This window comes from Scyliorhinus canicula, chromosome 9, assembly GCF_902713615.1.
Source record: "Scyliorhinus canicula chromosome 9, sScyCan1.1, whole genome shotgun sequence".
In the NCBI taxonomy this organism is placed as follows: Eukaryota; Metazoa; Chordata; class Chondrichthyes; order Carcharhiniformes; family Scyliorhinidae; genus Scyliorhinus; species Scyliorhinus canicula.
This window is the reverse complement of record NC_052154.1, coordinates 91893368-91965456: the sequence shown is the minus strand read 5'-3', so window position 1 is coordinate 91965456 and position 72089 is coordinate 91893368. Positions and strand designations below refer to the sequence as shown.

General features: G+C 46.3%; 1 protein-coding gene across 1 annotated transcript; it reads left to right on the top strand.

The window, feature by feature from the left end:
- Positions 1-18629: 18629 nt before the first annotated feature.
- LOC119970903 (immunoglobulin lambda-1 light chain-like) lies at positions 18630-63495 on the top strand. Its single transcript, XM_038806012.1, has 6 exons — positions 18630-18705; positions 18838-19155; positions 20697-21008; positions 28354-28427; positions 33576-33656; positions 63364-63495. The coding sequence occupies exons 1-6, from the start codon at positions 18630-18632 to the stop codon at positions 63493-63495; spliced, it is 993 nt and encodes a 330-aa protein (XP_038661940.1).
- The last annotated feature ends 8594 nt before the right edge of the window (positions 63496-72089 follow it).

The following is a 72089-nucleotide window of genomic DNA, read 5'->3' as shown; positions in this document are numbered from 1 at the left end:
GCAGGGGAGGTGCCAGATCGACACAGCACGTTTGACTCCTCACTCCTGTCCCTGGTGGATCTGGGGAGCAGCGGGCAGAACAGAGCCACGCCATGCCACCCGGGACACCTGAGCAGCGGGAGGGCACATCCAGGCGAGGGCGACCCAGGTGACACGTGCCACAGGGACCCTTGTCACAGGGCAGGAGTCACAACAAGCTGCCTCCACTACTGCTGTGTCATCTTGGGAACCACCTAGGAACAGGGTTAGGGCCCGTAACACCAAAAGGTTAGATACCTGTTAGGTTGGCACGGGTACAAGTCACAGTTTAGTTATACGGGATAGAGCACAGACTGTATATATTTCTTCACAAAAAAAACCTGATAACGCAGTTAAACCCTTCCTCAATTTTCTGCCTGTCTGGTGTGTGAGTTGGCTGGTCCGGGCAGGCCATGAGGGGGTGGAGTGCTGGGAGGACCCTGCTCCAGCCCTCCACGCCCCCCCATTGTCTCCAGCGTCACCAACCCAGGGATTTAACGGGACCATGTGATGAACAGGCCAGCTTGCATACAGGCATTAACCACGTGGTAGGGGCTACCATGGGCATGAGTCAGATGTTATCTGACTATATGGAGCACCAGAGCTCATCGCCGAGCTGGTTTTGATCATCCATCATCCCAGTATTAGTACCAATCCAGGACCTCAGCTCGTAGCACCGCATGTCTCTATAAAGGAGGGGTGTTCAAGAGGGTGGTTTGGCAGTCTGTGAAGTGAGGAGACGTGGGTCTGGAATGGGGTGGTCGTGTCCACAGTTAGGACAGTGCCATCCAACAAAACCCGTGACAGCAGGGACGGGCGCGAGGACCAGGGCCTCTACAGTGCTGGATAACAACTGGGCAGGAGTTCAGAGGGTGGAGGGCACATGCGGGAGTGGAGGACGCACTGCCAGCCAGGGCCACCGTGTAGTCCATGGAACATAGATGGTCACAGGAGTATGCACCATGCTAATATGTTGGCCTTTCACTCCCTTTAGACAATGTATTTTGGAGTTCTACCGGTAATGGTAGCCTCTCTAGTGATCGTGGCAGCTCTGTGAGAAGCCCTGCTGCCGCATGAGCGAGACCGCTCGAAAAGTGGCGGGAAACTGCAGCAGCGGATCGGGCAGCATCAGAGTGTACAGCAACGGGACGGGCTACAGAGCAACAGGCTGCAGTGGAACGGGATGCAGAGGGGCAGGTGGCAGCCTCACCGGCTGGTGAGCCGGCTGCTCAACAGGCCAAGGAGGAGGAGCGCCAAGGAGGTGCTGCATGAGACCTCAGTGGGTTTGCACTGGAGTGATGAACTGGTTGCATTTGAGTGCTACAGTGAGAGTTTGGTGACTGAGAGAGTTAGGTGAAGAGGGAGTAAGGTGCTCCTTGTATTTCATTTCCTATATTTATCAAATAGCGTGGAGGGAGCCAGGCGTTTAGAGTACAGCTGACTGGAAGCAGAGTCGGAGGGCGGAGGTCCAGTTGGTATTCGGGGCATCTAATTATGTAAAGTAAGAGGGGATGGAGGCTAGGGCAGTTGCATGCTCCTCCTGTCGGATGTGGGTGGTGAGGGATACCACTGGTGTCCCCGCTGACTATACCTGCGGGAAGTGCACCCAACTCCAGCTCCTCAGAGACCGTGTTAGGGAATTAAAGCTGGAGCTGGATGAACTTCGGATCATCCGGGAGGCAGAGGGGGGTATCGAGAAGAGTTACAGGGAGGTAGCCACACCCAAGGTACTGGACAAGAATAGCTGGGTTACAGTCAGGGAAAAGAAAACTAACAGGGAGACAGTGCAGGGATCCCTCGTGGCCGTTCCCCTTCAAAACAAGTATACTGTTTAGGATGCTGTTGGGGGGATGACCTACCGGGGTAAGGCCCTAACGGCGAGGACTCTGGCACTGAATCTGGCTCTGGGGCTCTGAAGGGAAGGGGGAGCATAGAAAAGGAATAGTAATAGGAGATTCAATGGTTAAGGGAATAGATAGGAGATTCTGTGGTCGCGAGCGAGACTCCCGGAAAGTATGTTGCTTCCCGGGTGCCAGGGATCGGATCGTGTCTTCAGGATCCTGAAGGGGGAGGATGAGCAGCCAGAAGTCGTGCTGCACATTGGTACCAACGACGTAAGTAGGAAAAGGGGTGTGGAGGTAATGAACAAGTTAAGGGAGTTCGGCTGGACGTTAAAGGCCAGGACAGACAGAGTTGTCATCTCTGGTTTGTTGCCGGTGCCACGTGATAGCGAGGCTAGGAATAGGGAGAGAGAGCAGTTGAACACGTGGCTGCAGGAATGGTGGAGGAGGGAGGGCTTCAAGTATTTGAATAATTGGAGCACATTCTGGGAAAGGTGGGACCTGTACAAGCAGGACGGGTTGCATCTGAACCAGAGGGGCACCAATATCCTGGGCGGGAAGTTTTCTAGTACTCTTATGGGAGGGTTTTAAACTAATTTGGCAGGGGAATAGGAACCGGATTTGTAGTCCAGCAACTAAGGAAGCAGATATTCAGGATGCCAAAGCACGTAGTGATGCAGTGGGGAAGGTAACACTGACAAAGGAGAGTACTTGCAGGCAAGGAGATGGGTTGAAGTGTGTATACTTCAATGCAAGAAGCATCAGGAATAAGGTGAGTGAACTTAAGGCATGGATCGGAACTTGGGACTACGATGTGGTGGCCATCACGGAAACTTGGATAGAAGAGGGGCAGAAATGGTTGTTGGAGGTACCTGGTTATAGATGTTTCAACAAGATTAGGGAGGATGGTAAAATAGGTGGGGGGTGGGGCATTGTTAATGACAGATAGTATAACAGCTGCAGAAAGGCAGCTAGAGGGGGATCTGCCTACTGAGGTAATATGGGTTGAAGGCAGAAATAGGAAAGGAGCAGTCACCTTGTTGGGAGTTTTCTATAGGCCCCCCAATAGCAGCAGAGATGTGGAGGAACAGATTGGGAAACAGATTTTGGAAAGGTGCAGAAGTCACAGGGTAGTAGTCATGGGTGACTTTAACTTCCCAAACATTGAGTGGAAACTCTTTAGATCAAGTCGTTTGGATGGGGTAGTGTTTGTGCAGTGTGTCCAGGAAGCTTTTCTAACACAGTATGTAGATTGCCGACCAGAGGGGAGACCATACTGGGTTTGGTACTTGGTAATGAACCAGGGCAGGTAATAGATTTGTTAGTGGCGGAGCCTTTTGGAGGTAGTGACCACAATTCTGTGACTTTCACGTTAGTAATGGAGAGGGATAGGTGTGTGAAACAGGGCAAGGTTTACAATTGGGGAAGGGTAAATACAATGCTATCAGACAAGAATTGAAGTGCATAAGTTGGGAACATAGGCTGTCAGGGAAGGACACAAGTGAAATGTGGAACTTGTTCAAGGAACAGGTACTGCGTGTTTTTGATATGTATGTCCCTGTCAGGCAGGGAAGAGATGGTCGAGTGAGGGAATCATGGTTGACAAGAGAGGTTGAATGTCTTTTTAAGAGGAGGAAGGAGACTTATGTAAGGCTGAGGAAACAAGGTTCAGACAGGGCGCTGGAGGGATACAAGATAGCCAGGAGGGAACTGAAGAAAGGGATTAGGAGAGCTAAGAGAGGGCATGAAAAATATTTGGTGGGTACGATCAAGAAAAACCCCAAGGCCTTTTACACATATGTGAGAAATATGAGAATGACTAGAGCGAGGGTAGGTCCGAGCAATGACAGTAGCGGGAGATCGTGTGTATTGAGGCTGAAGAGATAGGAGAAGTCTTGAACAAGTATTTTTCTTCAGTTTTTACAAACGAGAGGGGCCATGTTGTTGGAGAGGACAGTGTGAAACAGACTGGTAAGCTGCAGGAGATAATTGTTAGGAAGGAAGATGTGATGGGCGTTTTGAAATACTTGAGGATAGACAAGTCCCCCGGGCCTGACGGGATATATCAAAAGATTCTATGGGAAGCAAGAAATGACATTTCAGAGCCGTTGGCAATGATCTTTTCGTCCTCGCTGTCAACAGGGGTGGTACCAGAGGATTGGAGAGTGGCGAATGTCGTGTCCCTGTTCAAAAAAGGGAATAGGGATAACCCAGGGAATTACAAGCCAGTTAGTCTTACTTTGGTGGTAGGCAAAGTAATGGAAAGGGTACTGAGGGTTAGGATTTCTGAGCATCTGGAAAGACACTGCTTGATTAGGGATAGTCAGCACGGATTAGTGAGGGGTAGGTCTTGCCTTACAAGTCTTTTGACTTCTTTGAGGAGGTGACTAAGCATGTGGATGAAGGTAAAGCAGTGGATGTAGTCTACATGGATTTTAGTAAAGCATTTGATAAGGTTCCCCATGGTAGGCGTACGCAGAAAATAAGGAGGCATGGGATACTGGGAAATTTAGCCAGTTGGATAACGAACTGGCTAACCGATAGAAGACAGAGAGTGGTAGTGGATGGAAAATATTCAGCCTGGAGCCCAGTTATCAGTGGCGTACTGGAGGGATCAGTTCTGGGTCCTCTGCTGTTTGAGATTTTCATTAACGACTTGGATGAGGGAGTTCAAGGGTGGGTCAGTAAATTTGCAGATGATACGAAGATTGGTGGAGTTGTGGATAGTGAGGTGGGCTGTTGTCGGCTTCAAAGAGACATAGATAGGATGCAGAGCTGGGTTTTGAAGTGGCAGATGGAGTGTAACCCTGGTAAGGGTGGGGATGTCCATTTTGGAAGGACAAATATGAATGCAGAATACAAGGTTAACGGTAGGGTTCTTGACAATGTAGAGGAGCAGAGAGATCTTGGGGTCTATGTTCATAGATCTTTGAAAGTTGCCACTCAACTGGATAGAGCTGTGAAGAAGGCCTATGGTGTGCTAGCGTTCATTAGCAGAGGGATAGAATTTAAGAGCCGTGAGGTGATGATGCAGCTGTACAAACCTTGGTCAGGCCACACTTGGAGTACTGTGTGCAATTCTGGTCACCTCATTTTCGGAAGGATGTGGAAGCTTTGGAAAAGGTGCAAAGGAGATTTACCAGGATATTGCCTGGAATGGAGAATAGGTCTTTCGAGGAAAGGTTGAGGGTGCTAGGCCTTTCCTCATTAGAACGGAGAAGGATGAGGGGCGACTGGATAGAGGTTTATAAGATGATCAGGGGAATAGATAGAGTAGACAGTCAGAGACTTTTTCCCCGGGTGCAACAAACCATTACAAGGGGACATAAATTTAAGTTAAATATAGAGGGGATATAGAGGGGATGTCAGAGGTAGGTTGTTTACCCAGAGAGTAGTGGGGGCATGGAATGCACTGCCTGTGGAAGTAGTTGAGTCAGAAAAGTTAGGGACCTTCAAGCAGCTATTGGATAGGTACATGGATTAGGGTAGAATAATAGAGTGTAGATTAATTTCTTCCTAAGGGCAGCATGGTAGCAATGTGGATAGCACAATTGCTTCACAGCTCCAGGGTCCCAGTTTCGATTCCAACTTGGGTGGAGTCTGTGTGGAGTCTGCACATCCTCCCCGTGTGTGCGTGGGTTTCCTCCGGGTACTCTGGTTTCCTCCCACAGTCCAACGACGTGCAGGTTTGGTGGATTGGCCATGATAAATTGCCCTTCGTGTCCAAAATTCTATGATTAACCTAGGACAAAAGTTCGGCACAACATCGTGGGCCGAAGGGCCTGTTCTGTGCTGTATTTCTCTATCTATCTATCTATCTATCTATCTATCATGTGTACTGGCAGCACCAGTCATTCGAGGAAATGCCAGACCTTGCATTAATTCACAGACTCTGGATGAGCAGAGAGAGTGTGACACAGCTGCCATATGATGACACACCTGACACGTTAGAGGAATGGGGCAGGACACCAAATGGTGGTTATCATCAAGGTGAAGGTCGCCCTGAATCTCTGTGCCTCCGGGTCATTCCAGTGACCAAGTGGGGATCTGCCCCGAATCTCACAGTGCTCGGTGCACCGGTGCATGTGTGCCATCACGGAGACCATTTTTGGTAGGATGCTCTTTCCAAGAGCCGGTGCAGACTCGATGGGGCGAATGGCCTCCTTCTGCACTGTAAATGCTATGAAAAATGTATAGATACCTGCAGCGCTATGAGCTGGGAGTGCTGAGTTGGCAGTAGCAAAGGGTCAGGTCCATGGGATGGAGGAAGATGACAACCCGCTCTACGATGACCTATGGTGCTTCACATCATATGACAAATTCTGAGCCATGCCCACGGTTGAACCATCCACCTGGTTGATGCCTGCATACGAGTAGGCCGTTCCACCTCAAGGTCGTCCGGAATCCCTGTGGTGTGCTTGCTTGGGATTGTCGGTTCACTGGGGCATGGGGGAATAGGGTGAGGAGCCCGGTCCTGCTAAACGCCTGTACAGTCCGCCGCCTCCCCCCCCCCCACCCTCTGCAAGCCTGTAACAGGCCACCCCCACGGTCTATCTGACAGAGCACCAAGGCACATTGAAACGGTTGTTGTAAGTGTTTATTTTCAGCAAATACGTACAGTCTGTGCCCTCGCCTCTATTTCTTAATTGTACACAGCACCCATGCCAACTTAACTGGTGTCTAAGTTTCTAGAGTTGTGGGCCCTAACACTGTGCCTAGGTCGTTCCCCATACCATACAGTACGAGTGGAGGCACCCTGCTGTGACTCCTGACATGCAACTACTACCTCGTTTGGTGCGACCCGACCTAGTATCGCCGGCCACTGCACCAGTGGTCTGGGTGGCGTGATGACACCCTATTCCTCCCGCTGCGCAGCAGATGCACGACGGCCAGCATGGGGGGTGGGGGGGGGGGGGAGTCCGGTGTGTTGCTCCCTGGCGGGTTCACCAGCACGTGCCCCATCACCTCCTCGTCCCTCGGGGTGCCTGATGGCCCCCAGTCTACTCATTGGAGGGGGATGCGACCATAGCCATCCCCAGAGATCGCCCAATGTCACCTGCCAAAGCCAGTTCTGGAGGCCCGCTCTGGTCTCTACCAAGGCCTGCATGCTTGCAGCCATGGAGCAAACTGAGTGGATCATCTCCATCAGGGACTGCACAACATCACGCTGCGACTGTGTATCTCTGCAACATCAGCCAGTGACTTGGCCACCTCCCTCTGGCACTGGGCCATCTCGCTCTGGGACTAGGCCACCTCACTCAGAGACTGGGCCAACTCCTCCAGTGTCTGCTCCATGGCGGCCAGAGTGGGGCAAATCTTCTGACGTTCATAGCCATGGCCTGCTGTGACTGGGACCTGCACAGAATTCACAGAATGCCCAGGACCTTGGACATAATGATCCGTGGCTGAAACCGTCGCCCCATTGGCTCCACCATGGACGCCACCCATGCAGTGTGGGCCTACATGGCATGCATGGCCGGCACCACCCCCTGCTCCTGCATATAAAGTGGCAAAGATTGTTGGGAGACGAGAGGACTGGGAAATCTTTAGGGAGCAACAGAAAGCTACTAAAAAAGCTATAAAGAAGAGTAAGATAGAGTACGAGAATAAACTTGCTCAGAATATAAAAACAGACAGTAAAAATCTTTACAAGTATATAAAACGAAAAAGAGTGGCTAAGTTAAATATTGGTCCTTTAGAGGATGAGAAGGGAGTTTTAATAACGGGAGATGAGGAAATGGCTGAAAAACTGAACAGGTTTTTTGGGTCGGTCTTCACATGGAAGACACGAATAACATGCCAGCGACTGATAGAAAAGAGGCTATGACAGGTGAGGACCTTGAGAGGATTGTTATCACTAAGGAGGTAGTGATGGGCAAGCTAATGGGGCTAAACGTAGAAATGTCTCCTGGACCTGATGGAATGCATCCCAGAGTGCTAAAAGAGATGGCTAGGGAAATTGCAGATGCACTAGTGATGATTTACCAAAATTCACGAGAATCTGGGGTGGTCCCAGTCGATTGGAAATTAGGAAACGTGGCACTACTGTTTAAAAAAGGAGGTAGGCAGAGAGCAGGAAATTATAGGCCAGTGAGCTTAACTTCGGTAGTATGGAAGATGCTGGAATCGATCATCAAGGAAGAAATAGCGAGTCATCTGGATAGAAATTGTCCCATTGGACAGACGCAGCATGGGTTCATAAAGGGCAGGTCGTGCCTAACTAATTTAGTGGAATTTTTTGAGGTCATTACCAGTGCAGTAGATAACGGGTAGCCAATGGATGTGGTATATCTGGATTTCCAGAAAGCCTTTGACAAGGTGCCACACAAAAGGTTGCTGCCAAAAATAGAGAAGCATGGCATTAAGGGTAAGGTAATAGCATGGATAGAGGATTGGTTGATGAATAGAAAGCAAAGAGTGGGGATTAATGGGTGTTTCTCTGGTTGGCAATCAGTAGCTAGTGGTGTCCCTCAGGGATCCGTGTTGGGCCCACAATTGTTCACAATTTACATAGATGATTTGGAGTTGGGGACCAAGGGCAATGTGTCCAACTTTGCAGATGACATTAAGATGAGTGATAACGCGCGAAAAGTGCAGAGGATACTGGAAGTCTGCAGAGGGATTTGGATAGGTTAATTGAATGGGCAAGGGTCTGGCAGATGGAATAAAATGTTGACAAATATGAGGATACCATTTTGGTAGGAATAACAGCAAACGGGATTATTATTTGAACAATAAAATATTAAAGCATGCTACTGTGCAGAGAGACCTGGGTGTGCTCGTGCATGAATCACAGAAAGTTGCTTTACAGGTGCAACAGGTGATTAAGAAGGCAAATGGAATTTTATCCTTCATTGCTAGAGGGATGGAGTTTAAGACTAGGGAGGTTATGCTGCAATTGTATAAGATGTTATTGAGGCCACACCTGGAGTATTGTGTTCAGCCTTGGTCTCCTTACTTGAGAAAGGACATACTGGCACTGGAGGGTGTGCAGAGGAGATTCACAAGGTTAATCCCGGACCTGAAGGGGTTGGATTACGAGGAGAGTTTGAATACACTTGGACTGTACTCGTTGGAATTTAGAAGGATGAGGGGGGATCTTATAGAAACATATAAAATTATGAAGGGAATAGTGTGGATAGATGCTGGCAGTTTGTTTCCACTGGCGGGTGAAAGCAGAACTCGGGGGCATAGTCTCAAAATAAGGAGAAGTAGATTTAAGACTGTGTTGAGGAGGAACATCTTCACCCAAAGGGTTGTGAATCTATGGAATTCCTTGCCCAGTGAAGCAGTTCAGGCTCCTTCATTAAATGTTTTTATGGTAAAGATAGATAGATTTTTTAACAATAATGGGATTAAGGTTTATGGAGTTCGGACTGGAAAGTGGAGCTCAGGCCATGAAAGATCAGCCATGATCTCATTGAATGGCAGAGCAGGCTCGAGGGGCCAGATGGCCTACTCCTGCTCTTAGTTCTTATGTAGTTGGACATGCATCTCTGTGCACAGGTGCTGTATGCCCGCCGTAGTCCCCTCTTGCATTCCCTGTGTCGCTGATTGCATCTGGACTATTGGGACTGGATGTTCCAGACGTCAAGGCCATGTCTGGACCGTTCCTGGGCAAGCCTGCCCTCTGACCGTCCGGCCTCTTGAGAGCTCCTACCTCCACCTGCTGAACTGGATGCGATTTGTGGTGTGCACCAGATAGTGTCCTCGGCGTCTCTTCGCTGATATGTCAAGATCAATCATAAACTTGGCAGGGTCTCAGTTGCCCGCACATTACAGTACTCCACCCCAGCAAACTCCCTTTCAGCTGGGCCACCGACAAAGTGCTGAGCCCTCTGCTTGGTCATGGTGAGTGTGCACGGCCTGAGAATCGCTGAACCCGCACATGTCCCAATTTCATGCTGGAGTCTGGATTTTCCGCTCTGTTGCTCATCACGATTTTGGTGTTGGGGTGTGCAGTATCCAGCCCTAATTCTCAAAAACAGTGAATTCCGACCGGTGGTGCACTGTGTCGCAGAGACGCTGGGTGCGATTCTCCGCACCCGCGAAAAATCGTGAAATTGTCGTAAAAACGGGCGCGTTTTACGACGGTCGGGAAGGGTCCATTTCCCGACGTATTCACTTCCGGGAAATGGGCTAGTAACGCGGCCGCGTCTATCATGGGCGCGATGACGACAGAATGCGGCGACGACACGATCACGCCCACATGACGCCGCCCGACGCCGTAAAAAGGCGCGGGCGAGCACAGAATCTGTAGTCCATGATGTCCGAGCCCAGGAGAGCTGCACCTCGTTTTGTGGAGGCCGATGTCGAGACGCTGCTCGATGCTGTCGAGCACAGGAGGGGCATCATCCGCCTGCGGAGAGGGCATCGCCAACCTGCCAGCGTGGTACGCCAGGCCTGGCGTGAGGTGGCTGCTGCCGTCAGTGCTGTGGGGCAGACCCCTCGCTCTGCAGAGCAGTGCCGGAAAAAGCTTCACTACCTCACCAGGGCTGCCAGGGTAAGTGCCAAGAAGGTGCCCCCTGGTCACAACCATCCCTCCCCCCCCATTTACTTAATCACCCACCTCCCCCCCTGGCACGGGGGGGTGGAGGGGGATTGGGGCAGAGTTATTTGAGGGTGGTTCACAAAGTTGTCACAGACCCAGCACTCTGGCCCCGTGGAGAGATGCAATCGTCTTATGACAACTTGACCCCCAAACTGTGCCAGTATCTGAACGGACTGCTGATACCTGCCGTATTGTAATGATCTACCTATGTACCCTCCCCCAACAGGCCAAGTCCGCTCACAACAACCGTGAGCGGCACAAGACTGGAGGGGGTTCGCCCAAACTGCACCCCCTCACCACCTTTGAGCAGAGGGCACTGGATCTTGTTGGGGGGTCTGCCAGCCGGGATGTCACGCTGTGCGAGGTTGGCAGAGCTGCAACAAGTGAGACAACCCTCCTTGACAAACACCCACCCCTCCCCCATCCTCTGTCCCTTCACACACCCTGCCCACTTAAGATAGATAGATAGAACAGTACAGCACAGAACAGACCCTTCGGCCCTGGATGCTGTGCCGAGCAATGGTCACCCTACTCAAACCCACGTATCCACCCTATACTCGTAACCCAACAACCCCCCCCCCCCCTTAACCTTACTTTTTAGGACACTACGGGCAATTTAGCACGGCCAATCCACCTAACCCGCACATCTTTGGACTGTGGGAGGACACCGGAGCACCCGGAGGAAACCCACGCGCACACGGGGAGGATGTGCAGACTCCACACAAACAGTGACCCAGCCGGGAATCGAACCTGGGACACTGGAGCTGTGAAGCATTTATGCTAACCACCATGCTACCATGCTGCCAACTTGGACACCTCCCCCATCCTCTGTCCCTTCACACACCCTGCCCACTGGGATACCTCCCCCATCCTCTGTCCCTTCACACACCCTGCCCACTGGGATACCTCCCCCATCCTCTGTCCCTTCACACACCCTGCCCACTGGGATACCTCCCCCATCCTCTGTCCCTTCACACACCCTGCCCACTGGGATACCTCCCCCATCCTCTGTCCCTTCACACGCTGCCCACTGGGACCGTCCAGCGGCCTGCCGAGCAAATCTAAATAACCCATCTCATTCTCTTCCCTAGGACGTGATGCCAAATGACCAGGGCTGTCTGGCTGCAGACGGACACAGGCATCTTCCCCCACCTCACCCGGGGCCGCACGACAGAGGGTGCCCGATCAGCAGGGAGTCCCATCCTCCCCAACCCAATCTGCGGATCAGGACGCCCAGAGGGTGGCGAGACCACAAGCCACGGAAATGGCCAGCGATAACCCTCCGGACTCTGAGCGGCCCCACACCATTGAGGAGGTGCTAAATTGCGACAACATCGGGCTTGCGGCACTGCTATCTCCCACAACATCCATCATCCCAGAGACACTCTTCCCGGCGGGCCTATTTAGTGATGAGTCTCCTGGGTCACAGTCTGGTTCGCACCACACAGCTGAGCAGGTACAGCAGGTGGAGGTCGGAGCAACCGAGGGCCCGGACTCTCGGAGGCCAGACCAGGCCCAGGTTGCAGCTGGCTCCCAGACGTTTTCGGAGTTCCTGGAGTTTCTCAACCCACCCGCACAGCCGATGCCTCAAGAAACCCAGGGAAACAACGACGGGATGAGGGCTGCCTTCCTGACTCTGCAGACGCTGTTAGAGGAGTCGAACCCCGTCCACGCTCTTGGCAGTGACCCAGTCCGACACCGCACGGATGGCATCCGCGGTGGAGGCAATGGGTCAGGTGATGCAAGGCATTGGGGTTAATATGCACGCGTCATCCTCGGCCCTGGACAGGGTTGCCCACTCAGAGGCAGCAATGTGCCATAGGCAAAACGACATTGCCGGCGCCCTGCAGGCCTTGGCCCTGTCTCACCAGGTCATTGGCCAGTTGCAGCAGTCAGTCGCCGAGAGCATCAACCACCTGACACATGTGCTGGATGGCGTCGTGCACACACAGGTTGAGATCGCACAGTCCCTGGCGGGAATGTCTAACTCCCTGGACTCCGTGTCTGCAAACATTCGGATTCTGGTGGATACCGTTGCAGGCCTCCAGGACTGGCAGCGCCAGGTGTCGGTGGTGCGACGGGGCACCTCCCCGCTCGCACCTCTGTCCCAAAGTGAGGCCCGGGTGCCACCGGGCTCCCCGAGGGAGGAGGAGGTTTCGGGGCCGGTCCCATTAAGTCCATCACGGGACGTCCCGGAATTCTCGGCCTCCCCCCGTCCCATCCCTGGTGCATCGGGTGGGCAGCAGGCAGAGCAGGGTGGCACAATGTCACCCGAGACGCCCGCAGAGCAGTCTGGCCCATCAAGACCGGGTCGCCCCAGGAAACGCTTGGCCAAGGAGAAACGAGTCGAGGGGGGCGATTCGCAGCAATCCTCCTCCACTCCTGCTGTATCATCTGGGGAGTCACGTAGACGTAGTGTTAGGGCCCGTAAGGCAACTAAGATAGACACTGAGTAAGTTGGCACGGGTGAAGGGCACAGTTTAGTTGTCGGGGCTCGGGCACCTGTAAATAATTGTTAACATTAAACGCACTGTTCCACCTTACTTGTAATACCGTGTGATTGTTCCACAGCCACAGGAATCGTGATGGTGACCGAGTGTCGCTGGGGTTGACGAGCGGTGAAACTTCGGTGCCGGGTGTGCAGTCCCTGCCCCTCCCCCCCCACCCCCTCCCACAGCTAGCCCACGCGGGCACGTGATAGAGTGCCAGTAACGATCTCAGCGGCCACCAAGGTGGATGGTTCAGCTATTGCCATGGGTCAGACTCTCTCTAACGATTCTGAGCTCACAGTTCTTCGCAGTGCGGGCTGTCATCATTCCACATGGCACTGATCACACCCGCTAACACAGCCATCAATGTTGTGCCATACCGTCTGGACCCAGTGGAAAGGGTGATGTCGAAGTGGAGCAGTGTACACTGAGAGTGGGTGGGGGGGGGGGGTTGTGGTGGTGGAAGTTGTGTGTTGACCCTCTGCACGACTAGCGATGCAGGTGGTGGTTTGGTGTTCAGCGGGGACGTCACATGCGATGGGTGAACCGTGCTGCCACCAAGGCGTCGCGTGCCCGCCGTCCTCGCCGGGTCTGTCGTGCCGCCTCCTGGACATCACCAGCACCTGGGTCGTGTCTGCGTGCTGCACCCACCACTCCACCGGCCTCCTCCTCCTCCCTCTCCTCCTCCTCCTCCTCCTCCTCCTCCTCCTCCTCCTCCTCCTCTGTGCTGGCACCACTGCCACTGGCTTCTCCCTCCGCCTCCTGCAGCAGGTCATCTCCCCTCTGCATCGCGATGTTGTGCAGCGCACAGCAGACCACAACAATGCGAGCGACCCTTTCGGGCTGGTACTGCAGGGCCCCTCCGGAGCGGTCCAGGCACCTGAATCTCATCTTCAGGAGGCCAAGGCAGCGCTCCACCACACCCCTGGTTGCTGCATGGGCCTCGTTGTATCGTGATTCTGCATTGGTCTGAGGCCTCCGTATAGACATCATCAGCCAAGACCTCAGCGGATAACCCCTGTCGCCTAGCAACCAGCCCCTCAGCCGGGGGGGGGGACATCCCTCAAACATCGCAGGGATGAATGACTGCGCCAGTATGTAGGAGTCATGCACACTCCCTGGGAACCTTGCAGAGACATTCATGATCCTCATGTGGGGGTCGCATACCACCGGGATATTAGAACATAGAACATAGAACATAGAACGATGCAGCGCAGTACAGGCCCTTCGGCCCTCGATGTTGCACCGACATGGAAAAAAACTAAAGGCCATCTAACCTACACTATGCCCTTATCATCCATATGCTTATCCAATAAATTTTTAAATGCCCTCAATGTTGGCGAGTTCACTACTGTTGCAGGTAGGGCATTCCACGGCCTCGCCACTCTTTGTGTAAAAAACCCACCTCTGACCTCTGTCCTATATCTATTACCCCTCAATTTAAGGCTATGTCCCCTCGTGCTAGCCACCTCCATCCGCGGGAGAAGGCTCTCGCTGTCCACCCTATCTAACCCTCTGATCATTTTGTATGCCTCTATTAAGTCACCTCTTAACCTTCTTCTTTCTAACGAAAACAACCTCAAGTCCATCAGCCTTTCCTCATAAGATTTTCCCTCCATACCAGGCAACATCCTGGTAAATCTCCTCTGCACCCGTTCCAAGGCTTCCACGTCCTTCCTATAATGAGGCGACCAGAACTGTACGCAATACTCCAAATGCGGCCGGACTAGAGTTTTGTACAACTGCAACATGACCTCATGGCTCCGGAACTCAATCCCTCTACCAATAAAGGCCAACACACCATAGGCCTTCTTCACAACCCTATCAACCTGGGTGGCAACTTTCAGGGATCTATGTACATGGACACCGAGATCCCTCTGCTCATCCACACTACCAAGAATTTTACCATTAGCCAAATATTCCGCATTCCTGTTATTCTTTCCAAAGTGAATCACCTCACACTTCTCCACATTAAACTCCATTTGCCACCTCTCAGCCCAGCTCTGCAGCTTATCTATGTCCCTCTGTAACCTGCAACATCCTTCCGCACTGTCTACAACTCCACCGACTTTAGTGTCGTCTGCAAATTTACTCACCCATCCTTCTGCGCCCTCCTCTAGGTCATTTATAAAAATGACAAACAGCAACGGCCCCAGAACAGATCCTTGTGGTACGCCATTCATGGAGTATGTCCCCCTTCTGTTTGTGAACACATCCCTGTCCCCTGCAGGCGGGCGCATGGGGACGTGAACACAATCGATTGCCCCCTGCACCCTCAGTATCCCGGCCACGCTGTCAAATCCACGAGCTCGTAAGTCTTGACTTGCTTGGTCCTTGGGAAAGGTGATGTAGCGGTCAGCGATGGCATAGAGGGCTTCGGTCACATCCCGGATGCACCTGTGCACCGATGACTGGGAGATCCCGGAGAGGTCCCCGCTCGGAGACTGGAAGGAGCCGGTCGCATAGAAGTTAAGAGCGACCGTCACCTTGATGGCAACCGGGATCGCGTGTCCTCCCCCCGTTCCACGTGGGGCGAGGTGCGCCACGAGGTGACAGATATGTATCACCGTCTGCCTACTCAGCCAGAGTCTCCTCCTGCAGATGATATCCCTCATTGTTAGGAAAGAGACCCGGACACGGTACACCCTAGGCCTTGGTCGTCGCCTCTGGCGCCGTGGCTGCACCCTCACTCTCTCCTCTTCCTCTTCCTCCTCCTCCTCCCAATGCTGCTCGACGACTGGCAACTCCTCGACCCTTCCCTCTGCTGCTGCAGCTGGCCCTGCATCCACTGCGGGTTGTGGGTGTGGATGCCCCCTCCGTCTCCCCCACTCCCCCCTCCACCTCCCCCACTCCCCCCCTCCATCTCCCCCACCCCCCTCCATCTCCCCCACTGCCCCCTCCGTCTCCCCCACTCCCCCCCGTCTCCCCCACTGCCCCCTCCGTCTCACCCACTGCCCCCCCATCTCCCCCACTGCCCCCTCCGTCTCCCCCACTGCCCCCTCCATCTCCCCACCGTCCCCTCTCTGGACCCCCCTTCCCGGTCTCAGGGATGCCTTCCCCGTTGTGGCCAGACTCGAGCGGTGCGCTGAGCGGTGCGCTGAGCGGTGCGCTAACCTCCTCGAAGCTGTCGTTAGCCAGCACGACTGGTTGACGAACTTAAAAAGCAGGTGTGTTTGACGCCGTGTAAACAGTGCGCGATGACGTCGGGACTTCTGCCCATCCGGGCCGGTGAATAGCGGGGGGGGGGGGCAATTTGTAGCGATTCTGGTCATGTTGGGGGCGTGACGGAGGCGTTTGGCGGGAATGGCGAGTCGGAGATTTTGCGGGGTTCGGAGAATAGCAGGAGGGCGTCGGACCAGCGTCGCCGTAAAAATTTGCGACGCCCGCTATTCTCCGACCCGTCGTGAGTGCGGAGAATCGCGCCCGCTATTTTTGAGGAGACAGAGCATCACGATTCAACGTCAAACCGCCACCTGCGCACGATTCTCTGCCGATCGCACATCCCATTTTCGGTGACGGTTAATGGAGAATTCCACCCAGGTTCTTTGATGTGAAACTTAAATAAAATTAAATAAAGCTTCACGGTTTATTGCGTAAAACTAAATTCTTAGCCAATTCCACCATAAGCTTGAAGTTATTGTCAGACAGCATATTCACGGTACTAATATTCAGTAATATATCTGATCTGAAATGTATCAAATAATCTGAATGACATTCCTTTTCACTTCGATAGTCGTAACATTTACAATGTTGCAATTGTTGCACAGCATGTTGCAACTTCGGAATCCAAAGGCGAGAAAATGGGGCAATTCATTTTGAAGAATGCACTTGCAACACATTTTGAAAACCACAATGAGATCAAGCAGCGGAAACAAAGTTTGAGAATCATGAAATTGTGTTTTTCATAACTCCCACAGTTTTATGAGGACACGTATTCATTCGTCATGCTTGCTTCAAATCCAAAAGAGAAGCAGGGAAGTAAAATGTGAAAACGAACAGACAATTTGCAAAGGGAAATGAATTGCTGAAGGACAGGCACGGTCGCACAGTGGGTAGCACTGCTGCCTCATAGCGCCAGAGACCCCGGTTCAATTCCGGCCTCAGGTACCAGTCTATGTGGAGTTTGCGCTTTCTGCCTGTGTTTCTTCTGGGTGGCGCATTTTCCTACCATTGTCCAATGGTGTGCAGATTAAGTGGATTGCCAATGTAAATTGTCTCTCAGTGTTCAAAGGTGGGGGGGGGGGTTAACGTTTTGACGGACGAGTGGCCCCACGTCGGGAGCTCAGAGGGTCAATGCAGACTTTGTTGGCCTCCTTCTGCTCTGTGGGGGCTCTATGATTGTATGAACTAAGTAGACAGACATTCGAGAGGTGGAGTTTAGTGTTGCAAAATATGATGTCCACGTTGGAGAGAACAAGGGAAAATGTGAATATGATTTAATTGGATTGTTACTGCAGAATACCGGGAACAGAGCAATCCGTGCAGCCTGGTAAATGGATCACAAGCCATTCACATGGAGAACAAACAACAGATGCGAAAACAATCGAAATATTAATGTGTATTTCAAGGGAATAGTCAATGTGAGAGATAGACAAGTTATGCATCGACTGTACAGGACAATACTGAGACCAGACCTTGAAATTATGTCTTGTGTCGGTTACCCTTAACAGTCGGCAGTTGCTATAGGTAGGAGACGTGTCATTAAGTATGAAAGGGTTGCATTATCAGGCAAGATTGAGCAGCTTAGCTGTAGTTTAAAAATTAGGAAATTATCTTACTGAGACATGTAGGATTCTAAAGGAGCTTCACAGGACGATTGCAGCGAGAATTTTGCTCTCGTGAGAGAATGAGTTCTCAGAGAACCGGTTTGAAATGTGATTGAGCATGAAGTTTGGTATAATCTCTCAAATGATTTACCTTAGAGTGTATTGGAGGCCGGACCATTAAAATTATTGATGCATATATTTTAACTTTAAAAGGAAGTCAAGGGTTTTCGGGAGGCAGGGGTTTGTGGGTTGCTGTGAAGGTAAGGAAGTGATATAAAGTCCACAATGATATTATCAAGTGATCTTGATGTACGATGCGTCCGGTTCGAACAGCCAAGTTGCTGATTCATGATCATATTATTGAACCGAACCAGAATTGTCTACAGTTCTCAATTTTCCCGGAGACGGAGATGCCGTGAAATGAACAAAAGACGAATATATGGGGAGTTCACTTAGTTAAAAATGAACACTTACCTGTTAACTCCAAGGAAAGCCAAGTCACATAAAAGTTTATGTTCTGGCAGCACCTGCAAAGAGAGAATTCGATTTAACGACACAGCGAAATGTTATATTTCCATAGTTGAGTCTATTTCGGCATTTTTTCTTTGCAGTTGCCTTTTTTATTGTTGACGGTCAATTTACGTATCCAAATAAAATACCGAAGATATTCATCTTTCTAAAACAGCATTTTCTTCCAAACCTGTAAATATATAAGCCAGATGAACCGATGTATCAAATGAAGGACTGGCCAGGGCTGTTTTTATTTTAGTTAATTCGAATCATCCTGCTCGTAATGTTGAAAAACCTTCAAAGTTCAATCCCACCACCACAGACTATATTTCAGCACGTCTTTCTTTCCACAGCAACTGCAAACTGGTGGCACCGCACGTCATAATTTCGTTCTATACAACAGGCCAACTGCAAAAGTGCCCTGTAAATTCGCCAGTTTTGTATACGGATAGAGATGGTTATTACTTTCTCCAATATGATTGTTCGCGCTCTTCTTCAGTCCTCCTTGATCCTGGGGATGATCAGCACAGGTATCGGTCGCATTAATTTTTATTTTGAAGCCTTGATAGTGTTTATTCCAACAAAACTATAAGATATTGTAATTCAGATCTTGAATGTTCAATTGATTGATTGTATATTTTCTCTCTTCCCCTCTTTCAAAGTTAATTGTTATGCCGATACTCAAGTTTTGCAAAGACCTCAACACAAGATTGTGATGGTTGGACAAAATATTACCATCACTTGTGCATTCACTCCTCTGTCTGATAATTCAGAAGTGAATATTTTCTGGTGGAGACTCGGCGAAAATGTATTTATGCAACCGACTTCAGACATGAGGAAGCATGTTTTAAAGAGGAAAGGGCAAAGCACCTTCCAACTCCTTGATGTACGTTTGCATGATGCCGGTATTTATTACTGCGGTATCAAAGAAGCAAGAGCGAGGATGAATAACGGAACTGGATCAACATTTGTTGTTCACGGTAAATATCACTGTTGGGTGGAATGTTTGGATTATTCTCTCAAATATATATATATAAGGTCGACCAGAATTGCGTCAAGTGGATTTTATTAGTCCTATATTTGGTTACTTTAACGTAATTCAGAAAATTATAATATTTGGTACATTTCGGCAATCCCAAAAGCTGACAATTTGGAAATTGCATGCAGGGACCCAATAGAATATTTCAACTAATCCAAAACTGATATTGGGATGTTTCGGTTTATACCATGTGTGAAGCCTATCAAAACATACCTTTTTTTAAATGTTGAGGTTATACCGAAGAAAAGTGAAACGCATTTCATGGCTTAACCTTAAAATAGAATTGGTTGTTTTGGAAATTACTAACTGTGTTGGCGGCACGGTGGCAGAGTGGTTAGCACTGCTGCCTCACAGCGCCAGGAAAACTAATTTAATGTTGGCCGGGAATCACGATCTGTGTGGAGTTTGTACGTTCTCCCAGTGACTGCGTGGGTCTCCGGTTTCATCCCACAGTCCAAAGATATACAGGCTAGGTCGATTGGCCATGCTAAATTGTCCCTTACTGTCCAGGGATCTGCAAGTTAGGTTATGGGGTTAAAGGGATTGGGCGTGGTGGATGGGACTGTGCAAATATGTAGCTCATTCGAAGACTCGATGGGCCAAATGACATCCTTCTGCGCTGCAGGGATGCTGTGGAGTTCGGAGGAGCGACATTGCTCAGAGATGTCCCTCTAGTTTACCGTAAAGCACTATTTAATTCCTCATAAAATACTATTAAAATACAAGCTATAATGCTTGTACGACATGGTATTATTTGGATTGAACTCGAGGCAGCTTTTTTCGAAATAATTATGGGGAGAATTTATGGAGTATTCTTCATCAGGCCATTCGTGCAAATACCTGAGAACATCCAAGTGAAATTACGTGAACGGCCGTTTGTTGCCCGTTTTTCTATTGTTTCCGAAGACTTATCCATACAATTTCAAGACGATCATTCCAGTTGCCTGATTCAAGAAATATTCCATGATTTACGGAATTTAACTGGCCTGGAATTATCGTGGGTGATACTGGTCTCTAGATATTTTCAGGTGAGATCGTAGTGAAATAAATTCAACCTTGTTTTTTCTGGATGGAGTTAAATATTCAACACCATTGTAATGAAAGTACAGCTGTCCGACTATTTTGGTCAACACCCCTCCACGAGTCCATAGAATTATAAACGGAAGAAACCTTCACTTATCGTATTGCTTAGGGATTGGATTTGTTCTTGGATGCCATATTTGCCAAATCGCAATCAAAACGGCATTTGAATTTGATACACGGTTTGCGAGAAATTATATTGGTTCTGATGGTTGTGAGATTTTAAAAGCCTTACATACATGGTTGCTTCAGAGATCATTGAATACGTAGAGGTAGACCATTGTTAACATTTTTGAAAAATAATTAAACAACACTCTTGCGTTTTGTGGAATTATTGGCTGTGAGATGTGTTAATTTTCTATATATTCATTGCTTAATAACTATCCCTGAACTCCATTCAAGCTGTTCCACATACTCCAACCATACTCTGGAAAACGCCTGATGAAAATGCAAACGTCTATCTTCATCTCGTATGTGAAACAGTGGACTTTTACCCGGAAGATGTTACTTTGCAGTGGTACAAAGGTTCAAGCAGGATTATAACCGGGATTCAAACAACAAAACGTTTGAATAAAGCAGGTCTCTATCAAGCTACAAGTGTTCTGCATGAGTCACAGCCAGTCCTGAGAGGAACACCTTACACTTGTCTGGTGTCCCATACGACGCTGCAGGCTCCGAAAATATCTGTTCACCTGGTAACTGGTTCTGACCCAGGTAAGAAGACGAGTATTTATCCTTTTAATTATCATTTTCAATGTTATTGCTGGATTTGCGTAGAACCAGCCCTGAGAACAATTATTTACGCGAAATCGGATAATGCACGCCCAGCATCTGCAAGCGAATGTAAAATTTGGTTAGGAAGGACGTTGCCCTCTGTTGCAATTTTATCCTCAAGACTCTTCAGAATAACGGTATCTCAGTTTTTGCATGTCTCCTGAAAGTTCTGTATTCTCTTGCCCGATACTTGTGATAGAGATTATACTGTTTGGTGATCAGTGCTTCTGTTGAACAGAATAACACCTCGAATTTGCCAGTGCAAAGGCTGCAGGAGGTACGAACGAATTAAGAAAAGGAATAATAGAACATCGTTTCATAGTTCGTCTAGAGCATATAGAATGCAGTACAGTTTGTTCCCCCACAAAGGGGAGCGGAAGGATTCTGGATGAAAACGCAATCAGATAAGGTCATCTAGATACTACATTGTCCCTTTATAATTTTGAGTGATTAGTGTTAAATTAAACATATTTGGTGACGATATAATATTTCTGCAAATGAAATTGTCACAAGACATAAAGCAAAATTCCTTTGATTATATTTTAGATGGAAACAATGGAAGCTACGTAATGCAGCAGAATTAATATTCCCTAAGTCACAGGATATCTATAAAACACCTCCTGATCTCAAGATAATCTTTATTTCAAAATAAATTGTTATAAAGCAACAATTTGGGGAAGCACGATAGCACAGTGCTTACCACTGTTGCTTCACAGCTCCCGGGTCTCACCATCGACTTCCGGCTTGGGTCACTGTCTGTGCAGAGACCGCACGTTCTCCCCGTGTCTGTGTGGATTTCCTCCGGATGCTCCTTTTTCCTTCCATTGCCCAAAAATGTGAAGGTTAGGTGGATTGGCCATGCTAAATTGCCCTTCGTGTCGAAAAAGGTTAGGTGGGATTTCTGGGTTGCGAGACTAGGGTGGAGGTATGGGTTTTGGTAGGGTGTGCTTTCCAAGGGCCAGTGCAAACTAGACGGACCGAATGGCCTCCTACTGCAATGTAAATTCTGTGATAATTTATTTGAACAGTTAAGATTGCGTACGCAATATTTGCTTATTTCCAGGTCATCAAGTCAATTGTAAATTCAAAAGCTTCAGTGGCTTTTCCTAGGCATATAGAATGCAAATTAAATGGCTTTACTTGTATTTGTCAACGGCACTGCCCAGAAACCTTTGCCGTCTTTAAATTATTGTGCACATCATAACATGAAAAATAAACAGTTGTATAAATGAAACTAATTTTGGAGGGATGGTGCCGAAGTCAAGGATTACAACTATTCGGACGAACAAAATATATATATTTTAAAGCTAAACAGCACTGGAAATCTTTGAGGGTTTACAGACATTGCATGTTTGAACGAATTCATGATACGGGCATTTCCAGTTGAGAGAAAATTAAAATCTGGCGGCAAAGTATATCGAGAGTTGGAAGCATATTCAATGAGGGCTAAGGACAAACTGGTTAGTGGTCAACTGAGCAACTGATCAGACTGTGGATCCACAAACACAGAGTCTGCTTGTGGTAAACAAGTACGCTTTTAAAAGCAAGAATACAGGTGTGAGTATAACAGCGACAAGAGATGGTGAGAAGGGTAGTTGGGCTATTTCGCTCGAGAGAATGGAGAGAACTATTTGCTTTAGAATTGCACAACGACCGAATTGAAATAATAATAGGACTTACAGAGTCCAGTCGAACTCCGTTTAATGGCGTGCTGAGATTTGTTTTAATACCAAGCAATCTATTTGGCACTGGAACGTTGGAATTGCAATCATCATAAAAGTGGACCTTTGAAAATTGTTGGATCTGGGTGCTGTTAACCCCTGTGCTTTAGAGTATCATAGAATTTACAGTGCAGAAGGAGACCATTGGGCCCATCGAGTCCACAATGGAAAGGCCAACCCACCTAAGCCCACACCGCCACCCTATCCCCACAACCCAGTAACTACAACTAAAGATTTTGAAGACTATGGGAAATTTAGCATGACCAAACCACCTAACCTGCACATCTTTGGACTGTGGGAGGAAACTGGAACACCCGGAAGAAACCCACACATCGTGCAGAGCTGTGAAGAAACCGTGCTAACCATTGTGCTACCGTGCTGCCCTCTTAAGAGACTTCATCCTATTTCCGTAAACTGAGTTGTTATTGAGAAAGTAGATGCATTATTTTAATTATCCAACATTCCTTATTTTCCAAGATGGTTCAATTAGAATGCCAAATGACGAATATAACCTCTGTAGGAATGGGTGTATGCGACATTTCAGGGGCAGGTGACATCGATTCGTTGGCTTCCTGTTCAAAACGATTCTACTCGGGCAGCATAGCACCCCTCCCCGATGCACTCATGCATTATATGCTCGTTTGAGAGCACAATGCCAAGCAACCGATTTCACCTGCCTCAGTAGCCTCGGAAACACGAATTTCAACGGTCACAGCCTCAGAAGTTCTCACCCGTCTCGAAAGCAAACTCATGGAAAGCAAGGAGTGCTGACGAGTCCCTCCGATCTTGCACGGACCAATTGCCGGGTGTGGTTGCAGACATCTTTCACCTGTTATTTCTCTGTTCCAAATTTCACACCTGCTTCAAGAAGACCACTATTACACCGGTACTGTAGAAGCACCAGGCAACGTGCATCCACTACCACTGACCAGTGGTCCTAACATCTATTATTATCACGTTCTTAGAGAGCTTAGTCATGAGACACAATATCTTCAACCTTCTATATTGTCTTGATGCACTGCAATTCGCCTACTGCAACAACCGGCTCACTGTGTATGCTAACTCCCCGGCCGTACACTCATCCCTAGTGCATCTCGACAAGCCTATGGCGTATTCCTGATATTTCACTATAGCTCTGCCTTCAGCACAATAATCCCAGCCAAGTTCACATCAAAACTCCAAAACCTAGGACTCGGATTGTCCCTCTGGAACTGGATTTCCTGATCCACAGACGTCAATCAGTAAGGCAAAACAACGGCACCTCCTCCATGATAGTACTCAATATCGGGGTCCTGCAATGATCAGTTAGGTCCCCTACTATACTCCCTGCCCACATATGACCATGTGGAAAAATTCGGCTCCTACTCCATCTACAGGTTTACTGATGGCACCTCCATAATGGGTCAGATCGCAAACAAGACGGGTCAGAGTACAGGAAGGCGATAGAAAATGTAGTGGAGTGGTGCATTGACAACAATCTCTCCCTCAATTGCAACAAAACAAAGGAGCTGGTCATCGATCTCTGGAAGTGAAGTGTCGTCCACACCCCTGTCTGAATCAATGGTGCCGGGGGGGAGATGGTTGACAGCTTGAAATTCCGAGGTTTAAACATTACCAACAATCTTTCCTGGTCCACTCACGTCGACGCTGCGACCAAGAAAACATAACAGCACCCTTACATCCTCAGAAAATTAAGGACAATCGGCAATTAAGGCATGCTATCTGAGTGCATCACAACTTAGTATGGCCACTGATCGGCCCAGGAATGTAAGAAACGACAGTGTCCTGAACACATCTCAGTCCATCACGCGAGCCGACCTCAAGACCATTGATTTTGTACACATGTCGCGCTGCCATGGGGAAATGGGCAGCACAATCAAAGACCCCTCCCACCCAGGCCATTCTCTCCTCCGCTGGCAGAAGATGCAAATGCTTGACAACACGCACCAACCAATGCAAAACTACTGTCTTCACCACTGAAACTAGACTCTTGACTGACCCCCTGAGGGTCTGAACTGATATTTTGGATCTTTTACATGCATCTTCTCTACAGCTGTAGCACTATATGCCGGATACTTCGCCCTCTATCTATTTTATGCATTTTCATTATGTGTCCTCGTGTATTTTTGTAAGTTCTATGTTTTCATGTATGGGGCAATCTGACTGGACTGTACTCAGAACTATATTGTTTACTGTACTCGGTACACGTGACAATCATATAAACCTATATTCAAAACGGGGTGAACGACATAAAGGAGCAAAGTACATGCGTGTTAGCTTAATATCTCTTTTTCGAACAGGTGAGAAGGTATTAAAGATATTATTGGACGGCGGTTAAACAAAAATCAAATAAATCAGGCAACGTCAACACAGTTCTGTGAAAGTGAAACCAATTTATTGGATTTATTTGAAGGAGTCGTATATGCTGTTGATGAAGTCTCTCTGGTGATTGAAGTGTACCTGCATTTCTAAAAGACATGGATTGGTGGCCATGCAAACGGCCACAGCAGATAATGAAAGTTCAAGGCGTAGACAGAGGATTACTTAGCTGACAGGAAACGATGAATGGGCATAAAAGGGCCATAATACGATTGGAAATATGTGACCATGGTGTTCCACATGGACAATTGATGGGGTCTCAACTTTTTAGTATGCTTATAAACGACTTAGTTGAAACAACGGAATGCATGGTTGCTAAATTTGTTGATTGCGCTTAGAGACGTTGGAAAGTAAGTTGTGAAGAGGACACACATAGTTAACAAAGAGATGTGGACGTGATATGTAAGTAGGCAAAATATCTGCAAACTGGACAATTATGAGGGTTGGCACAGTGGTTAGCATTGCTGCCTCATAGATCCAGGGACTTGGGTTCAATTCCCGCATTGGCTAATTGTATGGAACAAAGAACATAGAACATACAGTACAGAAGGAGGCCATTCGGCCCATCGAGTCTGCACCGACCCACTTAAGCCCTCACTTCCACCCTATACCCGCAACCCAATAACCCCTCCTTACCGTTTTGGTCTCTAAGGACAATTTAGCATGGCCATTCCATCTAACCTGGACGTCTTTGTACTGTGGGAGGAAACCGGAGCACCCGGAGGAAACCCACGCAGACATGGGGAGAACGTGCAGACTCCACACAGACAGTGACCCAGCGGGGAATCGAACCTGGGAGTCTGTGAAGCCACAGTGCTATCCACTTCTGCTACCGTGCTGTCCTTTGCTGGAGTTTGCATGTTTTCTCCGTGTCCTCGTGGGTTTCCTTTGTGTGTTCCACTTTCCTTCCACCGTCCAAAATGTGTAGGCGATGTGAACTCTTAGTGTCCACCATGTGCATCCTAGGTGGGATTATTGGAAAAGACAGGGAAGTGGGCGAGTTAGTGTGCTCTTATAGAGGGTTGATGCACACGCGATAAGCCAAATGGCCTCCATCTGCACTGTAGATATTATACAACAGAAAGTAGACGTAAATTCTATGAACGTTAGAAATCGGCGATACAGATGAATGTCGGTGTCCTCATTTATCAATCACAAAATGGCTACTATGAATGTTAACCTAATAATTGGAAAAGCTGACAATTGTCAGAGGAATTTGATCTGCATGTTAGGAAGTTAAGATTCTGTTTCTCAGCACAATGATGAGACTACCTCTAGTCTATCATGAACAGTATTCACCTCTATATATAAAGCAGAATTTAACTGTTTTGAAAACAGTTCAGAGGAGATTCATGAGAATGACACCGGGGAAGGGTCTGTTGTCATATGTCATATGTTGAGGAGGCTAGCATTTTATGCAGTGAAGATGAGAAAAGTTGGAGGAAATTTGATTGAAATATTTAAGATCCTGAGGGGCATTGGCATGATTGATGTGTAGGGCATGTTTCTTCTCTGGGGGGTATCATGCACCAGGATCAATATTGAAAAAATAACGTGTCGCCCATTTAAGACAGATGACAAGAAATTTTTTTTCTCAGAGAGTTGTGAGCCTTTGGAACTCTCTTCCACAAAAGGCAGTGGAAACAGAAACATCGAATACTTCTCAGGCTACGATACATAGGCCCTTGTTAAAAAAGTGGTCGACCGAATATGATGGATATGTGGCAGGTTCCAATTCAATCGACATAATCTTATCCAATGGGCTGAAGGAACGAATGTTTTCATTCTGCTCCTAATAAGGACATAGTTTTGACGGAACTGAATTGGTATCAACGTGAAACTGTTTACCTTCAGATGTACTTTGATACTTCTAAAAAAGGATGGATTAGTTTTCCTAGCTTTCCATCTTGCACTCAATAGGACAGACGTGCGAATGTCAATTTTAAGAGGCAGCAATAATGTAGACTGCAGGAGAGCCTGTTGCTGATTTTGCAGGAGATTGAATTTAATTTACAGGTGAGTTTTAGGTACACAGTTTCTGCTTTTGATGGCATTGAAAGCTTCATATAGTAGAGGTGACTTTAGTCGCGGTCGTTAAAATTACCCACTTTATGCTGCGGACAGCAGTTCAATCTTCTCTGCCATGTCAAAGCCACGAGCACCTTCGGATTGACTTGGAACATATAAAGTAGGAATAGCATCAGGCTACTCGGCGCATCGATCCTGGCAGAAGAATGGGTTAATGACCATGAATCACTCGTATTTCACAAATCCATCTGCTAAACACAGTAATGTACCCTGGCAGCATTGTCCGAGCTGACAGAATAGCCATGCCTGAAAAATCTAGGTTAATATTACTGTAATCTAAACAAAATATGGCTTCATTCTCTTTGTTCATCCCCGATCATATCGGACATCCTGAATGATGTTGGATTGGCACTCATCCAGGAAATTGGATAGTATTCCGCTGGACCAGTGAGTTGTGCCTTGTAGGTGCTGGGAAATTACTGGGGAGCCATAGGGTGAGTTACTCGTGACAGAATTCCTAGAGTATGACCTGATTTTATAACCGGAGTACCTATATGCGGCGCGGTAGCACAGTGGTAGCAATGTGGCTTCACAGCGCCAGATTCGCTGATTTGATTCCCAGCTTGGGTCATTTTCTGTGTGGAATCTCCACGTTCTCCCTGTGTCTGCGTGGCTTTCTTCTGAGTGCTCTGGTTTCCTCCCACAAGTCCCAAAATACGTGCTGTTAGGTGAATTGGATATTCGGAATTCTCCGTCCGTGTACCCAACAGGTGCTGGAATGTGGCAACTGGGGGCTTCTCACAGTCACTTCATTGCAGTGTTAATGTAAGCCAAGTTTTGGCAATGAAGATTATTATACATGGCATATCCGGTTCAGTTTATGATCAATGATTTCACGTGGGATGCTGATCGTGCGACTTAACAGATGATCATAACATTGCATATCAAGGGATGGTAGTTAGATATTTTATTTTTCGAATGTGTCATTGGATGTCACTTGTGGCGCCTAAATATTACTTTAAACGTATCAACGCAAGCCTGGGAAGTGTCAAGGTCTTGTGACATTTGGATACAGTCACTTCAGATCTAAGGATTCACCTTTGCTGCTCAACATTGTGCAATCGTCAATGCAACTTCTCACTTCTGACATAATGCAGTAAGGAATAATTTTGCTGAAGCAGCTGAAGATAATGACCCTTACGACACGACCCTGAGGAACTCCTACGATAAGGTATTGGACTTATTATGTCTTACAATCAACGAGCACAGTGATCTCATTCGTGCTCTATATGATTCCACCGAGTGGGATTTTTTTCATTGATTTCCAGTGACTGTAGCTTTTCTGGCGTGGATTTATGCAATACTCTGTCAAATGACGTCTAGGGCAGTCACTGCCACCTCTCCCATGGAGTACCCCTGTTTATCTATGTTTTAAACAAAACCACATTGAGATCAGTAGCTGAGTGGTCATGGATGAACCCAAACTATTCATCAGTGATCAGGATATTTCAATGTAAGTACCCCATGATTGCACCGCTTTTAACACTTGCATCACTTTCCTAGTGGTCGAGAGTAGACTGATGGGGAGATATTATGCCGGGACGGATTGGTCTTGCATTCTGTCTGCAGAGCATACGTGCACAGCAGATTCCAATGTTGTACTCAGGAACTTGGCTATGGTGCATGCAGGATATCGTAAACATGTTTTCAGTAACTGCCAGAATATTATCAGGCATGTAGCCTTAGCAGCATCCAATGCCTTTAGTCATTCGCGATATCACGTGAAGGGAATCGAATTGGCTGAAGACAGACAATTGGGTTGCAGGGGTCGTCAGGAGCAGAACTAAATTGGTGATCACCTTCGCACTTCTGAGGATGAATGGAACTGCTTTAGGCTTATCTTTTCAGCTAATTTCATAGGCTCGCCGATCACTGGGATCGGATATCTTTGTTGAACCTCGTCCTCCAATCGGTTGGCTTATTGTTCAGCACAATTAATGACTGAATATGACAGGACTGCAGACCATAGATCTGATGGAATGATGATGATGGACATTCTTTTCGTTGAACCTGTCAATGGTCCGGTGATTCTTTGCCTAAATTCCAATTTTCAAAGTACAAAGAATGACACAGCAGAGGAACAGGCCCCTTAGTCCTCCAATCACGTGCCGACCATGGTACCTACCTAAACTAAAACCATATACACTTACAGAGTGCGTATACTTCTATTCCCACTATATTCATATATTTGTCAAGATGCCCCTTAAATGCCGCTATCCTACCTGCTCCCATCAGCTCCCCAAGCAGTGCGTTCCATTCAGGCGGTGTCCATGGGCTGACACATTGAACCATTGCAGTGCTTCGGGTTGTGGCGCATTTGCATGGCAGGCTGCCAAATGATTTGGATGGGAACCTTCAGGTGGTGATGATCTCTGAAATCTGCTATCACCGTGCATCTAAATGGCAGTGGTCATGCGTATTGATGTTGCTGCCTAACGAGCGTTGTTACTTTACAGCAGTGCTTGGTAGTGGCATTTGAAATTGTCCTTTCCAGTACCTAAGTCTTGTTTTACTCCTTGCTCACGATTTACTGTCACTGAGTGGCGTGTTAGGCCATTGAAGAGTCAAAGGAAAGCAAGGCCATAGGATGCAAGGATGGCAGTTTTTTCTTCCCTCAAGAACATTCGGTCTATACGAACATTAACTATGCTTTCACAACGTTCATAAAGCCTAATCTCAGCTCTGAATTGATTGAATTCAGATTGCAGCAACTGCTGTTCTTAAGCTGAGCTTCCAGAGCATTAACCCGCGTCCCCGGGTTACTTGTCCAGTTACAAATGCAACAACGCCACCAGCTCTCCCATAATAGTTTTCTCCATTGCGACAGTGATCATTTTTTCCCAGTATATTCTCTGTTTTGGCATCTCCAAAGTGCACTCTTTGCACTTCATAAATTATTAAAGCTTACCAATCCAAATATTAAATGTTAAGCTTATAAAGCAGCTCCAAATGACATTAAACGTACATGACATGTTAAACTGTTTGTCTTCCATCCTAGAGCCCTGCCTCATTCGGTGCCCTATGTTTGTCTCTAAGTGTGAGAGCGTCTTCAGTCGTTGATAATTAAGAAACATTTCTACTCATATTAACTACAGCCTTGTTTATTTTGAAAGGCAATTACCGCCAACTGTCCATTGTTAGTTTATTACTTCGAGCACATATCATTCCCGTTCAACCGAACCACTATTGCACTGAAAGCTGCATATGCCATTTGCCGTCAGGCATCAGCTACCTTCGAGCTCATGTAAATTGTACAAGTAAAGCTTTTTAAAATACACACTGAAAGGATGCTTCCCATGTTATTTTTCATTGCAAAGCCAGAACTTCGAACTGTCGACTGTGTCTTCTGAGTTGGGGATAGCAAATCTATTGTCAGGTCCAGCTTGTCCAAGATAAATGTTTTATAAATGGCACTCAACAATACAGCCTAAACAAAAACTGAATGCCATGATGTGGAGATGGCGGCGTTGGACTGGGGTGAGCCCAGTAAGAAGTCTTACAACACCAGGTGAAAGTCCAACAGGTTTGTTTCAAATGGGCAGCACAGTAGCATTGTGGTTAGCATAATTGCTTCACAGCTCCAGGGTCCCAGGTTCGTTTCCGGTTTGGGTCACTGTCTGTGCGGAGTCTGCACATCCTCCCCGTGTGTGCGTGGGTTTCCTCTGGGTGCTCTGGTTTCCTCCCACTGTCTAAAGATGTGCAGGTTAGGTGCATTGGCCATGATAAATTGCCCTTAGTGTCCAAAATTGCCCTTAGTGTTAGGTGGGATTACTGGGTTATGGGGATAGGGTAGAGGTGTTGACCTTGGGTAGGGTGCCCTTTCCAAGAGCTGGTGCAGACTCGATGGGCCAAATGGCCTCCTTCTGCACTGTAAATTCTATGTAAAATCACTAGTATTCAGCGAACTGCTCATTCCTCAGGTGGATGAAGAGGTATGTTCCAGAAACATATTCATAGACAAAGTCAAAAATGCAAGACAATGCTTTGAATGTTTAGGGCATTTGTGGTCAGCATAACTGCTTCACAGGTCCAGGGTCCCAGTTTCGATTCCCGACTTGAGTCACTGTCTTTGTTGACTCTGCACATTCTCCGCATGTGTGCGTGGGTTTCCTTTGGGTTCTCCTGTTTCCTCCCACAGTCCAAAGGTGTGCAGGTTAGGTGGTTTGGCCATGCTTCATTGCCCTTAGTGTCCAAAATTGCCCTTAGTGTTGGGTGGGGTTACGGGGATAGGATGGAGGTGTAGACCTTGGGTAGGGTGCTCTTTCCAAGAACCGGTGCGGACTCAATGGGCCAAATGGTCTCCTTCTGCACTGTAACATTTGCAGATAATTAACTCTCTAAAGATCGAGAGATAGTGGTTAAAGAGGTGAGAATTGCCTCAAGCCAGGACAGTTGATAGGATTTGCAAGCCCAGGCCAGATGGAGGGAGATGAATGTAATGTGACTTGAATCAAAGGTACCGGTTGTGGCTGCACTCATGTGTGCGGAACTTGGCTGGACATTTCTGCCCGGTGATTTTGCATTGCCGCATGTCCTGTGTTTAGGGTGGAATCTGGAGAAGTGGAGTATTGTGAGGTTATCCGTGAGCTTGTGGTAAAACAAAGTGCTGAGGTGACCATCCTTGATGCAGATGAGTGTGTCCAAGAATGCAACTGATTTTAGAGAGTAGTCCATAGTGAGTCTGATGGTGGGATGCAACTTATTGATGTCATTGTGTACTCATTTCAGTGATTCTTCGCCGTGGGTCCAGAGGAAATAAATGTCATCAATATATCTGGTGTATAACGTTGGTTGACGTTTCTGCATGGTGAGCAGGTCTTGATCAAACTTTTGCATGAAGATGTCAGCATATTGAGGTGGCAATTTGGTTCCCATCACTGTTCAGTGCATCTGGATGAAGAAACTGTTGTCGAAGGTGAAGACGTTGTGATCCAGAATGAAGCGGACGAGTTGCAGAATTCCGTCTGGAGATTGGCAGTTGTCAGTGCTGAGTACTGAGGCTGTTTCAGTGATGCCGTCATCATGGGGGATGCTGGTGTAGTGCGCCGAGATGTGCATTGTGACGAAGAATGTTCCTGGTTCAACTGGTCCATGGGTGCTGAGTTTCTGTAGGAAGTCCGTTGTGTCTCAAGGGAAGTTGAGTGTTCATTGTATGATGGGTTTCAAGATGCCCTCGATGTAGCCAGAGATGTTTAAAGGGTCACAGGGTCCCATTGCCTGATACATTCGGACGGCCTGGTGTGTTGGCCTCGTGTATTGTCCTCCAACGTGGGGAGTATGTGGGATGAGAGCACGTCGGGTGCTCTGAAGCTCTGGATCAAAGGTTTTGATCAGTCTGTTGAGTTGGCGGGTGTGTTCCTTGGTCGGATCTGCGGGCAACTGTCTGTAGTGTTCCTGGTTGTTGAGTTGTTGGTACACTTCTTTGCAGTAGTCCGTTCTGATCAGCATGACGGTGAAAAACTGAAGGAACACAATACACGTATTAATAAAGACAGAAAAACGAGGTTAACTTTTAAAAATATACAATGTTGTACTATTGCTCTCATTTGAAATTCCATGTGCCTAAATCAAAATAGTGTTCCACAGATCTTTTGATCTAGGGTAATTATGTCCATAATTGTTCAGTCCTTTTGGATTTATTGGCTTAATAGTGGGTCATATACACAGAACTTTCTCAGCAACATTCATTAATTTTGCAGACATCGGCCCAAAATTTCACTTGTTCACGGTTGGGTGCGTCATCAGTGGTTTCGTCTGTCTCGTGCTTGGGGTCATCATCGGAAGGCACTGCAATTTATTTAATTGCATGGGTAAGGACAGAATTAACAATTTATATTAAACATGTTCAAACAGAAAAGAATCGTGTGTCAGTCAAAGCTTGAGTGCAGAATTGACCGTTTCACTTTTCAGTTAAATGGTTGAATGGTCTGTGTATCGTAGAGGAATGCATATATAGAGTTTAATTTGAATTCCATTCCGACATTTTATGTTCACCTTTCGCATGACAAAAATTCAAGATTGAAAAAGATGAGAATATAATAATAATCGGTGATTGTCACAAGTCGGCTTCAATTAAGTTACTGTGAAAATCCGCTAGTCACCCCGTTCCGGTGCCAATTCAGAGAGGCCAGTATGGGAATTGAACCCACGCTGCTGGCACCGTTCTGCATGACAAGCCAGCTGTTTATCTCACTGTGCTAAACCAGCCCCCTGAATCATGATTTAAATTCGATTTATTTATGCTTGTTGAAAACATAATATGGTATGTTTGTTCAAACTTGGAGTTATTTCTGTATCTCACATATTCTGTAAAAAATAGATTCTGACTATTGCGTTTTGCAACTTGTATTTTCAATGCATAGTGACAGCTGAAGATGGATCTCCTGCTTGTGAAGAAACGGTAAGTTTACATATGTCAACATCAATGTAACAAGGGAATTACTCTTATTCTGTCGCAAACGTTTGTTCTCTACTGGTTTAAAGTTGTGTTCACACTCTTTGATTATATTTATCTATTCAATCTTCTGTACGCAATAAGAGGTTCAGAAGCGGAAAAAGAACATTGACTTGAGTTTCCTGAATCAATTTGTTCACCGAATACAGAATTAGTTTTCACAGAAAATTGAATGAACCCTGCTCTGATTTTTAGTAACGTAAAAGGTACAGAAACATGCACACCATTATCGCTACAAAAACTGCACTATAATAAACGTTATAGAACAAAGAACAAAGAAAGGTACAGCACAGGAACACACCCTTCGGCCTTCCAAGCCTGTGCCGACCATGCTGCCCATCGAAACTAAAATCTTCCACACTTCTGGATTCCATATCCATCTATTCTCATCCTGTTCATGTATTTGTCAAAAAGCCCCTTAAACGTCCTTATCGTCCCTGCTTTCACCACCTCCTCCGGCAGCGGGTTCCAGGCACCCATTACCCTCTGTATAAAAAACGTACCTCGTACATCTCCTCTCAACCTTTCCCCCGCACCTTAAACCGATGCCCCCGAAAAACTGACCCCTCTACCCTGAGAAAGTCTCTGACTATCCACTCTCTCTATGCCCCTCATACTTTTGTGGATCTCTATCAGGTCGCCCCTCAATTCCTTCGTTCTTTTGAGAATAAACTAAGTTGATTATCAGGTTAGTGAGGCACGACCTCCCCTTTACAAATCCGTGCTGCCTCTCACTAATTATTCCACTTCCTTCGAAATGGGAGTACATCCTGTTTCTACGAATTCTCTCCAGCAATTTCCCTACCACTGATGTAAGGCTCACCGTCCTGTAGTTCATGGATTATCCTTGCTACCCTTCTTAGACAAAGGAACAAAATTGGGTATTCTCCAGTGCTCCGGGACATCACATGGAGACAGTGATGGCCCAAAGATTTCTGTCAAGGCCTCAGCAATTTCCTCTCTTGCCTCCTTTAGTGTTTGGGGGTAGGTCCCATCAGGCCAAGGGGACTTATCCACCTTAATATTTTTCAATGCCTCCCAACGCCTCATTTTTTCGGATCTAAATGTGACCCAGTCTATCTACCCACCCTTCTCCAGACTCAACATCCACCATTTCCTTCCCTTTGGTGAATACTGATGCAACGTATTCATTTAATACCTCGCCCATTTCTTCTGGCTCCACACATTGATTCCCTCCCTTGGCCTTCAGTGGGCCAACCCTTTCCTTGGCTACCCTCTTGCTTTTTATGTACTTGTAAAAAGCCTTGGTATTTTCCTTAACCCTATTTGTCAATGACGTTCCGTGACCCCTTTTAGCCATCCTGACTCATTGCTTAAGTTCATTCTTACTTTCCTTATATTGCACACAGGCGTCGTCTGTTCCCAGCCTTCTAACCATGACAGATGTCTCTTTTTTTTTTGACGAGGCCCACAATATCTCTTGTTATCCAAGGATCCCGAAATTTGCCATTTTTATACTTCTTCCTCACAGGAACATGCCGGTCCTGAATTCCTTCCAACTGACATTTGAAAGCCTCCCACATGTCAAATATTGATTTACCCTCAAACATCTGACCCCAATCTATGTTCTTCAGTTCCCGCCTAATATTGTTACAATTAGCCTTCCCCCAATTTAGCACTTTCACCCTAGGACCCCTCTTATCCTTGTCCACTGGCACTTTAAAACTTACTGAATTTTGGTCACTGATTCCGAAATGCTCCCTTACTGAAACTTCTACCAGCTGGCCGGGCTCATTCCCCAGTAACAGGTCCAGTACAGCCCCTTCCCCAGTTGGACTATCTACATATTGTTTTAAGAAGCCCTCCTGGATGCTCCTTACAAGCTGCCTCGTCCAATCATCTCGCACTAAGTGACTCACAGTCAATATTGAGGAAGTTAAAGTCTGCCATCACAACAACCCTGTTGCTTTTAGTCCTTTCCAAGATCTGTCTACCGATCTGTTTCTCTATCTCCCGCTGGCCATTATGAAGCCTGTTGTAAACCCCCAACATATTGCCTGCGTCCTTCTTATTCCTGATCTCTTCGCATATAGCCTCGCTGCCCATTGAGGAGTCCTCCCGCAGTCCAGCTGTGATATTCGCCCTAACCAGTGGCGCAACTCCTCCACCACGTTTACATCCCCCTCTATCCCGCTGGAAATATCTAAATCCTGGAATGTTTAGCTGCCAATCCTGTTCTTCCCTCAACCAGGTCTCTGTAATGGGAACAACATCATAGTTCCAAGTACTAAACCAAGTTCTACGTTTATCTGCCTTACCTGTTATATTTCTTGCATTGAAACATGTGCACCAATTCTTCTGTATTCAGCAAAATCTCCCTGTCTGCTCTTCCTCAGAGCTATAGTGGCCCTATTTCCTGGTTCTCCCTCACCTTTTTCACCTTCTGACCTATTGCTCCGGTACCCACACCCCTGCCATACTAGTTTAAACTCTCCCGTGTGACACTAGCAAACATCGCGGCCAGGATATTTATGGCTCTCCTGTTCAGATGCAACCCGTCCTTCTGATAGATGTCACACTGCCCCGGAAGAGCTCCAAGTCATCCAGATAACTGAAACACTCACTCCTACACCAGCTGTTTAGCGACGTGTTCAGCTGCTCTATTTTCCTATCTGTAGCCTCACTGACACGTGGCACAGGGAGTAATCCTGAGATTTCAACCCTTGAGGTCCTGTCCTTTAACTTTCTGCCTAGCTCCCTGAACACCTGCTGCAGGGCTTCATCCCCCTTCCTGCCTATGTCGTTAGCACCAATACATACCACGACCTCTGCCTGTTTGCGCTCGCCTTCAGGATGCCCGTGACCCGTTCTGAAATATCCAGCACCCTGGCAACAGCGAGGCAACATACCATCCTGGAGTTTATTTCACGTCCACAGAAGTGCTTATTTGTGCCCCTGACTTTCTAGTCCCCTATGACTATTGCTCGTCTGCACTTTGACCGTCCCTGCTGAACATCAGACCCATCGTGGTGTCACTGCTCTGGCTGCTGCTGTTTTCCCCTCATAGACTATTCCCCACGACAGTATCCAAAGGGGTGTAACTGTTCAAGAGGGGGACAACCACATGGGATTCCTGCACTGACTGCCTGCCCCTTCTGGTGGTCACCCGTATTTCTGCCTGCACCTTGGGTGAGACCACATTTATATAACTGCTATCTATTACGGTTTCCGCCACCTGCATGTAACTGCTACTCCAACCGATGGCCGATTGATTTTAATTTAAATTAAGTTAACTTAAATTAAAATGAAATAACTTAATGAGCTTACTGAGATTCTTAGTGTAGCTGATTTAACTGTCCAAATGTTACTGTAATTGTTAATGGAACAAAATGCATTGCTGATTTTGTTCATTACTGCTGACGGTGTACTTTGTGGATATTTGCCTGGCAGTTACAGTAATTAGAAACAATGTGCAATAGGTACTGTCTATTGGGCATCTATGACAGAATATGGCAGAACTCATAATATAAACGATCAAATTGAATAATCATCTTGCGGACTGCAGCATGTAAGTAGGACCTGTCATTCAACGTGAATTTCGGCATATAGAGCAACATTTTAAAAACACAAGAAACAGTTATGAGATTCAGCAAGGGAGAGCGCGAAAAACGACAAACAAATTAAGAGGAAAGAGAGAACATTACGACCGGAATACATTTTCAACCTCTCAGCAGTGACCTCGATGTTGAAGGAAAAACGTTCGTTGCTCACCTCAGTGGCAACTGACAGCAAATATTTCATAGTTGTCCCCGCTAATCTTGCATATTTACCTCTTTGGAGATCATTATCGTGATCTGTACTTCCGTCAATACACCAAGAGCGTGGTGCATCCACCAGTCAAATAAAAGTGTCATGCGTCATGAAGCAGACTTCAAATAAGAAACTCTAAGGCAAGCGATCGAATGGTCAAGGATGGGACCAGGACGAGGGAACCCAGGATGTTCAGGCCATTATAAGGAACAAAAAGGAGAAGCTTATGGTAAATGCCAACGCCTCAGTAGGGCCGAGTCCCGAGAGAAGTATAAAAAGTGCAAAGGGAATATAAATACGGATAAGAAAAGTGAAGGGGGTGGGTGAAAACAGTTTGGCGGGAAGTTTAAAGAAAAACCCAAAGGCTTTATACATATATAACATATGACATAAAATCAGAAAGACATTTCTGGGGGGGGGGGGGGGGGGGGGACGGGACAAACTATGGTTGTGTATGGCCACGTAAATCGTTGAAACAGCCCTCGGTGACTGCTTTGATTCTATCTTCACAATAGAAAAGGCCAACGCAGATGTGAACTTCGGGGCGGAGGACTGTGAAATATGAAAGGAAATTAACATAGAGGGAAGAGACGTACAAACATGTTCAACCGCCTCAAAAGTAGTTACATCTGCAGGCCCCGATGGAATGTATCCTACGCTGTTGAGGGAAGCCATCGTGTGGAGATGCTGGCGTCGGACTGGGGTGAGCATAGTAAGAAGTCTTACAACACCCGGTTAAAGTCCAACAAGTTTGTTTCGAACCACTTGCTTTTGGAGCACTGCTCCTTCCTCAGGTTCACCTGAGTACCGTGTTGCATCACTGACTTTGTCTATATATGTGTTTCTGGAATCCACCTTTTCATGCTCCTGTTGCACCTGGTCCATGGGTGCTGAGTCTCAGTAAGAAGTCCGTCACATCGTGACAGAAGCTGATTGTTCCTTGCACGAATGGTTTTAAGATGCCCTCGATGTAGCTGGAGAGGTTTTCGCACAGGGTCCCATGCATGATACGATGGGGTAACCCGTTGAGTTGGCCTTGTGTATTTTCGGGAAGCAGAAGAGATCTCCAATGCAGGGAGTACGTGGGACGAGAGCATGTAGGGTGTTCTGAAGGGCTGGATCTCTGGTCTTGATCAGTCTGTTCAGTTGGTGGCTGTGTTCTTTGGTCGGATCTGTGGGTAATCCTCTGTAATGTTCCTGGTTGTTGAGTTGTCGGCACACTGCTTTGCAGAAGTCCGATCTGATCAGTATAACGGTGACCACTTCTTTGCTCGTTTGATGACGATGTTGCAGTTGGTCTTGAGCACGAGGATGGCATTGCATTGTACTTGGGTGACGTTCGGGGCTGTCTTGTGAATGCGAATGATGAATCTGGCATTGACACGACTCCTTACAGCTTGAGCATACATGTTGAGTCTAGGGCAGTGGCCTTCAAGAGGGGTTCAGTTTGACTCTTTTCTCTTTCGTTGATGCACAGCAGACCTCTCGGTTTTCTGTTCTGGTTCATTGCTTGGCTCATTCTGTTCACTGTCGGCCTCTTGGGGCCCATGGAAGAACTCACGGAGCCTCATTCACCAGATGAAATCTTCCGAGTCCGCCGCAAGACTGATGGGGCCCATTTTGATGGTGGTGCAGAAATTGAGCCCTCTGCTGATGACTTTTATTTCGTCTGGTTGAAGGGTCCGACAAGTTGACAACATTTCCCTGTGTTGCTTTCTGCTCTGGTACTGGAGGAGGCTTGGCTGCTACTGGTGGTGATGCCGAGTTTCTCAAGCTTCCTGTTCTTAGTGTGCTTTAGGTGGCATAGTACCAATTTCTCATCTGTTTAGCCATGTCCTGCAGCTCGTCTGCTGCATCCTGAGCGTAAGTTATGGAGTCTATCTTGGTTTCCAGGTTGCGGAATCTGCTGTAGAGCTGGTGTCTGCGGTGGTAGAGCAGTGTGACAGAGGTGCAATGGCAGAGTCTCTAGGCATAGTCTATGTTGTAGGCCAACCTGAGTGAGTTTGTGATCTCTAGTCGTTTCGGGATCTTGTCTCCTTTCTTGCATCTTTGTCGAAACTTAATATCAGTGTCTATATGCCCAATCTTTTTGGAGATCCTCTCCACTTTGAGCCGGCAGTTTGCTGTGTCGATGGTGGCCATGATATTGAGAATCCGGCGTTGGACTGGGATAAACACAGTAAGATGTCTAATAACACCAGGCTAAAGTCCAACAGGTTTGTTTCGAACCACTAGCTTCTGGAGCGCAGCTCTTTCCTCAGGTGAATTAAGAGGCGGGTTCCAGAAACACATATATCGACAAAATCTGTGATGCAACATGATAGGTTGTTGTAGGTAATTAAGTTTCACAGGTACAGATGGAACGACTGGAGAGAGGGATAATCACAGGTTAAAGAGCTGGGAATTATCTCAAGCAGGACCGTTGGTAGAATTTTGCAAGCCCAGGCCAGATGTTGGGGGTTAATGTAATGCGACATTAATCCAAGGTCCCGGTCAAGGCTGTACTCATGTGTGTGGAATTTGGCTATAAGTTTGTGCTCAATAATACTGCGTCATTGTGCGTCCTGATTACCACTTTGGAGAACGCTTACCTGAAGATCAGAGGCTGAATGCCCTTCACTGCTTAAGCGTTCTCGATTGGAAGGGAACATTCCTGCCTGGTGATTGTCACGCAATGTACGTTCATCTGTTGGCACAGTGTTTGAATGGGTTCGCCAATGTACTGCGCCCCGGGACATCCTTTCCTGCAGCAGATGAGGGAGACACCATTGGCCGAGTCACACGAGTATGTACTGCGTACCTGATGGGTGGTGTTCCCAAGTGTAATGGTAGTACCCATGTCGATGATCTGGCACCTCCTGCAGAGATTGCCATGACAGGGTTGTGTGGTGTCGTGGCCCAAGTTCTCATGAAGGTTGTATAGTTTGCTGCAAAAAATATTCAGTGTGAGATTGCGTGGTTGTTTAATGGCAAGACGTGGGGTTGTGGGGATGGCCTTGGCAACATGTCCCTAAGCTCTGAAAGCTCGTGATTCGAAACAAACCCGTTTGACGTTTAGCTGGTGTTCTCAGACTGTGCCCACGCCAGTCCACCGCCGGCATCTCCTCATGGTGGCTAATTTATGTTGATACAATTACTGCAACAGACACATAATACAATCTACATATACAAATTTCCGACATTCATCAAACCATACATTTTTTTTAAATAATCAGCAAGAAAAAAAGGCTTATATTGCCACATCCTTTTCACCTTCTGGAACTCTATAATGTTCATACGTTATGATATATAGGCATGTAAATGTAAGCATTTAGTATCGTCCGTATCAGACGTTCTTTTCCAAATTAATCCGTCCAAACCTGCCACCATTTCACAGCCGACGCCACAATTTAACTCACTGCTACCATGGACTGTGATTATAGTTCATTGCTCGTAGCAATATACTCCATATAAGTAGTCTTCACTTTCTATTTCGAACTTCTTCAGCAACGTTAATGATTATGGTCTGTATGAACAATATTCTCAGAAGAATTGATAGCAACATAAATGGCAAAATGTTGCAACGTCAATACCAAACAATGTCACCATCTCGCTTTACATATATTTATTTTGATGAATATTTACTTCTTCTGAAAAAATAACCAACAGGTCTTTTTCTCCTGTCATCATCACTCGCATCAATTTCAGTAAATTCCCTAAATTACTTATTACATCTTTATTGTCCAATTTAATTCGTGGAATGTCAAATTAAGCATAGTCTGGCATTATCGTTTCTCTGTGATGTACAACATCTAACACATTCTCCTTCTTTCGTTTATCTTCCATATCAAAATACCCTTTGAGCAAACGAACGTGGCACACTTTGTCTGTTTTCTGTGTATCTGGCATTCGTATCAAATGGTTCACCTCACTCAACATAAATTTTCTTTCGATGTGATGAAGCACAGTAAATCTTGATTTTAATGGTTCACCTACAACTTGCTCCCCACTAACGAACTACAAATGTATTTTTCCATTACATGCCATAACAATTTTAATGCTTTATAGCAGCCTCACCAGCCCAAGTTAATCTCTCGCAAAAACTGTCACATTGTCCAATAATTTCGTTTCCACACATTGACTCACGTGTTTCTCCTTGATGAATTTATGTAGTCCTTTTACCCCATGACCAAAAATCAATTCGAATTGATTGAAATCAGTTAGCGTGGCATCACTGATTACAAAAAGTACAAATGGAATTCCTTTATCCCAATCCTCTGGATAATCCTGAGTACAGTCCCTGATCATGGCCTTTGAATTTCATGCCACCTTTCGTTTGCTCCCTACGATTTTGGATGATGCACGTTTGAATTCAACTGTGTTAATCCGTAATTATCCATAACTTCCCGAAATAATAAATGATTAGGTTTGTTTTGCTAGCACTTATCTGGTAAAATAAACAGTTAACTCCTCTATAACCTGTTATATTCCTTGCTTTGTTCTGCAAGATAATCACAGATGTAGTGTTAAAAAGAACATAAAAATACATGTTTAAATCAAAAATAATTTATTTTACACTACTAAACTTGATTAGGTTTGCAAACGTTACTGAAATGAAAATCACAAGTTGGCTTCAAATGAAGTTACAGTGAAAAGCCCCTAGTCACCACATTCCGGCCCCTGGGGGAGGCTTGCCCGAGAATTAAACCCGCGCTGCTGGCGTATCTGGGTCTGCTTTAAAAGCCAGCTATTGAGCTCACTCTGCTAAATCAGCCCCTTGAGGAACATGTCACGACATAATAGTACTGAATCTAGGATACAGTAATCAATAATCTCTCTAATATATAAACTGCACTCTAACTCAACCTCACACGATCTTCCTACATTGAATCTCCATCAGTTTCTCCCAACATGCAGCGAGACGCAGCCTTTTAGATGATGACTCCGTGACGCCATCTGTTGCTGATATCCATGTAATCTCTCTTGTTAACACTTTACTATATCTGTACTATATATATCATTACATAGCCCTCTTAGCTGTAATATTTCGAAGTGGAAAGACCTTCAGAACTCACGTCAAAGCATTCATTGTGGTCAACAAATATTGATGCTCATTTTCTATTTTATGAAGCTGTCCCATGCAAAATTCACATCCCAGTCGAAGCCCCCTCAAATTCTGGTAAGGTTACCAAGGATAGCGTTTTCTAATACCACTGTAGGTTTTCCTATTACTTGACATGTATGATATGTACCAGAAAATCAACAACTTCCTTGTGCAGTTGAGCCCACTAAAAATATTATTTTCTATTTTTGCTTGAGTTTCCTTTCATCTCAAATAAGTCCCAACTGAAATTTCATATACTAAGTTGAAATCTCTTTCTATAACCCATCAGTAATATTACTTGATGAATGTCTGCCCATTTTTCATCTACCTGAATATGTAAAGGTCTCCACTTCCTCAGTAATACGTCATTTCTGATGTAATAATACATTGATATACAATCAGATTTTATATCTCTGTACGCTTTATGATACAACTGCTTTATCAGAATGTTCTGAATGGAGCGGCATGGTAATACAGCGGTTAGCACTGTTGCTTCACAGTGCCTGGCACTCTGGTTCGATTCCTGCCTTGGCTCTCGATCTGTGCGGAGTCTGCACATTCTCCTTGCGTCTGCATGGGCTTTCTGCGGGTGCTACGGATTGCTCCCAACTTCCAAACAAGTGCGGGTTAGGTGGATTGGGCATGCTTATTTTCCCGGATGGTCAAACGGTTAGGTGGAGTTACTCAAGCAGGACGCTCTTTCAGGCGTCGGTGTAGACTCGTTGGACCGAATGGCCTCCTTCTGCACTGTAGATTCTTCGATTCTGCCTTTTTTGTAATTTGTCCAGCGTCCCTTTCCTCAAGTAAAGGTATGAGCTTCATCCTCCATCTATCCTTCTGTTTTATCAGCTATTTGGTCAAATATTTTGTTTCGGATAACCACAACTCAGCTTCCCTGTAGTTGCTCCTTGATTTCTGCTCCTCTTGTTTCAACCAGGAGTTTGCCACTGCTATTTCAACTACAGGAGGCAACACTTACACCTGTAATTCAGTTATATCCTTGCCAGAATTTGTCAATTTATTTTTATATGGTTTTTTTTAACTTTAGAGTGCCCAATTCATTTCTTTTCCAATGAATTGCCAATTTAGCGAGGCAGTCCAATTGGCCTTCACATCTCTTGGTTGTGCGGGTAGGACCCAGGCAAACACAGGCAGAACTTGCAAACTCCACAAGTAACGTGACGCGGGGCTGGAGAACTGAAGTCCTCAGTTCCATAAGGCAGCAGCGTCAACCACTATGCTACCGCGCCGCCCCACCTTTCCCCAGACTAAACTATACCCCTGATCAAGTTCTGAGAACATTCTATCACAGCCTGTATAACTATTAATGCCTTAATCACAGTTTTATCAGGCATATAATCTGGTTAATTTGATCTAAATTACTTTACTAACATTACTGCAACAGACACAAATCACAATACGCATTAACGAATCGCACTCCAAGCGCTTGGAATGTGGCGAGCTTCTTCGGTGTTGTTATACCTATACTACTCCAAGAAAGTGGGTGGCATGGAACAGTTTGCGCCTCTCTTCGTGCCACAGATTATGTGATTTTATGAAGTACATCTTATTTTGGGTTTTACATAACAATCCGATTTTTACTTTTTTTTTCTTTGCTATCAGCTGAGCTGGCCGTTTTGCCACGTTTGGTTGAAAGTTCATTGAGGTGAAGAGCACTAATTTACGTTACTGCTTGAATTCAGCCCAGAAGATAATTTTTGAAACAAGTTTTTTTAATGAGTTGCGAACTAAGTGGGCCTGGTGGAATCCAAACTGCGCGCCCGTGTAGCACGGTATTTCTGTATAATTGTCATTTTATAGACCTGGCGGTGCTACATTCCATCGGTTAACTTGTTATTGAGAGGAAACTTATGGGCCCATAACTGGCTTCGTTGCATTTGCCCTGATCTATGCGAATAGTTTATTACTGTGCAAGTGTGTACATTGCTGTTAAGATGGCAGTGTTGTAAATGTTCTGGAACTGTTTGCCGAGGGCGCAGCTCGTTGCCAAGAACACAGTTTTAGCAATTCCGCGCTCATTGTGTCGTGATCCACAGCCTTTTGTTTGTCATCGCACATAAATAAAATACTGCCTCAGAAAGGTGATTTACCATCTGTTAAGACACTAGACCCGAACTCAACATTTGTTCCGATACCGAACAAGAACCGCATACACTTTAAAATATTTTTTTTAGATCTGTTACCAATGGATAGCTATCTCCAGAAGTGATTCCACTGACCAATAGCTGCGTGGTAAAATAAAAACAAATTGTATTATGAACACAGCGTTGTAAGACATTAACATCATAGAAAATGGCTGCAACAAACAGTTAAACAGTTTTTTACAATAAAATGAAACACTACTATTTCTAACTGCTTCTTTATCTCCAACTAAGCGAACCCCATCACAGGTCGAAAGCCATTGATAAGTAAAGTCAGCAAATACATGGTCACTTGCTGGGACACTTGAAGTAATCATTTCATGGAAATACTGCTTTCAGGGAGAGGGAACAACTTTCAGACAACAGCTGCAAGTTTTGCAATCTTTTCTAGACTGATACTAATCTGCCCGCGATAGCTTGGCTCCTCACATTAATTACATCATCTGTATCCCATTATCTCAGCTATGTATAAACAGAGTACCAGCTCCAAAGACAATCTTCTTTTTATAGAAAAGCTTCATTAGGACTGTCTTTGTAAACACATACATGTCCGGGATGAATGATAAAAAATAAATTTAAAGTAGTTAATTGATTTTAATCTAATTAAGGGCCAATTTAGTGTGGCCAATCCACTTCGATTTCACATCTTCGGGGTGAGACCCACACAAACACGGGGAGAATGTGCAAACTCCACAAGGTCAGGGATCCGTGTCGCAATCGAACCCAGGTTCTCAGAGCCGTGAGGCAGCAGTGCTAACCACTGCACCACCGTGCCGCCCTGTGTGGAATTAATGCTTATTTGTGCCTTTTGTACTCATAGAACATAGAACAGTACAGCACAGAACAGGTCGTTCGGCCCTCGATGTTGTGCCGGGCTTTGTGCGAAACCAAGATCAAGCTATCGCACTCTCTGTCATTAAGGTGTCCTCATTGTGCCTATCCAAAAACCGCTTGAATGTTCCTAAAGTGTCCGACTCCACTTTGACAGCAGGCAGTCAATTCCACACCCGAACCACTCTCTGAATAAAGAACCTACCTCGGACATCCCTCCTACATCTCCCACCCTGAACCTTATAGTTATGCCCCCTTGTAATAGCTACATACACGCTAGGAAATATTATCTGAATGTCCACTCTATATATCCCCATCATTTTATAAACCTCTATTAAGTCGCCTCTCATCCTCCTCCTCTCCAAAGCGAAAAGCCGTAGCTCCCTCAATTGTTCCTCATTAGACCTACCCTCCAAACCAGGCAGCAACCTGATAAATCTCATTTGCACCCTTTCCAATGCTTCCACATCCTATAGTGAGGTGACCAGAACTGCACACAATATTCCAAGTGTGGTCTCACCAGGACCATGTACAGTTGCAGCGTAACCCCACGGCTCTTAAACTCAAGCCCCTTTATTTCTCACATAAGAGTAAAAAGCCTTGGGGTTTTCCATGATCCGACCTGCCAAGGACTTCTCATGCCCCCTCCTAGCTCTCCTCAGCCCTTTTTTTAATAGCTAATTCCTTGATACCTTGTAACCCTCAAGCGACCCAACTGAACTTTACTTTCTCATCCTTACAAATGCTTCCTTTTTCCACTTGACAAGACATTCAACCTCTTTTTTGTAGCATGGATCCCTCACACGGCCATTTCCTCCCTGCCTGACAGGGCCAAACCTATCAAGGACATGTATTATTTGTTCCTTGAACAAGCTCCACTTTTCATTTTTGCCTTTCCCTGACAGTTTCTGTTCCCATCTTATGCTCCCTAATTCTTGCCTAATCACATCATCATTACCCCTCTCCCAATTATGAACCTTGCGCTGCTGTATGGCCCTATCCCTCTCCATTGCAATAGTGAATAACACCGAATTGTGGTCATTATTTCCAAAATGCTCTTCCACAAACACATTTAACACTTGGGTCGGTTCACTACCAAGTACCAAATCCAAGCCCCACCTCTTGTCGGCCTATCCACATATTGTGTCAGGAAGCCCTCTTGCACACACTGTACAAATACTGCCCATTCGAACTGTTTGACCTATAGATGTTCCAATCAATATTTGGAAAGTTAAAGCCACCCATGACAACTGCCCTGAGATCTCCACACCTATCCATGGTCTGCTTTCCAATTTCTTCCTCCGCATCTCTATTACTATTTGGGGTTCTATAGAAAACTCCTAACAACATGACCGCTCCTTTCTTATATCTATCTTCAGCCCATATTACCTCAGTAGGCAGATCCCCTTCGAAATGCCTTTCTACAGTCCTTAAACTATCCTTAATTCATAATGCTACTCCTCTACCTCTTTTACTACCTTCCCTACTCTTACTGAAACATCTCTACCCCGGAACTTCCAACAACCATTCCTGTCCCTGTTCTAACTATGTCTCCGTAATGGCCACAACATCGTAGTTCCAAGTACCAATCCACGCTCCAAGTTCATCTACCTTATTCCGGATGCTCCTTGTATTGAAGTAGACACACTTCAACCCACCTTCCTGTCTGCTAGTACACTCCTGCGACCTTGATACCCTCCTCAGAACCTCACTACTCTCAACACTCGTTTGTGGACTACAGCTCGTTTTCCCACCCCCCTGACAAATTAGTAACAGATACAGAATACCTTTAAACATATTACTGCATATATATATATATATATATATATATATATATATAGCAGCACATCTTTGAAAGGCATTCGTCAATATATATTCTTTTTGCTCGATCGCACTGTGGAAACATTCTCCATTTCAAGGAAGGTAGGCAAAATATAAAGATTGAAGGTGGAGCACAGATGAACACAACCTAGCGTTAATCTTATAAACCTGCATTATGATCAACAGCATAGACATTGGAAGTTTCAGACGTTTAAATAATTACTGCGAGTTCTGTGAGTAAGCAAGTGCAATTTAATATTTAAAAATCTTTTCAATAAGACGTATCCAGTTTGCTTGCAATGTATCACTTAACTTAAATTTTCTTTTGTTAATTTTAAGTTTCTTCCCTGCTATCCAGTGAAAGTCAAGCTAATTGATGTTCTCTTCTGGAGAGCATGTGCAAGTAGGTAAATCTGGTTTTGTAACTGGCAAATAGCGTTGGTCAAATTTTGCATTTGTGAATAGAAGCAGTCGTATAATAATGTATCACAGGGATTGGTGCTTGTCGATTTCTGTATATAATGTACTTTAATGACCAGAACGGGAATGTGAGGGGATTGCAGTGTATAATCAATAAATTCTCAGATGACTCAAGAATTGGTGATGTACTAAATTGCGAGGAGGCATGTCTTAGTTTGCATGGTGATATGGAAGATTTGGTCAAAGAGGTAAACTGTCATAAATAAAACTTAACCCTGAGAAGTGTGAGATGATGCATTCAATCAATCAATCAATTATAGAATCCCCACAATGCAGACAGAGGCAATTTGGTCCATCACTTCTGCACCGACCCTTGGAAAAAGCACACTACTGAGGCCCACGCCCCACTATAGCGCTTTAATCCAGCAGCCCAACCAATTGTTTTTGGACATTGAGGGTCAATTCAGAATGACCAATTCACCGAAACTGAACATCTTTGGACTGTGGGAGGAAACCAAAGCACCCGTAGGAAACCCATGCACACACCGGGCGAATGTTCAGACTCCAGACAGTTACCCAAGGCCAAATCTATTCCAGATTCCTAGCACTGTGAGGCAGCTGTGCTAACCACTGTGCCACAGTTCCACGCCCGATGTTATTCTGGAGGGTTGGAAGTTAAAGAAATACACAATGAACAGTAGGACTGTAGGACGTACAGGTGACTAGGGGGACCTTGGGTACATGTCCATAAGTTCCTTATAGCAACAGGACAGGTTGATAAGATGATCAAAATGGCATGTGGGATACTTGCCTATAATAGCCGATGTATAAAATGTAAGAGCATGGCTGTTACGATGACGTTCTGGTTTAGCTCACTGGGCTAAATCGCTGGCTTTTAAAGCAGACCAAGCAGGCCAGCAGCACGGTTCAATTCCCGTACCAGCCTCCCCAGACAGGCGCCGGAATGTGGCGACTAGGGGCTTTTCACAGTAACTTCATTGAAGCCTACTCGTGACAATAAGCGATTTTCATTTCATTTCATTTCAAATAGCGCACGGTAAACCACAACTTGAGGAATGTGTAAAGTTCTGACGTCTCACTAAAGGAAGGAGGGTATTGAAGAAATAAACGTGTGAAGGATATTTACCAGAATGTTGCCTGAGGCGGGCGTTTCAGCTGTGATGAGATGCTCTTTACCCTACGGTTTATCGTCTTGGGACAAAGCACGCTGAGTGGGGACCTGATTGAGGGGTACAACATTATGAAAGTCATAGGTAACGTAGATAGGACAAAAACATTTCCCCCTTAGTAGATGGTCAATAAAGGAAGGGCGTATATTTATAATAATGCACAGGAAACTTAAAGGGAGATCAAGGAAAAACGTTTTCCCCGAGAGAGTGGCGGGCAGCACGGTAGCATAGTGGTTAGCATAAATGCTTCACAGCTCCAGGGTCCCAGGTTCGATTCCCGGCTGGGTCACTGTCTGTGTGGAGTCTGCACATCCTCCCCGTGTGTGCGTGGGTTTCCTCCGGGTGCTCCGGTTTCCTCCCACAGTCCAAAGATGTGCGGGTTAGGTGGATTGGCCATGCTAAATTGCCCGTAGTGTTCTAAAAAGTAGGGTTAAGGGGGGTGTTGTTGGGTTACGGGTATAGGGTGGATACGTGGGTTTGAGTAGGGTGATCATTGCTCGGCACAACATCGAGGGCCGAAGGGCCTGTTCTGTGCTGTACTGTACTATGTTCTATGAATCCGAATTTCACAGCCGCAAACGGTGGTCGTACTGAAAACCCTCGCATCACGAACGAAGCATTTAGATGAACACTTTGAACACTATACCGTACAAGTGCTGGAAAATGGGATTTGAATATATGAAATGAAATGAAAAATGAAAATCGCTTACTGTCACAAGTAGGATTCAAATAAAGTTATTGTGAAAAGCCCCTAGATAGGTTAATGATGGTACAGACACGACGCGTGCTTTCAGTCTTTGAGTCTATGACGAAATGATAGTCATGGCAGGACAGCTCGCTCATGTGGAAAACGTTCCCTGCAATATGGGGGAGAAATGGACGTTTCTTGTGTCCTAGATAACCAGATGTACGGGAAGTGTCATCAGCTGCAAAAACTTGGGCTCCGGTTTTGGTAGGTCCATTGACGTACCTGTGGTGCATCCGTATGGCTGTGAGCGATGTCGCGAGCATGTTCTGCGAAGTGATAACACTACAGCGTGTACGACTGCTTTCAGAAAGGGAATGGGTTGCAGTGAGGCAGTCCAGGAGAAACGGGCACGTAATGCAAGTATTCCCGTGGTCTTGCTAACTATTCGGCATTCCGTATTAAGATTTGTTGAGGCTATTGTTTCCACAAAGGAGCACAGTCGGAAACAGGTTTGTGGATCTCAGCTAGTTCTGCTAAACAAGAGGTGATGAAGAATGAAAGAGCACCATTGCAGACAGGGGATTCGTGGGTTATTCTACTGGACTGGCGTTCATGTGGCAACATAAATGAGTCTAAGAAGATATGTTGCCTTCCTGGTACTGCATCAAGATTGAAGTGGAGAGGCTGAAGGGCATTCTTCTGGTGGCTGTTGTCGATCGGAGATCATGGTCCGCATTCGTGTCAGTGGATTGAGGGGGAAAGGTAATGGGCAGCTGAAAATCAATTCCATGGAGCTGGAAAAAAGATCTTAAAACAGGACATCTAGAGAAGTAAGGCTAGAATTGCAACCAGCCCCACATGCCGTGCTGCATCAAATAAGATCATTCAGTATTTGGACGAGTAGCTAGAAAGCTGGTGTAGGTCGGACGGCATCATCTTTTTTAGTCATTGGCATTGGTGTACAACACCGGGAAACTTCGATGCTGAAGGGTCTGCACCAGGACCAAAACTAGGGCGAATATCCTTGCAGGGCGATTTGCTAGTGCCTTTGGGCGGGAGGGTGAATTGGCGTGTGGCGGTGGAGTGAAGTTCAATTAGATTGTCAAGGGGATGAAAACTAAGGCAAGGTTCTGTGCAGCGGTCAGGGGATGGGCAATTCCTGATGACTGAAAGACAGAAGACAGAGGAAACATATGTTAAAAATGTGTACCGCACGGACATTTCGCACACTTAAAGGTATATATGACGGGAGCAAGTATGAGAAATAAAGTCAATGAGTGAGGGCACAGATGGACGGGCAATTGTCACGATATTTTTGCTGTGACGGAAGCTTAAAGATGACAATAATGGACGGCACGGTGGCATAGTGGTTAGCACTGCTGCCTCACCGCGCCATGGAGCGCGTTCGATTCTGACCTTAGATGATTGACTGGTGCAGTTTGCAAATTCTCACTGCGTCTGCCTGGGATTTCGCCGGATGCTCCGGTTTCCTCCCACAGTCTAAAGATGTGGAGCTTAAATGGATTTGCCACCCTAAATTGCCCTTAAATAACCAAAGTTTCTGTGAGGTTATGGGAATCGGGCATGTCATTGGGTCTAGTTAGGCTGCGCTTTCGACCGGCTGGTGCAGAATCGATGGGCCGAATGGCCTCCTTATGCATTGTAGAAAATCTGTGAACATAGCTTGCTATTGAGCTTTCCGCGAGGGAGTCGGGTAATACAAATGTTGGTGGTCAACTGCATTTAGGAGGCTTTTCCAGCGAACATACAACACGTCAAACACGGGTATGCGCAATTTCCGATATATCTTGAGGAAACACAGCCGAATAAGCAGATATCTTAGCAGTGGTTATCGATTTTTGAGATAGTGGCTATAATGCATCATAGCACATAGCACCACTGAGAAACAACAGAACAAGCATAAAGGTTCAAAGTTGAGGACGGTGCTGTTTTTTGATGCTGAGATTTGAACTGAAAGCTTGTGGAAGGAATAATATTGTGAATATATAGTGAGGCATTCAAAAGCTAGATTATGGGGGCACAATGTAGACATAACCCCACAACATTGTTGGTACTGTAGTACTGCCAAATCTAGAACTTCTTGTTTAAGCAGAATCACACAACGTAACATTAAACAGGAAAATAAAGTGTCACACACATCTGAATCTTGTAGAAAGCCTCAAATAGCCAAGAAATAACATTAGAAAATAATTGCAGGTACAATTCTGGAATATCCAAATGCGTTTCACCAGTACTTTAAGAGCTCTGAATAACTAAGTAAACTATGCACCCTATCAAAGATGTATGTTGTCACGCATGTGTTGATGCAGATGTGTGGTTAAGCATATCAATGGTACTTAGTATCTGTTGTCACACTGGAAATATAATGCCCTATTTGTGTGACGTAAATAGCTCACAAGCTTTTTAGAATTAAAATTAGAATTAGAACAGTACAGCACAGAACAGGCCCTTCGGCCCTCGATGTTGTGCCGAGCAATGATCACCCTACTCAAGCCGACATATACCTATACCAGTAACCCAACAACCCACATTAACCTTATTTTTTAGGACACTAAGGGCAATTTAGCCTGGCCAATCCACCTAACCCGCACATCTTTGGACTGTGGGAGGAAACCGGAGCACCCGGAGGAAACCCACGCACACACGGGGAGGATGTGCAGACTCCGCACAGACAGTGACCCAGCCGGGAATTGAACCTGGGACCCTGGAGCTGTGAAGCATTTATGCTAACCACCATGCTACCGTGCTGCATATAATGCAGCTTGATAATGAGTGGAAGCTCTGGAGGGACTGCATTCTTGAATATGTTAAAATCACCAGCTTTATAAAACTTTATAAAGCTATATAAAGCTTTATATTGAGTGGAAATTCTGGAGGGACTGCATTCTTGACTCTGTTAAAATCACCAGCTCTAGCTGAATTATTCTTTCAGCCGTTAAATATACTAGTGAGGCAGCGGATTCTCGGCTGTGCATTTTTTCATCCTCACCAGATTCAGGCGCATTACCAGATGACTGCAGGTCGATGCATTTTGCCCCATTATTTTACAATACTGTGTTTTAGAGGCAACACAATTATAGGTCAGTCAGTCTGAATTCAATGGCCGGCCAATCATTGGAATTAATTTCTGAGCAATATGATGAACTCTCGTATGTAAAGACATGTATCAAATTGGCAATTTCTTTCTTGACCCGCAAGTACTCGAACTATACATTAGGACGCACGAATGCAAAAACTAATTGTTTATAAGTTCCTGATTATGATATGTTGTGCAGTTCAGTGTTAAAATATGACATAGTCCTATTCTGAATGTAGGCACCATACTAATAAATGCACTTGTGTTCAGTTGGAGATGATAGGACTGTGCATCGAAGCCATTTTGTTAGCTACCATTGTGAACACTTATGTCGAAAGTATTTAACCCAAAGCATTTATTTATAGTTACAGTTCCCGGAGGGAGGTGACAATGGAAATTTGGTATATGCAGACCCACATACGATTGGTTCAAATAAAAGTGGAATGCAGATGCATAATGAAAGATGTACAGAATACGCTGCAGTCAAATAAGAGGAGCTTGAAAGAATTGGAAGATACGTTGACAGGGCCTGATAATACAAATGATCTCTGACATGGACATTGTACTTTGATTGCCAATAGATCCTAAAGTGGATAATATAAGTATCATCGCGTGCAACACCTCTAGCTTTACAAGTATGAAATTAGTATGGTATTGCTTTGTAATAATCACAATATCCTATAATACTCATCGTACTCTTTATGACCCTATCTGGTCCCTGCAGATTCACATAATAATAAGTGCTAAATGGCACCTTCGGACAATCGAGTATGCAAGGAAGCATCAAAGACACCTGACCTGCATACCGAAACATTTGCCAGCACATGGCATGTAGCCTTGAATATTATTAAGTGCCAAGTGCTCACGTAGGAACGTTTTAAAGAATGTAAGGCAACCTGCCTCTACTCACCTCCCGCCCACCCCCAGGCAGTACAGTCCAGACCCTAGGAGCACTGTTGTTTGAATGCAGGGTATGCCCATTTTATATCATTGAATTGAAATAATGTAAATTACAATGCTGAACGTTCTGAAATCATTAAGTAATTTTGGGCAGCACGGTAGCATGGTGGTTAGCATCAATGCTTCACAGCTCCAGGGGCCCAGGTTCGATTCCCGGCTGGGTCACTGTCTGTGCGGAGTCTGCACGTCCTCCCCGTGTGTGCGTGGGTTTCCTCCGGGTGCTCCGGTTTCCTCCCACAGTCCAAATATGTGCGGGTTAGGTGGATTGGCCAGGCTAAATTGCCCTTAGTGTCCTAAAAAATAATGTTAATGGGGGTTGTTGGGTTACTGCTATAGGGTGGATACGTGGGCTTGAGTAGGGTGATCATTGCTCGGCACAACATTGAGGGCCGAAGGGCCTGTTCTGTGCTGTACTGTTCTAATTCTAATTCTAATTGTGACGTTGTAAAGATCTCTTACTTACAAATAAATGTTCAATTTCCATTACTAAGATAATAAATTCAATTCGCAAACAATAGACTGAGTTGATCTTTGACCTAGCAAAAATCAGCGTGGGTTCGATTCCTGTACGGGCCTCCCCCAAAAGGTGCCGGAATGTGGTGACAAGTGGTTTTTCGCAGTAACTTCACTGAAACATAATTGTGACAATAAGCGATTGTTATTACCAACTGGTGGAAACAGAATACACATATTTACCCTGTCAACATTGTTAATAATTTTGAACACTTCAGTAAAGTCACATGTAATCTTCTCTGTTCGAAGGAGAGCAAGCCCAATTTCCTCGATCTCTTCTTGTATCTAAAATTCCTCATTCCTCGTATTATTCCAGCATTTGTTCTCAGCACTCTCTCGAGGGCTTTAACGTCCTTCCTCAAATAAGGTTCCCAGAACATATCACATTACTCCAAATGTGGTCTTTCCAATGATTTATATAGGTGTGGCACCACTTCCTTGCTTGCATACTCTATGCCCCTATTTATTAATCCACGGATCCTGTAAGCATACTTGACTGGCCACCTTAAGCTAATTATGTCCTTAAATCCCAAGGTCCCTCTGCTCCTTTACTGCCCTCAAAGTTGTATGATTGAGCCGAAATTGTCTCTCCATGTTTCTGCTACCAAAATGCATTACCTCATATTGCGTTGCATTGAGATTCATCAGCCAGGTGCCTGCCCATTTCGCCAATTTGCCAATGTCCCTGTGAAGCCGCTCAGCATCATCCTCACAATTCACTATTATCCCTAGCTTCGTATCATCTGCAAATTTAGAGATTTTTCCCAAACACCCACTTCGAAATCATTCACATAAATCAGAAAAAGCAAGGGTCCCAACAATGAGCCCTGGGGAAAACTACTTTCGACACATCTCCAGTCTGACTAATTAACATACTTATGGAAACCTTTGCTATTCTTTTTTATGTTTACCTCTAGTGTTCTTTCGTACTTCACCTTGGCCATTTTTACTAATTTTTAGTAACCCTTTGTTGATATTTGAATGTTTCCCTTCTACTAGCCTTCACAATACGACATCACATAGTTTTAGTTATTTATGTTATCTTTATCGGCACCGATCTTCCTCAGCCATTCATGTGCTTCCCGTCTTACAATCTTTCTTCCTTTCTCGAATATTTGTGTTTGAGAGAAATTGAACATTTCCTTAAACCACTGCTGCTGCGCATCATCTGTCCGAGCGTTGTATCACCCTGCCCAGTCCACCCGGGTCAAATCCCCCTCCTGCTGTGGGAATAAACATTCTTTAAGTCCATAATGCGAGTGTGGGACTCGAATTTGTCACCCTCAAACTGAATATGTAATTTTGCCTGCTGCGATCAATCGTCCCGAAAGGATCTTTGACCATGAGGAAATTAATTAATCCCTGCTCATTACAAAATACGAAATGCAGAACAGCCTGTTCCCTCGTTGCTGACACAACATATTGTTCCAGAAACAATCTCTAATGCACACAATGAACTCTCCCTGAAAGATACCCTTCAGATTTTAATCCACTCGATATGCATTTTAAATCACCCATCACCCTTGCTGCACCTTTCTTAAAATCCGCCAGTTGTTCCTGATTTATACTGCGCCCTTCTGGAACAATTATTTGAGGACCTAGGGATTACTCTCACCATTATAGAGCACTCGTTTCCTATTTCGTAATTCTATCTCGTAAACTCTTGTTTTGAAGCTACAAATAAACTTTGCCCAGTGAAAGGTACAATATTCATTTAGTTTCTAAATTAAAGAACTAACTGGACTTCATATTGAAATTGTCACTTAAATTAGACTATTTCTTGCAATTTACGCGTTGTGATTCTTTTTCTCATCAAACGCCAGATGCAGCACGGCAGCACTCAATGCAGACCTCTGTTCACAGTCCTCAATCCTTTTTCAGACTCTATGTAAATTTAATCAAGTGTATTCCTCGGGAACTGAAATCTTGTTCACATAACCTTATAACTTTATTAATTAAGGAGATACGACATCTGAGTAGGGTCTTCAAATTAAGCAGTATGAGTAGAACTACCAAACTAAAAATAGGCAAATCACTTTGCTGTGATAGTTATACAGGCACCCTGACCGCCCGAGAGAAATACAATAGCATACATCGGTAAATAACAATAAAGTATAAACATAATAGGATACTGTTAGAGGAGGATATCACCTTCCACAACATTAACTGGTGTATCAATAATATGAACGTTTAGAGTGAACGGAATTCTTAAAATGCATCCAGGATAACTTTTCAAGCCAGTTTGTAGAAGGGCCGACAAAACGTTCTGAACATAACTTTAGGTAACGAAACCAGGAAAGTTGGGGAGAATCTTTCAGAAAGCGATAATAGCTACGTTTGATTCAAGATAGTTACGTGAAAGGACAAAGATCGGCCTGGAATCAAAGTTCTAAACCGAGGGAAGGCCAATTTTAATAAGTTCAGATATGATTTGGCCAGAGGGGACTTGGAATAGACACTTCGAGATAAATCTGTGAAAGAACAGTTGAACACATTCAAGATGGACAGAGGGAGAGCGCAGGGCATGCATCTACCAATAAAGAAAACGGTGGGACCAACAAATCCCTTGATATCCAGGGAAATTCAGCATTGTCATATCTCCAATTTCCATGCACAGAATGTGTGCAGTATATGGGGAGCTTCATCCTCGGGAAGCCCGAGTTTCGGAATTGGAGTGACGTCTGGTGACATTATTGAGCAACCGTGAGGTTGAGAGTATTAATTATATCACATATAGAGAAGTGGATGCACCGCAGCATCAGACTTCACAGGTGGAACATGCACGTTTGCCCATCAACAGAACAAGAGGATTAGACATGCAGTGAAGAAAACTCTTGTGACTCTTGTGACCTTCTTAATCACCTGTTGCACCTGTAAACCAATTTTCTGTGACTCATGCACTAGCACACCCAGGTATCTCTGCACAGCAGCATGCTTTAATATTTTATTGTTTAAATAATAATCCCGCTTGCTGTTATTCCTACCAAAATGGATAACCTCACATTTGTCAACATTGTATTCCATCTGCCAGGCACTAGCCCATTCACTTAACCTATCCAAATCCCTCTGCAGACTTCCAGTATCCTCTGCACTTTTCACTTTACCACTCATCTTAGTGTCATCTGCCAACTTGGACACATTGCCCTTGGTCCCCAACTCCAAATCATCTATGTAAATTGTGAACAATCGCGGGTGCAACACGGATCCCTGGGGGACACGACTAGCTACTGATTGCCAACCAGAGAAACACCCATTAATTCCCCCACACTTTGCTTTCTATTGATTAACCAATTCTCTATCCATGCTACTACTTTACCCGTAATGCCATGCATCTTTATCTTATGCAGCAAGCTTTTGTGTGGCCACTTGTCAAGGGATTTCTGGAAATCCAGATATACCACATCCATTGGTTCCCCGTTATCTACTGCACTGGTAATGTCCTCACAAAATTCCACTAAATTAGTTAGGCACGACCTGCCCTTTATGAACCCATGCTGCATCTGCCCAATGGGATAATTTCTATCCAGATGCCTCGCTATTTCTTCCTTGATGATAGATTCCAGCATCTTCCCCACTATCGAAGTTAAGCTTGCTGGCCTATAATTACCCGCTCTCTGCTACGTCACTTTTTAAATAGTGGTGTCACGTTTGCTAATTTTCAATCCACCGGGACCACCCCAGAGTCTAATGAATTTGGTAAATTATCACTAGTGCATCTGCGATTTCCCTAGCCATCTCTTTTAGCACTCTGGGGTGCATTCCATCAGGTCCAGGAGACTTGTCTACCTTTAGCCCCATTAGCTTTCCCATCACTACCTCCTTAGTGATAGCAATCCTCTCAAGGTCCTCGCCTGTCATAGCCAAATTTCTATCAGTCACTGGCATGTTATTTGTGTCTTCCACTGTGAAGACCGACCCAAAATAACTGTTCAGTTCCTCAGCCATTTCCTCATCTTCCATTATTAAAATCCTAACGCATATGTGTAAATTTCCACTGCACAGTGTCATATTTTCGGTTTCTTCATGAATGCACATCCTTGCATGGAACTGACAATTTTTTGCATTTATTTAAATTCCATTCGCAATTCGTTTACCCTGATAAATATAAAGCAAAGTCCATGTAAATCATGCCATAGGTATGGGCTCTGGTTAGTGTATCATTTGCAAGTGACAGTCAATGTCATTACAATCAACGTGCTGGTGCTTGAATGTCGGAATATAGCTTCAGTAAGAATTTAACACGTTGGGCGAAAAATAGCTCCGCAGTAAATATTACGGCGCGTGACTCCCCTCCCAACACTTTCAATCATCTGCATGATTTACATTGTGCTTGTAAGAGAATTATCTCCATTTGCGTATCGCAGTGCGACACCGGCAGCATTAAACTATCAACCAACATACATTGCTTTTTCGGTACACCATCCATCACTTAACATGATGACGGTGTCGCTCAACATTACGAATTTTCCGAGTTCCTTCTCAACGAAAGTACACAGCAACTGCAGCTTCCAACGCCGAGATCTCTACCACCTACAAATGTGTGAGGAAGAAAGAGTCCGGCTCATTTGATGATCCAATTCATACCTGATCTGGGGAAATATCGCATTTTATTTTGATGTGTTGGAGTCCGGTTTAGTGCCGGTGCCGTTTACGACCACTGTGTGTGTCACTTTGCAGTAATAGATCCCCGCGTTCTCACATCTCTCGTCCATCAATTGCAAAACGGCTCCCCCCTGATTGAGGAAATAAAGCCGGATTCTGCTGTCCAAACTTTCCTTCAAGAATCTTTCCCCTCCATGTCTCCACCAATGCACGTTCACTGGCTTCTTGTCTGAGAAGATGGGATCTATGCAATAAAAGGCAACAGAGTCTTCTCTCCTCACTGCGGACTCCGCATCTTGTGTTACAGTGAATGGAGAGTTGCGAGCGCCTTTCGAAATAAAAAGTATTAAACTCAACATTAAAGAAACAAACATCGAAATACTCAGCCTAGCTGACAAACAAATAGAAAATAGTTTGAAAGTACATATGTCTACTGAGAAATAACAGGGCAGAAAAATGCTAAAATTGAACGTTTCACCAATGAGCGCAATGAAATGCGTTCATGCAGTGGAAAGATTGCTGCAGTGGAAAGATTGCTGCAGTAGCAATGTACCTTTGAAAATTAAATGAAATGAAAAGCGTTTATTGTCGCGTGTAGGCTTCAATTAAGTTACTGTGAAAATCCCCTAGTCGCCACATTCCGGCGCCTGTTCGGGGAGGCTGTTACGGGAATCGAATCGTGCTGCTGGCCTACTTGGTCTGATTTAAAAGCCAACGATTTAACCAAGTGAGCTAAACCAGCCCATGAGAAAATTATCATGCAGTGAATCATGCTTCTGAACATCTTGGGTCGCTGAATTGAAATCTTTAGTTTTATAAGATGCGACATTTAGAAAAGCGAAATGACACGAGGATGTCCGCTTTCATGTGGGCGTTTCAGTCGATATGCTTTGCGTTATGATGTAATTGGGCCATGGACATCGATCTGAATTTTCAACCGTCATCATTCTAAGTGCTGCTAAACTTATTAGCTCGAAAGGATGAAAGGATGAACCTCTGCTGCAGCAGCTCAGGGGATAATGTTGTAAATAATTACAATCGAGTTTATGGCAGGGTATTTATTGCACATATTTATTAATAATCAGGAGTACCTTTATGTACCCACTGCGCCAGTTGCCCTGTCACTATGGAACTAGAGAAGTTTGCTCTCGACTTTTCAAATATTGCCTCCAACAATAACGCTACAAGCCGATTTATTGCTCATTGCAATTGCAATTGCAATTTTTGGACAGTTGCCGATCACAGAATATTGACGTATGCCCTAAAATGTGACATTGTGGACCAACTACATTCAAGGCCTTTATGTATGTGGCACTTTCAGATGTTAGGACCATTCGATGTTATATTACTGAAAGTTAATCTTTCTTATTGGCCTTGATGGTAATTGCCAACCTCTGAAAAATGTAGGATTCTCGCTGCTCCATCTTTTGAATCTCATTCCTCCGAAAAAGGAGGATCTGCGAGGCGTCGGGGCGTCATTGTAAGGGATGTTCAGAATTCCCCCTTTCACCAATCATCCGAAAGCAGAGAAATAGAGGAGGGCGTCAGGAAGTATATTCACATAGATCCTTCCTCGTCTCAGCGACAGCGACCTGCAAGATAGTGGCAGAGCGACATGGGGATTAAAGTTATGCTGATCCGACGATAGAATATGCGCCATCGTTCCTGATCGAAAATATTTACATCAACGGCTTGCACCAACCCAGTGACTGTCTCCCGTGCAATGTTTATCTATGTTTTTTTGTTCCCCATAGCTTGCTACTCTTAGGCTGCTAAATACGTCGGCAACAATGTTATCAGTGGAATTGAAATTCAGCGTATTATACTGTGGGCAGAGGGTTGCTTTGTATCTGTCAATTTGGAATTTAATTTACAATATCGCGGCCGACGTTCTCGGGCAGTCTGTGATTGGGCCAGGCTGGGGAGCGCCGCTGCAAAGTCGAGGTGGCCCTGGTAAATGGATGCCGATGATAGGGAGGCACCGTACTGGGCCACGGCCATCACCTGCACAGATTGTCCCAGTCCTTGGCATCTTGTCCCATCGCGAAGTATTTGCCCCCAAGATATCCACCGTGGACACCACCCATGCCGTTTTGGCCTGGTCGCCATGCATGATCGGCACCATTTTCTGCTTATGCACGCGATTAGACTCTTCCAACAGCACCTCCAGGTGCTGGATGCATGCCCACACCCGTGATTTAGTCCCTGGCTTTGCATCTGCATCTCCACAATCGATGGGAATATCAATCCCAAAAGGGCAAATTCTGTCTGGGTGGCAGCTAGTCCCTGGGATCGGCCCATCCTACGACCATAGAACAGTACAGGCCCTTCGGCCCTCGATGTTGTGCCGAGCAATGATCACACTACTCAACCCCAGGTATCCACCCTATACCCGTAATCCAACAACCCCCCCCCCTAACCTTACTTTTAAGGACACTACGGGCAATTTAGCATGGCCAATCCACCTAACCCGCACATCTTTGGACTGTGGGAGGAAACCGGAGCACCCGGAGGAAACCCACGCACACACGGGGAGGATGTGCAGACTCCGCACAGACAGTGACCCAGCCGGGAACCGAACTGGGACCCTGGAGCTGTGAAGCATTTATGCTAACCACCATGCTACCGTGCATCTACCACCTTGGAGGTTCTTACCTCCAACTCATGTGCCGGAACACGTGTGTGGTGCGCAGCAGGTAATGCCCCAGGAGCCTCTTCATTAAATGCCCAACCCAGCTGAGTGTCTCTCGAATGGTGGTGTGTGTTCAAGACAGCTGTGATGGGTTGTTGTCTTCCCCGGAATAGAGCTCTAGGGTGTTTCGGCAGACGGGTTGAGGACTCCCGGAACGGTCCATGACCTCATCATCCCAGCTTTCCACTTGTAGTTATGGTTGGGGGTTAGTGATGAGGGACATCAGAAGGGCCCATGCCATTAACAGAAGCTCCTGCAAGACTCAAGACAAGCCACATGATTGTGCCATGGGCCGGGAGGAAGAGGGGGTGGTGAGCAGGTGGTGGGTGTGGAGTGGGGGCTGTGGATTGGGGGTGTGGGGGAGGTGTGAGAGTGTAGTGATTGTGGGGGTGGGTGGGGGTTGGTGGTGAGGTGCTGGTTGGCGGAGGGGGGAGGTGACACACGTGCAATGGGGAACCACAAATCAATGGGATCTCATTTCCTCGCCCAATGCCGACCTGCAACTGCCCTTTCTCTGGGACTACCGATGTTCCACTGCTGTAAGGGGCCGCAGATCCCCCGCCAATCTTCTCCCCCTCAGGGAGATTATGAGCTGTCTTTTCCTTGGGAGCAGAGAAACACAAAGTGCACAGCGTTAGATAGACCAACAGATGCAGCCCAGGGGCTGGGAGCTGGCGGCTTTAGTGGCCAGCGCAACGGGCCATGCCAGCTGGTATGGATGTCAGCATGTGTCACAGGATGGGGTTCAGCTACCGTCCTGGTGACGACGGGGGATATGGTTACAGATATCTGGGACAGGGGCTGTTGCAAGGACATTCCTGCGGTGGTCACGCAGCTTTTTACAGCACTGCCGGCCAGGCTTCGCGGTCTTGCCTTTGACGCTCACGACCTCTGCCACTGCATACAAGCATGGTGAACAGCGGCAGCTGGCAGCCTCCTTCACACCCCGGGATAAAGGGGCATCCACATGTCCTCCACAGCGTTCAGCAGGGTCTCGAGTTCAGTGGCAGTGAAATGGGGTGCCGCTTCCTTTACTGCCATCTTGTTGGCTGGGATGTGTGTGCACAGGGAGTGCAGTGTGTATATGCACCTTCAGCTTGTCAGCCTCCTGAGGGTCAATCCCGAACCAGGCGAATCTGGCATCGTTTCTCATTGGAATCGATTGTGGCCCATGTGGCGCCGGTGCATGACCCTTAATAGTCGGTGAATTGGTCCAGTGCGGTGCCAGTTTCGCTCTTGTCAAAGTATACTAATCAAGCCCCGACGTCAACAATTAGTCTCTGAACAGAGAATTGTCTCCCAGATGTTCTCTCTGTAAACATATGGCCCATTGAAAATCATTATGCTTGAGATTAAACGGCCGGTCGGTAGGGGTTAGGTTACCAATCTCAAAATGGCAAATATAAAAGCAAAGACTAGATAACAGACGAAGCAAATATTATTTGTACACAGGGTGAAGGAACAGACGAAAGAGCGAAGATGCATGTGCAACTTCCACAGAGGAAGAGCACCCAGCAGGTGGGGGACGTGTTCAAATTATTTGTGTGACAGCGTAAAATACTTCCAGTTGGTTATTTTCGAGATACAAGCGCGAATCAATCTCGAATGATGTGGCATTAAAATATTTGTTGTCCAGAAGTTATATAACATAGAATAAACACAAAATAAATTATTTGCTAAAGATAAACTTTCAGAGAAGCTTAAAGACAGAGGTAATGGTGAGATGCGTAATAGAAACCAAGCTCATTGCAGGCATTCAATTCATTCCAGAGCATTATATCGCAGGATCCCATGTTGTATTGATGCCTATTGTTTCATTCCAGGTTATTATACCTCAGGATACAGATTGTGTTGATGCCTATTGTAGTAGACAGCCAATAGAAAATCCTGCCAGAGATAAACAGGATGCCCTACAGCGTTTCCCAATTGCCTTGGAATGCATTAGAGGATCATAAGCTATGACCGACGGTGGAGTTGTTACAGCCAATTTGAGGCCAGTGAGATCACGTTATCTGGTATCATTGTTAGTAAGCTCAATGAGAATGAGGTCGTACGAGACAACTGCATTCACATCTAATAGATTCATTGAATTCAAGCAGAGTGGCTCACAATTAATACATTCAAATCCAAACCCAGCATGGATTAAAAGACGGGCCGGTATGGACTTCTACACCCATGATACGAGTGTTTCTGTTGTTACCTGTGTCTGGCGAAGTCCAGAAAGCGATATTCACTGGGGCATGTTACATTTAAAGGAAATGTAGAGAGGAAACCCACCAGGGACACACCCCAAATGCATGCAAATCACACAGAGTGTGCCATGTGAAAATGTTAAATAGATATTGGATCAGAGGAGATGAGAACAAGTTGGAGGTCCTGTTCGTAACGAAGCATGGGAAAGACGTGGGGTCAAATTCTGACAGTGCTTTACAAATAATTCATTAGGACAATGAGGAAGCACTGGTCCATTTAAACCAGTGGTTAAGTAATCTCTCCGATAAGAGCAAGAGCGAACTGACAGATACTGCAGTGCTATAAATCCATTTGTGGGACTAATCTAAGTAGAATAGGAAGGTCTGTTCGATGTGTAGAAAACCGTTCAAATCAAACAACATCCAAACAAGTCGAGTCCAGCTGAGCAGCACGGTGGCACAGTGGTTAGCATTGCTGGCTCACAGCGCGCAGGTCCCAGGTTCGACCCCGACTCTGGGTCGCTCTCCGTGTGGAGTTTCCCGATTCTCCCCGAGTTTGCGTGGGTCTCACCCCCTCAACCCAAAAATGTGCAGGGTAGGTGGTTTGGCCACGGTAAATTGTCCCTCAATTTGAAAAAATGAATTGGGTACTCTAAATTTATTTTTAAAAAGTTAAGTCCAGCTAACCTAGCGTAGGTACAGAAGGAATTTGGATATATGCTTAAGATTGGCAGTATTGAATTGAATTCGAGTGATTGTGGCTCCCTTCTCATCATGGTCCCTGAACCGGATGGAACCCAGAGACTATGTATGGGCTCCAGATGCTAAATTACATAGCCCAGAGGGAATGGTTTGATATTTCACGATAGAATGGCTGCACAGAAAATGCTGGATAGTCCCAATTCATCATCGACATAGACTTTCCAAAGGGTTTTTACTGCCGAATAGAAGGGCAGAAGAGTGCCCCAAGGATTTCATTCAAAGTAAGGACATTTGGAATGAAAATGCCCCAACAATGTTTCAAAGGTTCATAAACAGAGATTCGAGGACTGAGTACTGTGTGACTTGTGTTGATGACTAAGCGGCATAATGCCAGTATTGGGAAGAGCATCTATACCACCTTAAATGAGCCTTTGGGCCGTTTGGAGGAAGCCAATCTTGTGACGAACCTTGCCAAAAGCGGATTTGCTCAGATCCAAAATTTCACATCGGTGACACATATTGGGACATGGTGAAATGTCCCACAAAGATGCAATAATATTGACTACTTGGGACTTCGTAGAAAGCACTAGCAGAAAGGGACTTTCTCTCCCTTTACAACATTTCGAGATATGTCTTGCTGGAAACACAACAGAGGCAATCATATCTACGGACGCCAACTCTGGAAATTTCTGGAGAAATCTCAAGATCTGAATCTTCCGTTATTCCAATGGAGTTTTCTCTGGCAACCATGTCGCTTTAAAATCTTTAATATTGCCGGGGATGTAAACGTCAGAGCGGATGCTTTTTCCCGAGTATAACAATAGACTTCTGGGAAGAGTGGCAAATTGTCTGGACTGTCTTCTCTTTTAATCCACTATCTTGAAGTTTGTAAAATTTAATAAAATAGCACAAATAAGGAACGTTGTGAGAAATGAAACGTCTATCAAATTAATGAATTCGTCCAGCAGCAGTAGTAAAGCGAATTTAATAAAACGTATTGGGATGCGACCTGCCCGGCAACCGGTAGAAACTCAGAGAGAGAGCTGTAGCCTGTATTCAAATGACCAGATATGATGCGTATCTCCAAATAACGAGTGTGGAAGGCATTTTAAATAAGAATCCCTGCGAATAGATTATGAGTAGAAACATTTTACGTCGACCTAAGGGAAAGTCAATGAGGTATACATGACATAATGTCTAATGTGAAGAAATTTGATGGAGGCAGACAACCAAATACATAGCGGAAAATCAACTGGAATTTAGGTGCAATTCGACGGACCCTCAGAAGCAAGGACGGCCACTTAACACCGAGTAGGCTAAGAAAAAACAAAGTTAGTCTAAGGCGACCATATTTGAAGGTCAAGTTCTACATCTAACATACATAAAACATATGTGCCACACAGTCTGACGCATGCAGCCCACTGGGTGGGCAACTGGTGGCCTCAGTTGCCAGGGCACCCGGCCATGGCAGCCAGTACAGGTACCATCATGTGGAAAGGGCGGGGGATAGGCCACCCTGCGGGTGTTGGGGGAATACAGTTATGGTACGAGTGTTGGTGACATGGAAACAGAGCTGTCTACTGACCCTGGCTACCCTGAGTAGGTCATGCAGTTTTTTTTTACACTGCAGCCCAGTCCGGACCACATTGCACATGTTGCTGATCGCCTCTGCCACCTGTGCACAGGCATGATGAACGGTCGTGGCTGGCAGCCTCCTTCCCGGGCCTGGGTCCAGCGATATCGATCGCTCCATCCAGCAAGGTGTCCAGCACGCATAATTTATCATTTGAATTGATAGTATTCCACGTGGCACCAATGCCAGCCCCTCAACAGTAGGGAAGACATTCCAGGTGTGTGGCACCAGTTTTGCTGTCGTGAAAGTCCACGAATTCTGCATTCACGTCAACACCTAGGGCGAGATACCCGGTTTCCAACGGCAAAACCTTACTTGGCGATGGGGCGGAGAATCCCTTATGACGCCAAAATCGGGGGCAGTGCCTGATTTCGGATGCTCCGCCCCTACAAAATGGCATTATCAGTGAGAACGCTGCACACCGTTAGGATGGTTTCAGGATGGCAGGTGGAGGCCCTCCTTCAATGCTCCACCCCAATGTGCCGACGTTCCGATGGCGAGGATCACTTAAGCCCTCGGGTTTTTGTCAACCTCACGTGGCGGCTGCAGATGGAGGCCGTTCTGCTGGACGGGGGAGTTCAGCGACGGTTGGGGGGACTGGTGGGGGTAATCCAGGAGTGTTGAGGGGGGTTACAGGAGGGCACCAATTTGAAGGCCGGGTCCTCGCATGGCTGGCGCCATGTTATATGGCATGACCGCTGCAGGTAGTCGACATGCGCATGGGTGGCCACAGACCCGGCTATTCTCTGGCCATTTCTGTCGGGAATGCTGGGCGGTTTACGTGGCATAGCTTCTAGCCCCCCACCGGGCGGTGCATCGGTGCTGGTCAGCGCTGAGATTTTCATCATGAAACTGGAAACTATCTCCAGACATAGCCTCAAAATCATAGAATCCAGCCACTGGTGTCAGAAATGGGGAACCTCGCCCACTGTCCTTTTTTAAGCCTGCGATTTGTAAACATGTTGCAGCGTGTATGAGGATTTCATTCATTATTTCGAGTTACCCTGCGACCACGAGACCTCCCAAAGGATAGTTTTTGACATTAAATTTGTGCATTTCCAAGATCTTCAAAATTCCATTTGATATACTCAGAATTTGTATTCCCGTTTGAATAATTTCTTTTGTTTCACATATCTTTAGAGTATCTATCCATTTTTTCCAATTAAGGGACAATTTAGCGTGGCAATCCACGTACCCTGCACATCTTTGGGTTGTGAGTGCGAGACACGGGGAAAATGTGCACACTCCACAAGGACAGTGACCCAGAGCCGGGATCGAACCTGGGACCGAAGTGAGGTGAACAATAATTTCAATGGGAGCATGCCCTCCATTATGCTAGTGGAAATAACTAATTCAGAGTAAAGCAAACCCTCGAAAATCCGAGAAATTACTGAATATGTCATTGCAGTTTGAGGGACAGTTATGTACAGAGAGAAAGAAGGAACAATTAATCAGTTTTTGGTCATAATTTCATGCTTTGTGACGAATAATTCATTCTCTAAACATGTGTTCAGATATCAGTGATTAGGTCCTGACTCTGGGATTTACCTGGAAGAAAATTCAATGGTGATCATTATACCAAGGGATTGAAGGAAGAACCCAACTCATTTACTCATGTCCTCAGGGAAGAAAATTTCCTTTCTTACCGTTCTGACCGACATGTGACTCGATAAGGACATTAACGTATTTAGCGATCAACTAAACTGTGTCAGAACCTAAAAACTATCAGTAGTTATCAAATCGGTCATAGAATTTACAGTGCAGAAGGAGGCCATTCGGCCCATCGAGTCTGCACCGGCTCATGGAAAGAGCACCCTCCCCAAGATCAACACCTCTACCCTATCCCCATAACTCAGTAACCCCACCCAACACTAAGGGCAATTGTGGACACTAAGGGCAATTTATCATGGCCAATCCATCTTTGGACTGTGGGAGGAAACCGGAGCACCCGGAGGAAACCCACGCACACACGGGGAGGATGTGCAGACTCCACACAGACAGTGACCCAAGCCGGAATCAAACCTGGGACCCTGGAGCTGTGAAACATTTGTGCTATCCACAATGCTACCGTGCGGTCAAAGGAAGTAAACAGACTGGACGGCCGAATTTGAACTTTACAACAGAAATGGAGAATGCATGTTTGCAGTATCGGTCCTACAGTGCCTTCCTCACAAACATGTCGTGAATTGTGACATATTTGAGAAAACTGTCTCTTAGCCTTGGTAAGCAACAGTCTGAAATTGACACTCTCAGAATCCAACCTTAAACTTTTTGTCCATTATCTTCCTGGTTCCCCAGTGTCCCATATAGGAGATACCCCAATGATGCATTGGGGAATCCCTCCATGATGTTGCCACATAAGGGTTTACATGGGAATTGCCCAAAAGTGATAACTTCCTCTGGATAATTGTGCTGTACTTGGCACTATCCAACAGAAGCATTTAAGATCACAGGGCTGGTTTCTCTGATTTTGAGACTAAATTCCAAAGCTGGCATAGGAGCCGTGGCATTGTAAAACAGAACCAAATGCAGCAACAGCTGCACCGCTTCAGCTACTTTAAACAGGCTAGCACCATCGCACGTGGAATGCAAACAATTCCCTTAAAAAGGGTGGTGGATTCGCTGGGTCCATGATTGGAGCACATGTGGCTCACATGCCACAGCCCGCTTAAACCGCCCATCCCTATACACTCCCATATGAGTCAACAAGATGGCTGTAATGAGAGCAGAGCCACGGTCAGGGACGCTGAGGTGGACACCGTCCTGGACACCATTGAGAAAAGAAAGATGTCCCTGTACCCCGGCCCAGAAGGAAGGCCAGCAGGCGCTGCCATTCACTGTGCCTTGGTGCAGGTGGCACAGGCGTTCAGCGCCATGAGAAATATCGCCCGAACTGGCCAGGAGTACCGAAAGAATCTCCACAACCACCTCAGCGTGGGCACGGTGAGTTGGTTGCTCCATGCTCCTGGCACTAACCCCGCCCCACACACACCTGTAACCCGGCCCCTCACCCCAGGGGACGTGCAAAACCAACCCTGCCCCACATGCCATCATCCATGCCAGCCACCATGGCTGGGTGCCCTGGCCACCGAGGCCACCATCTACCCAACCCCTGGGCTGCGTGCATCAGGCCATCGAACGGTGTTGTTATTTGTGACCCTCCCCCCCCCGCCCCGCCCCCTCAGGAGAATGCTACAGACAACCGCCAGTAGTAGAAGAAGGCCAGAGGGGGATTACCAGAACTATGGCCACTCACCATGTCCGAGAGAACGACACTCGACATGATCGGTTGCCCCGAGGAATGGGAGGTCACCGAAGCAGAGTTCGGTGGTGCGAGGAAATGAGGCCCTGCTTATTTCGTATCCTCATGACACAAGTGTGGACACCCGCCCCCCCCCCCCACCCCACTCCACTCACCCCCCTCAACCCGTATCATCCCTCAAACAGAACACCCCTCACCCCTCACTCAACTCAGACCACGCCCAGCTCACTCGTCACACCGTCACTCCCCTGACCCAATCCCCTCAAACCGGCCACACTCCCCCACCCCCGGCCTGCTGTGTAAACATAAATGTTGTCTTGTGTCTTACAGGATCTTCCAGATATAGAGCCGATCCATCTAGAGCCCTCTGCCCCCAGCTAGTGCCAGAGATATTGCGCCCCCCCCCCCCCGCGGCAGCCAAGCATTGATGGGGAGAGCAGCCCGAACACCAGTGTGGTTGAGGGGATGTGCGTCTGGGATGTGGTCTCCATGCAGCTGACCAGCAGCCCCCCCCCGCCCCCTCCACACCCACTACTCCCCGAGTTGGTATACATCGATGTGATCAGAGAGTCCCTTGTGCATTGCCCCTGGTGACGACGTGGTGTGGGCTTCCCTACCAACCCGGCCCCATGGCCATGCTCATCGTCTCCCTTTCCCACATCCTCCTCATCAGACCAGGCCTGCCCTTTGCCCTCATTCTCCTCCTCCAGCATATTGACCCTCTGCTGTGCCATGTACTGCAGGATGCAGCAGGCCACCACAATGCGGGCGACCCTCTCAGCCTTGTACTGGAGGGCTCCTCCAGAGCTGTTCAGGCACCTGAAGGGCATCTTCAGGATTCTGAAGCACCGTTCGATCACACTCCTGGACGTTGTATGGGCATCGTTGTAGCGGATATCTGCGTCCGTTTCTGGCCTCCGGAAAGGTATCATTTGCCATGGCCGCAGTGGCTAACCACTGTCACCAAGGAACCAATCCCTCATCCAGGAGCGGTGTGCCCCTCGAACATGTCAGGAATCATTGAGTGTGGCAGAATGAAGGTGTCGTGCACAGTGCCCGGATATCGGATGCAGAGGTGCACAATGCGCAGCTGATGGTCACTGACCAGACCAGCTGGATGTTCATTGAGTAGTAACCCCTTCGGTTTCCTTTGATTACCGTTACAGTGACCAGTTATCCCCAGGTGCCCATGTGGCGATGTGCATCCCATCTATCGCCCCTTGGTCCACAAGGAAATTGATGCGATGATTGTCCTGAACACATAGGACGCCCATGACGGCATGGATGCACCTGTGCGCCGAGGTCTGTGAGATTCTGGACATGTCCCCACTCGGCGACTGGAAGGACACCATCGTGTAGAGGTTCAGGGCGACCGTCACTTTAATGGTGACCACGAGCGGGTGGACTCCCCCACACCCCTGCAGTGCCAGGTATGCCGTCATCTCTGCTCATCAGGACTTTCCAATGGCATGTCCGAAAGAGCATGTCCTCAAATGACAGGTGGCGGCGGTACTCCCGAGCCCTCATGTGGCGGCACCATCACACTTCCACCTCCTCACCCTGTTGGGTGGGTGGCCCTCCAGCCTGTGAGGCCGCCACTTGCCCCTCTGCAGCACGTTCCTCTGCAGCCAATTCCTGCGCAGCCCTGTCGTCTGCAACCGGTTCCTCTGCAGCACGGTCCGCTGCTGGCCCCTCCGCTGCTGCCCTCTCTGCTGCTGCAGCTTCCCCCTCCTCTCTGAGCGGCTCCCACTCACGCAACCACAGGGCATCTCACAGAGCGAGGACCATCACCACAGCGGCCAGCATTGCTGGTTGAAAACCAAACTTCATTGTCTGCAGGGGTGGAAGATGAACAAGTTTGCAGATGACACTAAGATGATGGTAAAGCGAAAAGTGCAGAGGATACTGGAAGTCTGCAGAGGGATTTGGATAGGTTACGTGAATGGGCTAGGGTCTGGCAGATGGAATACAATGTTGAAAAATGTGAGGTTATCCATTTTGGTAGGAATAACAGCAAACGGGATTATTATTTAAACGCTAAAATATTAAAGCATGCCGCTGAGTCAGAGAAAGTTGGTTTACAGGTGCAACAGGTGATTAAGAAGGCAAATGGAATTTTGTCCTTCATTGCTAGAGGGATGGAGTTTAAGACTAGGGAGGTTATGTTGCAATTGTATAAGGTGTTAGTGAGGCCACACCTGGAGTATTGTGTTCAGTTTTGGTCTCCTTACTTGAGAAAGGACATACTAGCACTGGAGGGTGTGCAGAGGAGATTCACTAGGTTAATCCCAGAGCTGAAGGGGTTGGAGTATAAGGAGAGGTTGAGTAGACTGGGACTGTAGTCGTTGGAATTTAGATGGAAAAGGGGTATCTTATAGAAACATTTAAAATTATGAAGGGAATAGATAGGACACATGCGGGCAGGTTGTTTCCACTGGTGGGTGAAAGCAGAACTAGGGGACATAGCCTCAAAATAAGGGGAAGTAGATGTAGGACTGGGTTTAGGAGGAACTTCTTCACCCAAAGGGTTGTGAATCTATGGAATTCCTTGCCCAGTGTTGCAGTTAAGGCTCCTTCATTAAATGTTTTTAAGGAAAAGATAGATATTTTTTGAAGAATAAAGGGATTAAGGGTTAAAGTGTTCGGGCCGGAAAGTGGAGCTGAGTCCACAAAAGATCAGCCATGATCTCACTGAATGGCGGAGCAGGCTCGAGGGGCAGATGGCCTACTGCTGCTCCTAGTTCTTATGTTCTTATGTTA

Excerpts from the sequence above, each read along its gene's own strand:
- LOC119970903 (XM_038806012.1), top strand. The coding sequence starts at position 18,630 with ATGGTTATTACTTTCTCCAATATGATTGTTCGCGCTCTTCTTCAGTCC. Across the intron at positions 19,156-20,696 it reads ATCAACATTTGTTGTTCACG|CTGTTCCACATACTCCAACC; the intron begins GTAAATATCACT and ends ACTCCATTCAAG. Across the intron at positions 28,428-33,575 it reads TGAGGAACTCCTACGATAAG|ATTCTGACTATTGCGTTTTG; the intron begins GTATTGGACTTA and ends TGTAAAAAATAG.